Raw genomic sequence first — 60,948 nt, forward strand, 5'->3', positions numbered from 1 at the left:
ACTGTTTAAACCTTTAATTTTTTGCCTCAATAGTTTTGTTGTTTTCGGTTTTCCGATTTTTGGTCACGTAGGGATTATTGAGGGAGATTGTTATAGCTTCAGTTTTTGGCATTGGTCTGGTGGCAACTGCCTTCAGGTAAGCTCATACATGAAAAAGTTTTTGCTAATATGTTTCCTGAAAAGCTTTTTACTTTGTCAATTCTAAGATTTTTAGTTTTGTTACTCTTCTCACCATTTTAGTCTGCTTTGAATGGTGCTTTAATATCAGGTATGCTTCGGTGCTGCCTGGTTTTGCTGCATCGGTTCTTGGTGGTGAGTAAAGAATAAAATAAAGTAGTTGGTTTATCCATCCATAATAATAGGAAGATATAAAGCATATTAACATGGTCCTTAGAGTTGTGTTCGCTTTTATTTTTTTTATTTTTTTGTGTATGCATGATTATTCTTGATTTATTCTTTAGTCATAACTTAGGTACAAGTAGCAGTCATCTTTTTCTGTTTGCAATGTGTAGTTACCAGTTGCTGACTATACCTTTAAGGAAAGCGGAAAACTCATTACGAAAAGAAAAGTAAATGAAAATTTGGAGAGGTGACGCGTGGGGAAAACTGTTTTTTTAAAATAAATATTTTCAAAATTTTGAAAGTTTAGAAGAATAGAATAAAATGTAGAAGTATGAAGTTTCCCTCTCTTAAATCTGCACTGTTGTCTATCATCGGATATCTATATGTACCAAGTCTCTTATGTTAAAATAAAAACAATTTCTTCTTTTTATTTCCTTCTCTTTCCAATTCTTTACATTTTCCTGTTGCAACAATTATTTCTCTTGGTCCAAGAAGGTCTCTCACTTGGAGTTTTGACATTTAGTCACATCCAGCACAGCCTTAATCCAACTTGTGCTGTAGTTGTTCATCTTTGGTTGAAAAATCCATTCTTTGTTTATGCCAGATTTTACAAGGTTTCTTGCCATCGTGACTGTTACCTGTGCATGATATTGCATTCTGTTGATGCCTTGTTAACTGTTAATACTATGCATTATGTGTAGAAGATGACGGAGAAGTTTTTTTTAATCACTGGCTTCTTATTTCATGCAGGTGTTAATGGTCCTATTCACATCACAATGACAGCTACGTTAAGGCTAGTCGATATCTCTCTGCTATTTTCTTGATTTTCTAATGCTGAATTCAAAGTTGTTCTGCACCCCCACTTCTATAGACTCTATGTTTACTAGGAGCTAAAGGCATCATATCCCTGGATTCCCATATTTAGCTAAAGCAGCAAGAAGCTTGCTATACTTGAAATTTTATGTATAACCAATGTGATAAACCCTGATTCCTTATCCTGGAGCAACCAGCTACATGTAAAATTAATAAAGATAGAGTAAATTAACTGGTCATTAGCCTTCTGTCTACATTGAAGTTCTGCTTCTGGTTTAGACTTTGGAGACCAACAGGGTTTAGTTAGATAAAGAACTATGCGTCCAAGCTCTACTCCTCCACACACCTAAAACTTAGCTTCATCATCTACAGGCCTGTTTAATGTTGGCCTAACATGCTAATGAGTGATTATGTGGGTGAATGCTTAATCTTGAGACATCAATGCAGATGTAGACTGTGATATCTTGCCTTCTCTCTTGATAAGTAAATCTGCCTGAATTAAGTATGACTATTGGCACATTCTAGACAAGGGGCAGCTATATGGTGACTTTTGTGTTGTCCTTGGTGCATAAATCTTAGATTCAAGTTTAAAGACTTTGAGTTAGTTTCCCAATAATTACCCGTTTCCACCTTTACACCTTGTTGATAGTCTTGAAAATACATTTCTTACCTCTGACCTATCACGATGATGATCATCAGTAAGCTTCCACAGGATCGTCAGGAAAAGCTATTTAAGCATGCAAATACTGTCATGATCCTGGTATGTAAATTCTCACTGCTTTAATATATCCTTCTTCTTACTCATCTATCACAACTAAAAAATTATAAGCATTTAGCCACAAAAATGAATTTCATGCAGGTAGGAGGTCTGGTGGCTGCCCTTGTGTTCATATTTTCCAAGTCTATAATTCATGTATATGCACCAGGGTAAGACGGTTTAAATCCAAAGAATTTTTGTGTTATTTAACTCGCAAGATATAAGATGTAAACGATCTGGTCTTCTAAACTTTGATTTTGCATTCATGTCCTGATCGCTATCTTGAGATTATTTAAATGGATTTTTTATCTCAAAGTAGTGCGGCAGATAGCTCATGATGAACTGCCTGTCACAGGTTTTTGTTTTTTACTAAGGCTTTACTCTCTAGGTTGGCTTTCTATTCTCGAAAATGTTTAGTGCCTTTTTCCAACATTCGACTTGTCGTTTCCCTGCTCATGCTAAGTCACAGCATCTTTATTTAGCCTTTGCTTAGAAACTGAAGGTTGTTCTGCCCAGATTTCTTAAATTAACCTAGACCAGAAAATTCTTTTACTGTCATTGTTAGGCATTTATATGCTTGTGAGTATCTCTTGCTGATTGCACTTCATTGATCCATTCTCAGTCTGTGGACCTCAACAGAAGGCCAGATAACAGGCCGAATAGCTATCCAACAGGTAATGAATTTACTTTTCAGCAAAATTCATCTCGAGTTTCTTCCTACCATTACGTATCTGGCCAAGCTTGTTTAGCCAATTATTTTTGCCTTATCTCACTTTTACCAACTTACAACAACAACCCAGTATAATCCCACTAGTGGGGTCTGGGATGGTAGTGTGTATGCAGACCTTACCCCTACCTTGGGGTAGAGAAGCTGTTTCCGATAGACCCTCGGCTCCTTCCCTGGCTCCCTCCAAGAACTCCCCACCTTGCTCTTGGGGTGACTCGAACTCACAACCTCTTAGTTGGAAGTGGAGGGTGCTCACCACTAGAGCAACCCACTCTTGTCAACTCCGTTCACTTAACTGAAAGCATAAAATAAAGTAGAGTTGCATGTAAAAAAATATAAACTCATTTCTGTACGTCTTTTCCTTTACTTTGTATCAACATTCCAATTGGAGCATATTTGCCTTGAGTTTCCGTTTCCACAATAGGTATTTACTCCTTTTAGATTTTGACACCTTTTCTTATTTAACTAGATTTCACATATTTTGCAGTTGAAAATAATGAGTTCTTGCATTGTTTTTGCTGGCCCTGTTGGTCTTGGATTTGGTTATCTGAGGTAACATATTAATGAATGTCTTTTTTTTGTCCAGTTGTTAATAGTTCTTTGAGCACCTAATGGTTTCTTTTTACTCTAGTGCAAAAGGAGAAAATGTCTTTCCTGCGATTAGCCCCGCCTTCTCTAGCTTGCTCTTGATTGCCAGTGTAAATTCTGACTTGCCGTGGCCCAAGTATTATTTCATTAGGAATGACTCTTCCGTATCTTGTAGTAGATTCTTGTAGATTCCGACATGAATACAGTTGTAATTTGTTGCAGTGCCTCTTTTACTCGTTCAGCAGAAAATCAGATGCCCTTTCTTCTGGTAATGTAGCCTGCTTAGTAACTTCAGTGATATTACGTGGAAAAGATATTGAAGTTTAAAATTCTTTAAATAGGTGGTGTTCTTCTGTCCTGTGGAGCTTCCCTTGGTGTAGTCGTTCAATGGATTATCCAGGTCTCTGTTGCTGACCTCTGACTCTTTCATACTTTAGTTATATTTTTAGGTTAAAAGACTCAATCCTATATTATATGGTGTATGTTTTTCTTTTTTGTTTTCCACGTTATACACGTGCTTGTTTCTTAAATTAAATTGGACATGAGTTATACGTTATGCTTTATTTCAGGTGGCATTGCTAAGGGGAGCATGGCATGAAGTTATTTCAGCTTCATGGATTGACGGATTCAGGAGCAGGGATCTTTGTGAAGTAGACCTCTTTGACCTTCTACTTCTTTCCACGTATTTCCTTTCCACTCAATTGATTGCTTTTGATCACTTTTCCGTTGTGTTTTTTCATAGCTTTTCTCAGTACTAGTACCAGCAATATTCAATTCAGGCTTGGCACAAATAGCATCATTTACTGACATCTGTTTTGCATCTCATTTTCCTGGTGCTGCCGCAGGCCTTTCATGTAAGTGAAAGTGAAATTTTTCTGTGGCCTTTTCCATGTTGATCAAGCACAACTTTCTGGCCTTTGTAATTCTTTGTCATGAAAACAACGCCGTATAATTCCTCTTTTTTGAGGACAGATAGTGTATAAAATGCAGAATCTAAATCAAAAGGTTTGATATGGCGGGTCAGATTATTGCCTCCGCAATGTTAAAAGAAAGGAAACAAAAAATACAAAATGCAAGCAAAAAGTTGTAATGATTGAAGGTCTGTTGCTTTATGCTTGATAGCATGCACGGTTACAAGTGTTTATGTCATCATTGGGAAGTCTAGCTCTACATCTTTGACTGTGGCAAAAGCTGTTAATCCTTATGTAGCTTCGATTCTTCATACCCCAAGCACCTCTTGAACAAAGTAAATAGATGCAATTTATGATCCAAATTAGGTGGAAGCTCTAACAGTCCCTCATAGAGTCATAGTTATGTGTCATCCAAAAGTGTATCTCTAACTTAATTCTTTTTGCTTTTGTACCTTTTTATTAAAAACATTGGGTTTTGGTCCAGTATCAACAACAACTACACACAAGTTGGGCCGGCTATATGAATCCTCACTTCTCTATTTAAGCTCAATCTCGTGTCATCATTATACCAAATAAAAATAAAAGTAAAAAAAGAAGTTAAATAACCATCTTTTAGTTGAACCCTTGAAGACTGTAAGACAAAATTTACAAGTTGTTTTTCAAGTATAGTTTGAACGGTGTATTTGACAGCACGGATGATCGATGCAAGTTGTATGTCAATGGCTTTTCACACAGAGAAAGGATGGTGCTATGTAATTAAATACCAAGTGCTATCATTGGCTTCTTTTTTAACTGAAAGAACAGCTTCCACAATGAACGAAAAACTTCTGAAACAGCGAATCTATGTGGAAGAGTGACAGGACTTAGTGAGATCCATGAATCTTCTATTGACCATGAAGTAGTCCTTCCATTCTATTGTGAGCGACAGTCAGACAAGGGTTTTATAGGAAACAACTTTAATGTGGAACATACTGCCTGAGTAGCATAATGCAAAATGTAAAGTGTTATTCAGGCAATTTCTCTGAAAGCCTCCCTGCAGGACACTGGGTTGTCATCCTTTTTACTGTGTCAGAGCTCTGCTATACTTTTTTGTTTTTCCCATTTTCCTGTAGGTTCTTCATTGTGTTTTTAAATTGGATGCCCTAATTCTTTTTCATCATTGATTACCTTACCTTATCAAAAAAATTCTCATTTGATCATTGATATGTTTAAAATTTCAGATGCTTTTCTTTTGGTCATGGCACCTTTGGGGTTGCTTTCAAGCATCGTTATACTCCCTATTTTACCCATGTTATCCAGACTGATAAAGGTGCTCCTCATATTTTTCATATCCCTTTCGATTTGTGATGAACATTTTGTAACCTTTTCTTGTTAGTCTTTCAGTTGTATTTGCCCTCTAATTCCAAAGTCTTTCGCAGACTGAGTCATGGCCAACCCTAGTAGAGAAGATAAACAGAGCCGTCTTGCTATGCATGGTTAGGACATTTATTTTAGAAGCCGGTTATTGTTATCTTGAATGTTTGTGATGGATCAATATTTTTGCAACTTTGGTAGGACTGTGAAGGAAAACGTAGACTTTTTTTTAATCTTGAGCTGTATTCTGCCATTCATTTAACTAACTTATTCTTTTTGGAGTACCCCAAAATGGTTGCCCCTTTCTGTGCTTCAATTTTTCAGTTTCATGTGGTGAATAATACTTATTCTACCTCGATGCAAATAAGCTGTAAAGGAACACTTTCCGTCCCATATTTTCACACTTCCAAATTTTGTTGTATTGTCTTAAAAGTATTTCTAACTAATCTCATAGAATAACTATTTCATTGTCTTTTTCCTCAATTTCTGAACCTGTTGGAGTAGAAGAATTTTTACAATAAGTGGATTAGCTGTATATTGTTTTGCAGTTACTTTGGGATATTATTCCTCTTTACTTTGATTTAGCAGATTCTTCAAAGTTGGCCTAGGACCTTTACAGTCCAAATAAGATTTTGGAGTCACTTCATACGGACTGTTTTTGTGAATTGATTTTCATTGGACTCTTTCAAAAGCCCCTAATACAGAACTAGGTTGGCTCAGGTTCAGCCGAATGAGTTCACTATATGCACTCCACTCTATTCGAGCCCATATCAAAATGGTGTAATGCAGATACAAACGAAATATAAGATTTTTCACCACCAAGTGGGTTTATCAAATGTATTGATAACTGATTGTGCTACAAATTTCCTGTTTTATACAGGTCATTCTCTTGCCATTCCTTTCAGTCATGAGTAGCTTGGCCAATCCAACCATCCGCGTCTTGTTTGAGCGATATGCATTTGATTCTTCGGCAAGTGCTTTAGTTTCTTCTCTTTATCTTTTCTGTAAGTATTGGATCAACTCATACTAGGGTATCTGAATTACTATTTTACGTTGGAGGAGGGGATTTAAAATAAGAGCACCTATGTACTCGTGAGGGCTGAATCTATGGCTAGGCATCAGATGGGAGCTGGAAAACTACAATAACTTCTTTGTTTAAATTACTTGTTAATAAAGAATAAGAAAGAACCTTTTTGGGAATAGTTTCTTGACATAATTATCTCTGTGTAGATTCTCTTGGCTCACCATTCTTGATCCTCAGAGAGTTGCTAGTCGCAGTGTTTTATGCCTTTGGAGATGGACTGAGACCTTTCCTGGTTAGTATTGGAGCTATTGCTCTAAATGCTCTCTTGGATTGGTTCTTTGTTTACAGATTAAATAGTGGAGTGCAAGGATTGGTTAGTATAATTTTACCTATTTTCTTGCAATAACTAGTAGGATAATATTCATGCTTTAACAAATTCTCATTGCTAATTGTATTGATGAAAATGAAGGCGCTTGCAACGTCACTCACTGCCGCCTTGTCTCTCGTCACCCTGTTCCATCTCCTTCAAAGGAAGGTTGGAGGTAAAATGTGGAAGTATATTAGTCCAGAAAAGCAGTTCATATCTCAACTCTGTTTTATGTAATTTTGGTTGTAAAACTGCAGGGCTTTTTCATCTTCCTGAATTAATAGGTCCTGGTTTGCTACTATGCTTCTGTTGTGTCATCTCCAGCTCTGTAACTTCCATCAGTTATGAAATGATCTCAAAATTTTTGCTTTCCGAGTATATCACAAGGTTTGCCCATTTCGCTTGGACCTACGATATGCAATTAGTATCATCATAATTTTGATTGTTTGTTCATATTCAAATCCAGGTTACCTAGGATCCAAGAACTCTACTGCATAGTATCAGCTGCTGCTCTTGGAATTATTGGTTTCTTTGCTCCTCTTCTGTTATATTATTTTTGTAGATATAAATGGGAGCGGAATAACTTGAATATTGATGAAATACAAGGTTAACGCTCAGTTCCTTGGTATTTGGTTCGGAACTCCTTGTACATGCCGTCGCCAAATGTTCTGCTCAATGAAAGATTGAAGAATTCAAACAATTCAAAGTGAAGCTTAGGATGATCGTTGTAACATAACAGTTTGATTGGCTTAGCCAGTACCAACGTGGACTCGAGACGAACCTCCCGATATTATAAAATCTTCACGAATAATTTCGAACATTGGAGATTGCATCGACATCAAGAGACATTTATAAAGTACATGAGCAACTAAACTGGCGAGACGGTGAGCATGTCACATTAGTTGATGAATCAGCCACGCTTTCTTGCTTGCTTCTAACTCATAATCTGTGCAGACGCTAAATTCCTTGGAACTTTTGTTGTTTTATAATTGGGTACATTTATCTCAAGCTTGCTATTGTACTTTGCTTGAGCCGAGGGTCTATCAGAAATACAAGGGTCTATCGAAAACTGTCTTTCTGCCTTCACAAGGTAGGTGTAAGACTGCATACACATCGCCTTCCCAAATCACACTTGTTAGATTACACTGTGCTTCTTGTTGATGTTGTATATCAGACTTGCCTGATCATGGAGACGCATTTGAGATGACAATGAATTGAATTCTATAAATAAAACAAATAAAGTAAACACTTATGAAGTGAAACAGACGATTTACGAAAGATTAAAAAGCATCAAACATATATTAATTTAGTACTATAATCTTTTCCAAGTAATATAACTAATTTCAAAATCCATAATACAACAACGGTAATAGCAACCCTAACTCCTCAACATTCGAGATTCAAAGAATTGACCAGTTCACGTAGAGATCACTTTGGATGTCATTGTTAAATGCACACTTCTCTGAAACACGACTTCATCCATCAGGGGATTCTTCTTATCACTTCATTGCTTTATGCAACCATCCAATGCTTTTAAACCCACCTCCAGATTTGAACAAGGACTACACTAAGATCTTAAACAATCCATATTAAGGCCAAGCTTAGCGCCGTTTGTATATACAAGGCTTGAGCTCAGGCCAATTGATCTCCTTATCTACTGAATTCTGCTTTTCCTGTTGAGAGGAACAGATAATAAGCACATCTTTTTGAGTCATGGATGAATCATAACAAAATTATGCATCAAATCTAACCTTCTTCTTTAGGTAGAACAGCGCAAACATTTTGTTAGAGAAATCCTGTAGAAACATAGACAAACTTTAGAAGTTGATCTCAGATTTCATCAACTCATAACAAAAAAGAATTAATGGAGACCTTTGACTCAATGGTAAATCCAAGCTCACAAATAGCTTTCAAAAATTTGTTTGGGTCTGCTCCTCCAGTATTTGGATCAAGCCTGCTTTTAACTTCTGCTATCAAAAGCCAACCCCTGGGAACAACCACCCAACTCAGTTCGTAACCTAAACCACAAGATGAAGATATGTAACTTACAAAATTAAGAAAGTACTGCATGCCAACCTGGGTTTGAGAACTCTGCGAGCTTCCTGAATGTAGCTTGGATAGTCGGTTCCCATCAATGAAAGGCAAAAGACAGCCACATCAACTGACAAAGACAGTAGAGGGGTCTGCCAAAAGAGAAGCACTAATTTAGGACCATGCTCCTAACATTAATGTGATAAAAAAGGCTGAAACTTTAGAGGCAATTCACACAGAGAGAGTCTCTGTTAGCAAGACACTAAGCGAGGCCCATACGTTTGACATATCACAAGCAATTACTGAAGGATCATTTGCGACAAGATCCAAGGACCAGACTTTGTTCTTCACACTTCTTGCCAACCGTCCATCTCCTGAAATAAGTTCGACAATCAATGAGTCACACAACTGCAAAAGTGACAATCACATGAAATTTGTTGCTTCCTGATAATTCGAGACCCATACCGCAGCCAAAGTCAGCAACAACTAAAGAAGGGCTATGATCCTTTAGCCATTTTGTGATTGTATTAACAGGTTGTTCTGGCCAATGTAACATTTGCTCTTGATACCCTGCATGATACTGGCCAGATAAGTAAACACTGGTTAAGAACAAGAAAATCATTACAGTGTGATGGATACTTAACAAATATACTCCAGGATATTTCATAAATGCAGAGAAAACTGAAGTTGAATCAGATTCAAAAGCTGCAGTTCCAAAAATTCTAGAAGGGGATATCAATCAGCCATCTCGCAGGGGTAATTGTGAAGACGGTAAAATTCTTATTAGGAGTGATTGGTCTGTCGTTACGAACATGTGGTCGGGAGGAAAAAGGGAGTAATTGCTGTTATGGCTAGTACGAGTCAAACTTGATAACAGACTTCATCCTCTGAACAGCCGACCTATGGGCTTATGTACTTGTATGCAGATTGGACCAACCCGACCTATCGATAGTCTAGACTCTAGACATGTTGTGAATCTAACATTTAGGTCCTTGGACCTCCAAAGTTACTAAAAGTAATACTCCCTTTCCTCGCTTCTATACAACTTTCAGGAATTCCATTTCATTCAATACCAAACTTTAATCTTTGATGTGATGCTTCTCTAAACTATAACCTTTTTTTTTTGTAAATGAATTTAATATACTAGTCAATAACTTCGTGTTCAGTCAAATACCAATAATATTGGACACAGAAAGTAACGAATTATACAAATACAAGACCAAGAGTAGTGAAATATCTCAATAGTTCAATAGGTCAAACTTTTCTTCTCCTCCATTTTTATGTGTATATATAAGCAATAGGTCAAGGAAAAAGAAGACATCAGTAACCGCACCTAGGCAACTCTAGACGCTTCAACACTAAGTTTATTGGGAGGCAGAAGGAGAACTGACTAGTTTATCCCCCAAGTGAAGCATTAATGATTTACTTAAGGATGCTTGGTGCATTTAGAAGAAAATTCAAAAAGGTAATACTTTCTCCATGCAGCGAGACAGATTATGAGAATGTCAGCATTTTTAAGTTTTGAGTTCTTAATTGAGGACTTCTATGCGCTGCATTCGTTACCATCTTTCTTACAGCATTTGAATTATGTTAAACTTAACCCCTCAACCACTCCATCAGCTTTTTGTTGACCTTATACACTCTCTTGAAGACAAGGTCAATCCAAAGCGATCTCAATTCAAACCAACTCCAAAAACCTTGAGCTATCACGTATAAGTAGAGGTGCAAAATAAAGAAGACACATATAACTGATGAAAATGATTCTTACCACATTAAAAAGCTCTGGATTTTCTTTGAAATAATTGAGCGCCTCATCTCCACTGGATTTAAAAACAACAAGAACGAAACAAAGCAATTAAATCAAAGCAATCCGTAATTCAGAAATTATCTTCAACAAAAGACTCAATCTTGTGAAAAGAAATTGCAGTAACCTAGGTGAATTAGCTGACAAAACACTAGATTTCTTTATATTTTTTGTCATATGTTTGTGAATACATCTTGCTTATATATTCAACTACAAAAGAAAAATCTTCCTTATTTTTCTCAATTCAGATTTTTAAAAACAGGAAAAAAGGAAAAAGGAAGACGTACGGGCAAGTGTAGAGCTTTTCATTAAGCATACGGAAGTGTCCTCCTGATAATCTCGCCTTCATCTGCGTTAACTCCACATGAAAATATTACTTAACTATTTTGTAAAAATATGAATATAGGTAGATGTATATACGGAGAAAGGATGAATTACAACCTTATCGAGAAAAGACGAAGCTTTCTTAGTTTTAGAGATAGCATTTTTTGAAGCCGAAGATCGATTCACGCCGGAGAACTTAGAATGACCGTCGCCGGTGGGAGTAGAGGATGAAGGAGAAGATTTTTTGTGAACCTTTCCTCTCTTCCGTTTACGGCTTCGATTTTGTTCTTTCATCTTCTCTTTCAGCTCGCTCTTCTCTGTTCGAGCTTCTTAGTGTTGTTGAATTTAGGGATGGGTTCTACCGAGTAACAAAACTGACCAAAGATGGACCGGCCCAAGAAGTTAATGGGCTTAGGAAAGTGGCCCAAATGAGTAGGTCTGGCCCAATTTAGTAACCAGCTCAAAATCTTCAAACAAAAAGAGAAAATGGCCGTCATCGAGAAAAGGAACCAAGGCAGTATTAAAAGAGAAATTTTCAGAAATGACTACTGTTCAGTGACTATTAACTTCATATAGCTACCATATATATAATTACTTTCCGTAGTTAGCTTTCAGTTATTATGGTAATGTATTCGAGCTACTGTATTCATGAATACAATAGCAAAAATCAGCTAAAAAATAGGGCAGTCCAGCTGTCAGCCGCTGTATTTGTATGTATTCATGAATACAACGTAATAATAGGTCTCTCAAGTTGTTTAATAACGGAAAGCTGTTAATTTAACGAGATACACTCCTAATATAACTCACCTAAATCAATTATAACACACAACATTATCAATCCAATTAATGAGAAGATTAGTCAGATGCTAAACACCAATAAACAGAGCATTCTTCAAAATTTCAGTCCCTTTTTTTTTTTTTTCTGATACAATTCTAGTTTTTTTTCCTCTGACATTGTTCGAAGTTCTGCTCGGAATTGATACAAGTATCTATAGAAATATTTTGAAATTCGATTTTCTATATATGAATACATCATATATTTATACCGGATACAACCTGTAATAGTAACCTACTGCCTGCATATTTCATAATAAACCTAGTGCTTGTATTCTGTTGTATCTAACAGTTGTGTTCAATGTATTCAAGTTTATTTTTGTATTCATAATATTTTATTTATTCCTAATACATGGTATTTATTGCTTTATTGAGTATATTTCATTGGTTGTATTCATTGATTTTCTATTTGTATTAAGAGTATTTTACTGTATTGTTATTTTAAATGCAGACGAATACAGTTAGGTTTAAAATATAGATAAATACAGTTAGATTGAACGCATAACTAATTGATGAATAACATCAAAATGATAGAACTAACGATGTATTTAAAAATATTGTTGTAAGAACTCAAATACATATAAATACATCTAAATACAACAGTCAAAATCACTGTACAAAATAAAAATCAGTGCATGCCTTATCGAATACATATAAATACATCTAAATACAAGAAGAGAAAATCACTGTAGAAACTAAATAACAATGTATGCAGACTCGAATACATATAAATACATCTATAATTAGGGTCATTGCGTATTTTTGTTTTCCTTTCGGCTTCAATGGTTGTTGATGAACCTGCAAATACAGGTTCCTCTTGAGTGATTTGCAAATCGAAAGATGGCCCTTCGAAATTGAGTGCTTTAGTGGGTATTCTGCAAAAAATCTAACAATGGTGAATATTTTAAAAAAAACTGTTGAAGAGAAAAAGAAGAAGTTTAATTGGCCAAAAACTCAAAAAACTTTAGTGGTGAGTGGTGAAAATTTGTGTTGATGATTTACGACTTGCACAATTTCATAGTTCTTGATAGAAGCAAGAAATCATGAATCAGAAGGGAAAAAATTTGGTGTCACGCCTCCACGTCCTGTGGAATTGGGAAAGAACAATTTTGAAAAGGATGTTAAGAAAACTTGCAGGAAATCATGGAAAAGCTCACTGTTTTCATGGCTGAAGAGTAGTGATAACCATGGAAATCATGGAAAAGCTCACCGTCTGTTGGAGGAAACTAGTTTTCTGGTTCATATAGGAAAGAATGAGAGAGAGATCGTGGAGAGAGAAATAAGATACTATGCGTGATTCTGGGAGAGAATAAACTGAAAGAATGCGAGTGAAAAATATTAGACAACGTATTTAATGACTTAACAGTAGGAAGTGACCATAAATATATATTTTGCTATAAAAACTAAAAGTTAGCTATAGAAAATAATATTTTAAAAGGGTTTTTATTTATAATAAATAGGGTGTAAAGCTTTGCTATAGGAGGTAAAATTTCCTTATTAAAAAGAGAAAATGACCCTTTATAGCCCCTCAAAATTTTAATAGCCCATGTTTTTACCATTGACCTGAAATGTCCCTCCGGCCCCAACATATTACATCTAATAGCCCGAAATGTCTATTTTGTATATTTTTTGTATAGTGACAGTATATTTTGTATAGTGACAGTCTATTTAGCATATATTTTGTATATTGACAGTCTATTGTATATAAATTATACAGTGACAGTCTATTTTATATAATTTTTGTATAGTGACAGTCGATTGTATATAAATTGTATAGTGACAGTCTATTTAGTATATATTTTGTATAGTGTCAGTCTATTTTTTTATATTTTGAAATTCAATTTTACCCTTAATAAAATAATTTATAACCACATAGTCTATGACTTGTTTTAAATCAGAATTTGCAAAAGTCCTTTGTCACACAAACACCTTCACATAAATTAGTATGGATGGAGTAATAATTAATTTTCATGTAAAAGTAGCGCATGCGTTTAAGAGAATAGGAACTTACATGGGATTGTGGAACGAGAGAGATGGAAGTAAGGAGAGTTAATAGAGGCAAGAGAAGTCCAAAATGGCTGTAAATTTCTTACTGCATACATTATTGAAAATGAATGTAAAGAGTAATTTATCAGTATTTCAAGTTTCTGCTCATTGCGGAGGAGAAAGATTAAGGCTTCATAGGCGTCTGTCGACGGTCGGAATTGTCTACTCCGAGAAGACTTCATAGGCGTCTGTCAACAGTAAGCTTCAAATTTTTTATTTGCTAGCTGTTATTATTATTTTTAGACTATGACTTATATGTGGTCATTTTATGATTACCGAATGTTATAAGTTTGACCCGAGTGACTATAAATGAATTTTGCTCAATTAAAAAGAAAGAAAAGCACTCAGAACAGTAATTAATGACTCAATTAGAATTGTGCCAATTTATATCTTATATTAGTTGAGAGATTGGGTTACTCCTTAAGATTTTGAGCAATACTTACTTCAATAACTACTTTTGGTTAAATAGTTCCCATGTTATGTATTCACGTTTCGTTACGATTTTATGACTCATTAGAATTTCTCCGATTAGCCAAGTTTGTTATGTTGTGTTACCCACGCAGCCACGCTTTATTTGTTCATGGGTTGTGCATGAGGTGTTATGGTATCCGACTTGATTTTAGAAATTAAATTATTATATCGTTATATAGTCTTTAATAGCTGCGCTTACGCCTTCAACCCCGAAAAGGTCGGATTCGTGCAAAAAAGTAACATCCGAGATTTGTGAACAGAAATTATTGGAAAATAAAAAAGCAAGTACAAAAATGAGTAATAACCCCCAGTAGAGACTGGTATCTCGCTTGCCCCTCTATCATCTTCTATCTGGTAGACTTGGTAAAAGGGCCCCGACTTATTTCCAGAATAAGAGTTCGAGTGACAGGTGAGAGCAATAACAACAAAAGCAGCGGAAGATCCTGCAGTAGTATATTCGGTAGTTTGCGGTATTATAGAAAGGTTTATAGAAAGGGGATTCTTCAAATATCCCATGTTGTAGGGGCTTCAAAGAAAGCTTGTAGTTTAGGGGTGCGCAGGTTTTCCACCCTATACAAGACAGCAATCTTTTCAGTTCGTGAGCTATTTTTGGTTGAATAGACACAAGAGGTCCACTTTCTCATCCATATTATTGTGTTTTTCAATATCAAGCCCGTCGTGTTATGTATCCACGGTTCAATTGCCTAGGTCTAGCGTTTAGATAATGTTATAATATTTTCGCATTGGTTGAGTGATTAGCTTTTGCCTCCTTATTCATGTTTGATAATTCACCCCTCACCCCTCATGAACTATTTTTTGATCCTTGAGTTGAGAGTCTTTGGAAACAGACTCTTTATCTTCACAGGATAAGGGTAATGTGTGAATACATTGTATAGGGGAAAATACGACATGATATGTGGCCGCTAAAAGGAAGGACACGTGAAACTCAAGATGGGAATGGCCACCGAACATAGCTGTTCCACTTGTCACCGGAAAGAGTAACGATCATAAATGGAGTATTAAAAGCTTCACGTCCGGTAATATTTAATACAGAATATTTTGCAGCATTAAGGATGATGACCCGTTACAAGGAATTTGACATTTATGTCTAACGTTACATCTTCATCAATGGCTCTCATAATTGACATTAAAGAAGGGCATGATGCTAGGACCTCCTTCCCTAGACATAACTATAAATAGGGAGTTTAGTTATCATTGTAAAGGAGACGAATTTTCTAGCTAACTTACGCTACATTCTATACAAAATTTTAATATAGTTATATTCTTTCACTTTTAATCTTATCATTTGTTGTGCCCGAAAATTTTGTTCCCGGACTCATTAGCTCTGTTGTTTCATCTACATTCTAAGGCTAAGTATTTCATATTTCATCAGTTATTTCATTACTTTTTGGATCAAACTAGTTCACTTGTCTAGAAACCACGAATAAATTCAACTGTACCCTTTTTCGGGTAAACAGTTTGGCGCCCACCGTGCAATTAAATTGATCCTTGCCTTTTTTACTAACAAGTTTGATTATTTTTGTCTTAGCAAAAATCACAAAAGAAATGGCAGATAACACTATTAACGGCACACGCAACCCTGAAATTCAAATGGAGCATCCTCATTTCGAGGATACAATCAGTGACACTCGCAATGAGGAGAACGATGCCACACCGACGCATGGTGGGTGATACCCGCGACGGGTTCGAGAGAGGACTCCTGATGATGCTGATGAGGAGCATGTAGCGGGTGCAGTGAGGGTCCTGCAAGAGCAATATACAATCATTCTAGGACATCTCACGCGGCAAGATCAGGTTATGACAGAACTAAAGCTGGCGCTATCAGGTGCTTCAAATAATGTGAACAGACGAGATCCAATTCCTCCCGAGGTTCCCGTAAACCAAACGACGTGGAGAGTCGACAACAACACACCCAAGGGCGAAGTTGGCTACGACAGGGGGGAGCAGATCCGGCCTCAACAACGATAACGACCCGTCCAAGGAGGAACTTTTACGGTTCATGAAAGAAGTAAACACCCGCATGGATCAAATCTCGGGCGCGCTACCAGTATTGAAAGTCCCGAACTCAAAGAATTATGTTCAATTACCATACAAGCCGAGTACAACCCCGGAATTAATCGCGAAGCGATTCAAAATGCATGAGGTGCCGAAGTATGATGGAACTTCAGATCCACAAGAACACATTACCACTTACACAACAGCAGTGAAAGGAAATGATTTGGTTCCTCATGAAATTGAGTCCGTGTTGCTGAGGAAATTTGGTGAAACTCTCACGAGGGGAGCTTTAACGTGGTATTCACTATTGCCCGAGCATCCCATAGATTCCTTTAAGGTGCTCGCAGATTCTTTCATCAAGGCTCATGCCGGTGCCAGAAAGGTACAGTCCCTAAAGGTCGACATATTCAGGATCGCACAGGGAGAATTCGGGTTATTACGAGAGTTCGTTACCCGGTTCTAGAAGGAAAGGATATTGCTACCGGCAGTCCCGGATGAATGCGCAGCTGAAGCGTTCGCCAAAGGTTTAAATTCGAGAAGTTCGGGCACTTCCCGAAAGTTGAAGGAGAGTATGCTCGAGTTCCAAGCGATGACTTGGGCGGATGTCCATAACCGGTACGAGTTGAAAATAAGGATCGAAGACGATCAGGTTGGTTTCCCATCGTCGACCAAAGTACGGGAGAAGAACAAAGAAAAAATGAAAGATGATATTGACACAAATAGACGGACTTCAAGAGGCTGTTTTTTGCCCTACGAGCGGACAAAAGGTCGTGGCAGGAATTTCCGGACAACAGACAGGTTCACCGTTGATAGAATGACCGATCGTGGCCAGAAAAACAAATTGTTGCAGGATAGAGAAGTCTCAGGGTCGCGAGATTCTTCTTACCCAAAGTTATCGGAATATAACTTCAATCTCAGTGTCGTAGAGTTGGTGTCGGTCGTGAGGAGTATCAAAGAGGCACGATTCCCAAGACCTATGAAATCTGATCCCAGCCAGAGGGATCCCAATTTATGGTGTGAATACCATGGCACTAACGACCACCGGACTAGGGACTGCCGACACCTTCGAGAAGAAGTGGCAACATTGTTAAAGAATGGTCACCTCAGAGAATTCTTGAGCGATCGAGCTAAAAACAACTATGGTGGAAACAAAGTGCGAAAACCTCGAAAGCGGGAGAAGAACCTCCACGCCAAACGATCAACATGATCTTTGGAGGGAATGAAATTAACGGGGTCACCTTTTCAGCAGCAAAGAAGACAAAAGTGTCGATAACTCATAGTAAGAGGCTCCAGGACAACGATATCATGTTCACGGACGAAGATGCAAACGGATTACTACTGCCGCACAATGACGCACTGGTAATTTCCTTAAATGTGTTAAATTTTAAAATTAAACGTGTTTTAATGGATCCAGGAAGTTCAACTAATATTATACAATGGAGAGTACTGGAGCAAGTTAAACTCACTGGGAGCATTATACTGGCAACGAAACTCCTCGCCGGATTCAACCTCGTAAGCGTGACAACCCGGGGAAAAATTTTGCTGCTCATGAACGTTGAGGGAATAATGAAGACAACACTCTTCGAAGTGGTAGAATGATACATGTGGTATAACATCATCTTGGGAAGACCATGGCTGTACGAGATGAAAGTCGTGCCTTCAACATATCACCAATTGTTAAAATGTTCGACACCCGAGTGGATCAAACAGATAAGGGGTGATCAACCGGCAACAAGGGAGTTCAATGCAATTTTAGTTTCCAGTATCAAAGGAAAAGAACATGCGACATTGCAATTACTGGAACCGACACCTACCCCGGAGTCAGAGGAAGATAATCCGGTGACAGAAGAGTTGGAACAATATCAGGTACCAAGGTATTTTCAAGTACCGGAAGAGACAGACGCGAAGAAGTCCACGATAGAAGAACTGGAGCAGGTTGCATTGTTCGAAGAATTCCTAGAAAGGAAATTTCATTTAGGAACAGGACTACACACGAAGCACAAGTATGCTTTTATTGAATTCCTCAGAATTAAGGTCGATTGTTTTGCATGGTCGCACGAAGATATGACAGGCATCCCAACGGAGATAGCCGTACACAATTTAAGCTTGGATCCCAACATACCTCCGGTAAGGCAAAAGAAGCGCCCTATTGCTGAAGCAAGGAATAAATTCGTCAAAGAAGAGGTAACTTGTTTGCTTAATATTGGTTCAATCCGAGAGGTAAGATATCCGGAATGACTAGCCAATGTAGTAGCAGTACCTAAGAAAAATAATAAATTTCACATGTAGATTATAAAGATCTTAATAAGGCATGCCCGAAAGACTCATTCCCATTGCCAAATATCGATAAGATGATTGATGCTACGACCGAGCACGAGTTAATGAGTTTCCTCGATACTTATTCTGGGTTCAATCAAATCAAAATGAACCCAGAAGATCAGGAAAAGACTTCATTTATAACGAGTTTTGGTATATATTGTTACAATGTGATGCCTTTCGGGCTAAAAAAACGCCGGAGCCACTTACCAACGGCTCGTGAATAAGATGTTTGAAAAACAAATAGGAAAGATTATGGAAGTATACATAGAAGATATGCTCGTTAAGTCTTTGAATACAGGTGACCACTTAAAGCATTTACAAGAAATATTCGACATCCTGAGGGAGCATAATATGAAACTTAACCCCGAGAAGCGTGCGTTCGGGGGTCAGTTCGGGTTAGTTCCTAGGATTCCTAGTGTCACAAAGGGGAATTGAGGTACATCCCAACAAAATCAAGGCCATAGAGGACATCCTAGATCAATTGTCTAACGTAAAAGAAGTCCAAAGGCTCACAGGGAGATTGACAGCTTTGAGCAGGTTCATTTCTCATTCATCAGAAAAATGTCATTGCTTCTTCGCACTACTCAAAAAGAAAAACAATTTCGAGTGGACACCAGAGTGTCAGCAAGCCTTGAGGGAGTTGAAGAAATATTTGTCAAGCCCTCCATTGCTCTCAAAACCAAAGGAAGGTGAAACGTTGCTACTCTACCTCGCTGTTTCAGAAGTTGCGGTGAGTGCGATTTTGGTCCGAGAAAATGAAGGTACGCAATCTCCCATTAATTACGTTAGCAATACGAGAGCAGAAACTCGCTACCCACATCTGGAAAAGCTGGCCTTAGCTCTCGTAGTTGCAGCTCGGAAACTAAGGCCCTACTTCCAATGCCACCTGATAGTTGTGGTAACTACTTTCCCTTTGAGGAATATCCTCCATAAACCAGAGCTCTCGGGTAGATTGGCCAAATGGTCCATCAAAATGAGCGAATTCGATATAGAATATAAACCGAGGACTGCAATTAAGTCACAAGTCTTGGCTGACTTCGTGACCAACTTCAGTCTGGACTATTGTCTCTGGCAGCCAAAGATGCAACAATGGTGTCAGAATCAACATCGGGAGTTTGGACCTTATTTACGGATGGAGCTTCAAACGTAAAAGGTTCTGGGCTCGGAATAGTCTTAATTACGCATTCGGGGAAAACCTTAAGGCAAGACATCAGGACGATTCCTTTAACTAACAATGAAGCAGAGTATGAAGCTTTGATTGCAGGGCTCGAATTGGCCTGTGGACTTGACTCCGAAGTCATTGAAATCAAATGTGATTCGTAGTTGGTGGTAAATTAGGTCTATGGAATTTTGACACCAAAGAGGAACGCATGCAACAATACGTGGTAAAAGTTCAAGCTTTATTGGAACGATTCCGAGAATGGTCAATAACTCATACCCCGAGGGAAGATAACGCGAAAGAAGATGCATTGTCAATTTTGGGCTCATCAACAGAAAACCAAGGATCGGAATTAGGGACGGTAGTACAACTGATGAACTCAGCCTTGGACACAGATTACTATGAGGTAAATTCGACTAGTTTGGTCTGGGATTGGAGAAACGAAATAATCGATTATCTCGAGCATGAAAAGTTGCCCGAAAACCCCAAAACATCAAGAGCGTTACGTGCCAAAGCTGTATGATATAGCTTCAAAAAAGCCAATTGTACAGAAAATCCTTTCAAGGCCCGTTGGCCCAGTGCCTAGGAGCATCAGAAGCTTACTATGTCATGAGAGAAGTCAATGAAGGGATATGCGGCAACCATTCGGGTGCAGATTCTTTGGTGCTGAAATTAGTCCGGGCAAGATATTACTGGCCCCATATGGAAAAAGATGCTAAAGACTTCGTACGAAAATGTGATAAGTGCCAACGCTACGCACCACTAGTACATCAACCGGCAGAATCCTTACATTCAGTTCTGTCCCTGTGGCCATTCATGAAATGGGGGATGGACATCATCGGACCGCTACCACCGGCTTCCGAAAAGGTAAGATTTCTTTTAATTTTAACTGACTATTTTTCTAAATGGGTGGAAGCAAGTCCTTATCAGAAGATCGTAGAACACGAAGTGGTCGACTTCTTATGGAAAAATATAATTTGCAGGTTTGGAATACCAAAAGAGATTGCATGCGACAATGGGCCGTAGTTTATCAGCGCAAAAGTTACAACGTTCCTTGAAGACTTGAAGATAAAAGAGGATTACCTCTTCACCTTATCATCCGAGCGCAAATGGTCAAGCGGAGTCAACAAACAAAGTGATTATTCAAAACCTCAAGAAAAGGTTGGAAGCAACAAAAGGCAACTGGCCCGAAGAATTACCTGGGGTTCCATGGGCCTACCGAACAACGGCCAAGTCAAGCGCGGGTGAGACCCCTTTTTCCTTTGTGTACGGTACAGAAGCTTTGATACCAGTAGAAGTGGGGAAACTAACCTTTAGGTATTTCGAGGCGAGCAAAGGATCGAACAACGAAGCAATGCTAATTAACTTGGAGCTGCTCGAGGAGCACATGGACCTTGCGCATGTCAGAATGGCGGCCCAAAAGCAGAGAATGGAGAGATATTATAATCGAAGAGCCAACCTCTGATATTTCAAAGTAGGAAACTTGGTATTGAGGAAGGTAACTCAAAATACACGGGAACTCAACGCAGGCAAGTTAGGTACAACATGGGAAGGCCCTTATTGGGTTTCAGCTATCACTAGGAAATGATCATACGAGTTGGAGAACCAAAACGGAGACAAGTTGCCTAGCAACTGGAATGTGTCTCACCTCAAAAGATATTACTGCTGACGAATAACAATCAAACGGAAAGTATGTGCTGCACTCTTTTTCCCTTCATTTAGTTTTTGTTCCAATTGGGTTTTTTCGGTAAGGTTTTTAACGAGGCAATGACGGAAAGCATACTACGAAGATAACAGTGATAAGACCTTTCATAACAGGGCAAACAAGCAAGTTTCTACTCGGGGATGATTAGATAATCTTTGCATCGATAGCAAATTCCCACCGGGAAGTTAAGTTTGCTATCGAATGGAGGTTACCCGAACATTCCCGAGCACAAACCCCTAGAGGACTGTTAGGTATTCTTTCGCTCGATAGCATGAGTTCCTAATGGGAAACAAGATATATTGCCGAGTGAAGGATTACCTAGAAATTCATTGGTGGGATATTCGAAGACACAAGATTTTTAGTGTTCCAATTCGCATTCTTTGCATTTGAATACTGGGGGGGGGGGGAATGATATGAGGATACAACAACACTGAATGCCACATCAACCATGGAACGCAAATCTAGAATAGAATACATCATCTGGACCGGGGACTGTGTAGCCGGCCCCGTAGAAATAAGTTGTACAAGATAGCCACAAGTCATGGCAACTTCTTTATAGCCATAAGTCATGGCAATTTCTTTTTTGCATAGCAAAATGCTTATGTACTTTTGAAAATAAAAGGAATTAAATGAAATTAAATCCTTTTGTTTTTTTCTTGTTTCTTGTCCGAATGATGATTAATTTTACCATTTGAAAGTTAAATAAGTACTTCAAATGTTTGTGCTGTAATGAACAGGAGACATCCTCTTCAAGAGCACCGTAAACTTAAGAGGGCCCTCTCTTATAAAAACCCTCAAGTTAAATGGTTGGTTCCGGAAGAATCAATGTCCGGAATCCATAATGTCATCGGGAAAAAATACACCTGAAGCTGCATATGAAAAAACGCAAAAAGAAAACTTGCGCAAATACTTATTTAAACACTCATGTAAAAGGGATAATTCTCGGAACCGAAATGATTCGAAGAAAAAGCATCTGAGATTACACATAATAAAGCACGAACAGAACAACAAGCGCATAATACTTAAGCAAGTAGGAAAGTTAAAGGCTTGCATGAATATTCAAAATGAAAATAAGACTCAAACGATACTTGAGAAAAAAATATGTTTTTATTTACAAGGGCGCGTTAGAGTGATAAAGGTACAAAATAGAAAAAGAAAGACAAAGCTAAGCTGTAGCACCTCCGGAATCAAGAGGAAGAGAAATATCTGTATTCCCGTGAGTTGGTTCCACTGATGACTCAACGTTTTCCCCACCTTGTTCTTCGGCATCATCGCCTTCCGATCCCTCTTCAGTTTTCGAAAATTCAGAACTGGAATTAGAAGAACCTAGAGCATGAGACTATGCCGGGAGTCCTTTTTTGCAGCCAACTCAAGCTCTCTGGCCTTAGCAATTTCGGCATCAATGTCAATGATGCCGGTCTTGGACTCTTCCAAGTTTTTTCTCCTCATACTATACATGGAATAAGTTTTTAACAATGAGGGAAGCCGCTCAGTGCTTGAGTTCTTCTTTGAGTTGAGCAACTTCGGCGGAATGGTTTTTCCGGGCGGACCTAATTGATTTGAGACTGATATTGAGCTCACGAACAATTGAACTATAGAGCCTATTATGCTGGATAGTTTTCCTATACTTCTCTTCCAACTGGGCATGTTTCACTACCACAGCAACAAGCTCTTCACTTTTGGAGTTTAAGGTTGCCTCTAAGGTAATCACTCTTTCAGCGAAGGCAGCCTCACGATCATTTGCAGCAAGAACGACATTCTGGACTTCTGCCCAGTTAGCCTTAGCTTCATCAAATCTAACCCTCAGCGGCTCAATTTCTTGGCTAAGGATTACCACTTCTTGCTCGCTTTGCTGCAAACGGGCCTCCAAAATAACTGCCTCGGTAGACTTGGTTTCTAGTTCCGAGAAGCGGAGAACAGTCTGGTCCCGTTTTGCCAAAAGCTGATCCCGTTCAGAAGTAAGTTCTTCTTTCTCACGAATCAGCCTTTGGAGGCCCTCAGAAGCAAGAAAATTGGCCTGCAAAACAAGGAGAGGTAAAACTCAAAATACATTCATTAAAAATATATGGAAAATAACAGAGAAAGAAAGAAACATACTGATGTGGCGTTATGTATAGCATTGTTCAACAAACACTCCCCCCGAGAGTGTTTGAATCTTCTCCCAGTCTTTTTCTGAAGCCAAAGTCTTCAGATAGTTAGTAAGATCCACCGGCCTCGAAAGCAAGTTGCAACCGGAGGAAATTGAAAGGGTAACACTCCTCATCCTTTGTGGATCTTCAGAAGGGGCAGCATAATTTTGCCCCAAATTCCCATGAATTGGGAACTGTGGAGGAGGGATGCCTTCTTTATGGTCAGGTGCAGTCAATGTAGATGATGTAGCAACCGCTGTTGGAGTAATGGATGAAGATGGGAAAGATGTAGCAGTTGCTGGTGATGGTGAATGTGGAGATGAAGCTGATGGAGTGAAAGAGTGAGAAGCAACTGCATCAAATGCAGTGCTGGTTATTTGATGCTCGCCAACCAAAGACAGCATGGACCTGGTACTTAGCCTCGTAGTACCAGTTACAATAATTGGGGCCCAAGGGCGGGAATTGGCATTATCTACCAAATCAAATTCTCCCCAAAGTGTTGAGACGTCATCTTCAGATGTTGCAATTGTCTCAACAGGTCGAACATTTTATTGAGATGATGAGGATCGTATCCTTCTATGTAAATAAGCTTCCTCATCATTAGCTTCTTCATCATCATCGATCATCACAATGTCTATGACCGGCCCGGAAGGAGGACCGGTCACTATCGCCACCGGAGATGACTCGGGGGCATCAACCTTTGCCCTCTTATTCTTTTCCCTGGCCGCAAAGGAATGTATTCTTTTTGGTTGCTTGTTCTCTGGCCGGGGACTCCGTGAAGAGATACTTGCCCCCGAATCAGGCCCGGAGACGCCTGTTCGAGTAAGTGCCTCCTGAAGCAGCCTCGCTGCATCAGCAGGGTTAGCCAAAACATCCTCCTCGGGGACATCAACTGAACCCGCATATAGACCTAATTTCGTGAGCAAGTTAGAAGGGTTCAACCAAGTTCTTCATATACAAAAGTGGAAACGAGGTAAATTAAAGTTACCATGATTTTTGGCCTTCCACCCGTATTTAATGGACAGTTCTTTCCACAAATGGGTTTCGGACGTTATAATGTCCAAGATCTTCTGAAACCACCGGTCCTAGCCTTCTATCACCGGTGGGATCCACCGAGTCGCTGTAACAAATGAAGGTTGAAGGATCAATACAAGCATGAAAGAATATTTAGTAAGAAAAGATGTATTAAAGAGAACTTACGAGAGCGGTTCCAAGCAACCGGAAAGGATGATGCCGTTGTTGGAATAATGTCAATGGTGGCAATTCCAATAAACTATTCCATCCACCCACTATCGTTGTCGTCGTCCATGCTAGACAACAAAGCATGGTGGCCATGCTTGCATAGGTTTATCATTCCCCTGCGAAAGATTTTGGCGAAATAGAGATTCATCATATGAGCTAGGGTTAACTCCTCTCCAGTTTCTAGGCACAGACGTCGAAGGTATGCAACCGTCCTCCACACTGAAGGACTTACCTGTGCCAAACACACTTGGTAGCGAAGGAAAAACTCTGCAATCACAGAATCAAGCTCTCCGCTTAAAGAAAACGCACCTAAAGTAAATGGATACATGAAAAATTATGTAAACCCTTCCCTGGGAAGGGTCACTCGCTCCGATAGGTCAGGAGCAATGATGTCTAACTCATGACAGCGACAGTCATCCTTAACAATAGAAATACCCAAAGGGAGAATAAAAGAAGCGTACCTACTATCAGCCCATGTGTAAGAGTTAGCAGTAGGAAATTTCTCTTCAAAATCTTTCGAAGTACTAAGTCTTCTCGGGATAATGGAACCCACTGTTGGGAGAACAAAATCCTCAGTTTTGTATTTGTCCTTTGAAGAACTAACACATTTTGAAGAGGAAGCCATTGAAATAGAAGGAAGGAAAATTTTTGGTTCGAAGAAGATCAAAGAAAAGTTGGGATATAAAGATGCAAGATTTTGAGAAATTATGAAGTACATAAGAGGGGAATGATATGTATAACTAAAATTTTGGCGGCTAAATTCATGGCCACGATTACCTCGATAATCGGCAAAAAGCTGTGCTGAATCGTAGAATGACGCATGTTTAGGACAATAAATGCGGAGAGACATACGTCTAATTAACTGCCAGAGCACTTCAAAAGGAGTTATAGTAATTCCCGCAAAAAAAGATGCTTTCTACCAACTTCTCGGTAACTTAAGATTGTGTCACCGTAAAGGAGGAGGACTATCTGTATAGGAAAAAATAAGACATGGCACGTGGCCGCTTAAAGGAAGGACACGTGGAACCCAAGATGGGGATGACCACCGAGCATAGCTGTTACGCTTGTCACCGGAAGGAATAACGATCATAAATGGAGTATTAAAAGCTTCGTGCCCGGTAATAATTAATACAGAATATTTTGCAGCATTAAGGATGATGGCCCGTTACAAGGAATTTGACATTTATATCTAACACTACATCTTCATCAATGGCCCTCATAATTGACATTAAAGAAGGCATGATCCTAGGACCTCCTTCCATAGACATAACTATAAATAGGGAGTTCAGTTATCATTGTAAGGGAGGCGAATTTTCCAACTAACTTACGCTACATTCTATACAATATTTTAATACAATTCTATTCTTTCACTTTTGATCTTATTATTTGTTATGCCCGAAAATCTTATTCTCGGACTCATTAGCTCTACTGTTTCATCTACATTCTAAGGCTAAATATTTCATATTTCATTAGTTATTTCATTATATTTTGGATCAAATTAGTTCACTTATCTAGAAACTATGAACAAATTCAACTGCACTGTTTTTTGGGTAAACATACATATAATACTCTTTAGACTCTACTTGTGAGATTATACTCAGAGGCGGATCTAGAATTTTAGTTCTATAGGTTCAACATTTAACGTTATGGGTTCATATTTACTATTTATTACTATAATTTTAGTATTTTTTACACATAAATTTATACTTCGTGTCAAAAGTATTAGGTTCAGTTGAACTCGATAGTTGTACAGTGCATCCACCCCTGATTATACTGGACATATTATTATTGTTTAAGCCATCTTTTAAGGTCTGAGTTGAGCTCAAAATAAAATTTATTTTCCTTGTTGTGCAAGTGTCAAGTTTCATTTTATAGTCAGTCTTACTATTCATCATATCCAGTTTGATTAGTACATCCATCACCTCGAAATTGTTGGAATGACACTCACAATTAAGAAATTAAATGAGATCATTAATGAAAGCTAACATCTTAGGTTCTCGAAATGTGTATCACATACATTGAAATTTACTGCCTCTACATAAAATGAAATGATACGTATAAGAAAATTTCTCTTCCCTTTATCTCAAATGCTCATACAGAGGTACTTACCTCGGAGCCCAGAACCAAAGTGTGGTTTTCTTTGGACTCAAACAACCATAATATGTGAAAATAAGACTTGGCACCATAATATGTATAGCGCGGTTATTCACCGCGCTATACCTTAACTGCATGTTTGTCTGTTAAGGTATAACGCGGTCAATAACTGCGCTATACATAAAAGTTAGGTCCACTAATATTTCTTATATTGAATTTACTGACACACCAATAATTCATAAGGTATTGCGCGGTTGATAACCGCGCTATACATAAAAGTTGAGCCCACCAATAATTCTTCTGGACTTAACCGATACACAAATAATTCATAGGGGTATATCGCGCATATTTAAGGCGTTATACATCAAATAATTGTATCCCCAGACTGTTTTTTTCCTTATTTAAAGAGTTTCAAAATTTTGTAAAAATCCATTCAGGATCCTTCAAGTCTTCCGAAGTATTTGTTCGTTAAGTTATTTTGCATTTTGTCATAATGTCTGAAAAGCGAAGAATTAGGGTTTCATTATATTGGGGGGGGGGGGGGTGGGGTGAGGTTGTGGTGGAGAATAACTCAGTATGCTATAGTTATTCTCCGCACTGTCATGTTAAGTTGCCACTTACAATGGAGTACAATACATTGATATCGTTGTTATGTAAAAAAATAAGTGTGAGCAAACGTTCGGTGAATATTAAAGTAACCAGAAGATATCCGTATTCTATTACTCCGCAAGGGGTTGCTTGTTATGCTGAATTTAACATCGAAGACGATGAAACTCTGAGAGTTTTTTTGAGGACTCCAGATGAACACCGGGAATTTCTTGTGATAAAAATATTGGAAATGTACGTCAAAGCTGAAGACGTTCGCAATAATGAGGTTTTGCAAAGTAGGGATATCCCTCAATCATTGGGTGGTTATTTTGGAGCAGTTTTAGCCGAACAGGTTACAGGTGAAAGAGTTTGGCCTGATCTAAACTTATCTCCACGGGCGAATGAGGAGTGAGAAAATAATTTCTCCCTAAGTTTACATAATCCACAAGCCGAGTGGTAAACTTCAATTTTCCTTTGTGTTACGATGTTTATTTTTATGTATTGAATTTGTATTAACACTCATATATTCCCAAGGGGTACCGGCCAAATATGAATTTTACAAGTTATAAACCAATGACCAGTTGGAATATGCCTAGTTTTGGTGTGTTGGATTATGGTGGTCCATCAGGGAGTCATCATCAACAAGATAATGTGCATCATGGGATATCAACACATTATGATTTGTAAGTGAATTGATAAAGTTTATATGTAAAGTTTGGATCAATTTGGGAAACTCATTATTTTATTGGTTGTGCAGTGAAAACGAGCAACTTGAAGGTCTTGTCCTTACTCAATTGCCCGAAGATAACATATTTAATCCGGATCTGGCAGATACGCAGAGTCATAAAGAGAATAGTGATTATGACAACAATGCTGATGAGTCTGGAGATGACACACCCTTCCCTGATGGGGGTGTTGATGATGAGAACGAGAATGCTGAACCTGATTTGATGAGGGAGCATGCTCTACCTCCCGTTAGACCAAGAGTGTACGAGTCGCACGTGCCGTTTCATTCAAGGGAGATTCCCTACCTTGATCATTTGCTAAGTATGCCGGATGTGGCTTCCCTCACAAGGGATCTTGACGAATTTCGGACAACAATGTGGGATGAATCTAGAGCAACGGTGCTGTCAAAGGGCATGCTTTTGCTGATAAAGCGTGCCTATGTAGGGCAGTGTGAATGTACAACATAAAAGAGTATCATGAGATCGTGGTTCATGAGTCATCTCTGGATGTATACAAGGTGATTTATCGTAGATGGTTTACGGGTTGTAACTGGATGCTGCATGCGAGGAAGCTGAAAACAAATATATGGGTTGTGGGTAAATACATTAGCACCCACAATTGTGAAATGGACGTATTCAGTGGGAATCATTTAACTTGAATGTTGACTTGATTTATCTTGTCTTGATTCCACACATTGAAGCGTCCATAAGGTACAAGATCAAAGAGTGTATAACATCTGTCCACCAGGTATATGGATATACCATTACCAAAAGAAAGGCATTTCTCGGGCGCAAACATGCATTTGAAATTATTTATGGTAACTGGGATAAGTCCTTTGCCTCTCTACCCAGGTACATGGCCGCATTGCAACACTTTAACCCTTGGACTATTATTGAATGGAAGCTTGAGCGGAGTCCGGGAATACTAGAACACATATTCAGATATGTGTTCTAGGCATTTAAACTAGCCATTGATGGTTTTGTGCATTGTCGGCCGGTAATATCCATAGACGACACTCATATCTATGGAAAGTATGATATTAAGTTTTTGATTGCCGTTGCAGTAGATGCTAATGGAAGTATATTTCCTCTAGCATTTGCTATTTGTTCCAATGAAAGCCAAGAGACGTGGACATTATTTTTGAACCACTTGAAGAAGCACGTTGTCAGACAACGTTCAGGTATTTGTCTAATATCTGATCGGCATAACGATATTTTAAGTTCTGTATAGAATTTGCGTGCATAGCAGGAACCGTATGCCTACCAACGTTACTGTGTTAGGCACTTGAAGGCCAACTTTCAAAGGGCTTATCCGAACAAGGACTTGCATGATTTAATGTGGATGGCCGCAACAGATCACCAAGAGTGTAAATTCAGGAGGCAAATGGAATTGATCAGGCAGGAAGACCAAAGAGCCTATAGTTGGTTGATACGACATGATCTTGACAAGTGGACTTTGCATGTGGATGGTGGCAGGATATGAGGAATTCTGACTACAAATGTGTCAGAGTCTTTCAACGGGTTATTGAAGTCTGCACGTGGATTGCCTGTCACTTCTATGGTGTAAATGTCATTCAAGCAGATGGCGGATAGGATTGCTGAAAGATCGAGAGGTGCATCGTCGTTGATGGAAAGAGGTGTTGAATTTAAGCCAATACTAATGAAAAGATTTGAGAAATACAGGAAACGAGTATAGTGGCATTCATTTTTGCAGTATTGCAATGAGCAAAATATTTTTGAAGTTCACACTGCTATTCATCACAACCGAGGGAATAATACACACACCGTCAATGAAGCCAGAAGGTTATGATCTTGTGAAAAATGGTCCATCTATCACATGCCGTGCTTACATGCCATGAAGTACTTTCAGCATACATGTTTTGCGGCAACGAGGTACGTTGATAAAGATATAGTATTGCTGCATACTTAAACACCTATAGTGGATAGTTGCAGCCATTGGGTACGAGCATTATTGGCCGCCGAAACCATTTAAAATGGTGTGTAACAAGGAGTACGTGCGTCAATGACAAGTGCAAAAAAGAATGTGTATACGAAACTAGGGCTACTTATCGGGCGGATCAGGTTGTTATTTACTCTTAACGGTTCGTCTTATCGGTTATCGACTTTTAAATATATTAATTCGCTAGCCACTTATCGGGCGGATTGGTATCAGTTTAGCTATTATCGAGTCACCCGATAATTAAAAACCTGTTTGGACTGACTACTTTTATTATGGGACCGAACTAATATTAAATAAAAGGGCTACTGGAAACACCAAGTATAATGTTATAGTTCAACTAGCTAGTTTGTTGGTCTTGTTCACATAATGACAGAATCACAGTTCATAAAAGTTGTGTAGAACCTTATGAATGTTCTAGTTAACAAAGTATAATGTTACACAGACAAATCGAATGAACAAGCAGACTAATCAACTGCAATCCAAATGATATAACTGTTAACGAAGGGTGTAGAACCTTGTGAATATTCTAAGAAGATAATTGCAGTAAAATCACATTAGTTTTGTGTCTTAAGTGAGAATACAACAAAATGTTAATTAAGTAAGAATACAACGAAGTGTTAATTAGCATGAAATTAGAGAGTAACATGTGACTGAACCCCAAGAAGGAAATAAAGCATTTGAGTGGATTTAACTAAGCACTGCCCAAAGTAGTCATAAATCAAATCATAGAGACAACATAAGTATAAAGCAAATCGCGGTTACAACATCCTTTCACATGCATAATGCATTAAGGCTCAGAGAAAGAAACTTGAAATTACTTGCAAGAAACTTAACTAATTCTCCTGTCAAACAACTTCACAGAGCTCTAAACTGAAAGGCCACCCTTGTACCTGCAAGGTACTATCTTGCTTTTTCAATTTCTTTTGCAGTATATTGGGTCAAAGAAAAGGAATCAGATACTATTCTGCCTAAATACTAGTAGTATATTGTATGAAATTTGAGAAGAATTACCATAGGGAAGGAAGATGACTGTTCACTTTGTGAGGACATAAACAACATAGACGATACCAGGTAGCCATCCAAAGAGAGGCAGCAAAACACAAATCCAGTGCTACAGATTGGGGCATGGGAAATGATCAAAATTGCTATAATGAAACAGAATCGATGCACATCCATAATTTGAATTCTTACCAGATATATTAACACTACACGTCAATTACGGAAGGGTCTTTTCCATCGCTAGCTAAATCTGAAGAAAAAAATTAAAATAATGAGTCGTGCGATAAATATAAGCATATCCACAACACTTATATACAACAAATATAGTAACAATATTATTACCTTGTTCAAGCTGCTCGATTTTATCAAGATCTTCCTCAACACTAATAGGTTATTTTAATTTTTTATTTCGAAGCCAATCTTGAAGACACACTAGAGCTTGCACTAATTTAGGAGTTAATGAACTCCTAAATGAATCAAGAAGACGTCCTCCCATACCAAACGCACATTCGGATGCCATACTTAAAATCGGAACAACTAAAAGAGATAAAACCCTCAACTAAAAGACTCAAACCAAGCTTTGTTCAGATAGGAAAAACACAAATATTCTGGAATACAAAAAAAAGCACTAATAAGTAATGGAAAAGCCAAAAATTAAATATGCAATTCTAATGTAATAAAACTAATACGCCTTAGTGGAAACTTACATCTGCTGCTCTGGCTATAACGAGAGGCGAGACGACGAGTTGGCGAGAGGGAGAGGCGAGGCGACGAGTTGGCGAGAGGGAGAGGCGAGGTGACGAGAGGGAGAGGCGAGACGGCGAGAGGGCTCGAGAGGGAGAGGCGAGACGGCGAGAGGGTTGGCCGCTGAGTTTCTAAGAGAAATTAAGAATTTTAGATGTTAGGGTTTCTAAAGTCTAAATGTCTAATAGAGTAATACAATGGAAGTACGGAAAGTGGAAGTGTGGAAGAATTTTTATTATTTAATATACATAGTAACATATGGATAAAAATAAGTTTTTTTATATATATATATATATATATATATATATATATATATATATATATATATATATATTCTTAACGGGTTAACGGATTATCCGTTAAGAAAATTGAATAATCCGCCCCCAAATCGATAAGCCGTTAATAAAAAAAAATTTAATATATTCCCCATCCGTTAAATCGTTAACCCGATATCAATAAGCCACTTTTGCGGTTCGGTTTTCGGTTTCGATTCGATTTTGAACACCCCTATACAGAATCAAATGGATGTTGGTGATACCGTTTATGCGCGTAAATGTGGTATATACTCGCAAATAGGACACGACCGTCGTAAATGTTCTTCAGCTGGTTTGGGTAGTGGTGGTAATTCAACTCATGGTGGAAGTTCATCCAATGTGCCCAATTATGAAGGATACACGTAGTGTTTTATTGTAGTAATTTGTTATAATAAATGTATGTAAATGTTCAGCTTGCAAAATGTATGAAATAAAATTATGTTTCCATTGAGGTTAAATCTAATTGATATTTAGCATTAATACTTCAGTACAAAAATTTAACATACACCCCAAGAAAAAATAATAATTGTCATTCGCCATTATCATTGATGTCTGGCACTATTTCATTGTCACTGTCTTCATCTTCTTCGTCAACATCATATACGTACCCTTCGGGACCGAGGGCATCGTAATCTAGGCCCTAGTTGACACACATTTCTCGTATTTCATCGCTATCATTAATAAGACCACTTGCTTGATTTCTACAACAATACGGGACTCCTACGTCCAAAGTCTGTGGTAGAAACTTAGGTAGTCCCTCCCACTTGGCAACTGTTGGGAAAAAAGGATAATCATTGTCTCTATGCATTTTCTCATTTTCTAATAAATCCCAGTACTGATCCTCCGTTCCTCTCAGAAAGTTAAGATCATTCATTGCATGATGAACTGCTAGTGCCTTTTCCATCTCTAGAATCTCCTTCATCAAATGCCGAATCACTTTTGGTTCATCTTTGTGTGTGTTTGTTTGGAAGGTTGCATACAGTGCTTGTGGCACAACAAGCCCATGCCAGTGACATAGTATTTCATAATCATATCGTTTTGAGTAAAGGGGAACCCATTGTAGTTTTTTGCCACAAATTCACATACCTTCAAGCTTTGTAGAATGCGCTTAGCCCTCAATAATGTGCCCTGCAACTTTGAGATCAATGTGTATATTAATAGGCTTATTTTCCAAGGTACGCAGAACACCATACCACTTGTCATCAACCAAATCAGTATAGCAACCTAGCATATTTTTTTTAAGGTAGGGATCGATAGTGTTAAGACGTGTTCCGTGGGGATCTATTGAACTACCTTTACCATTTTGCCTCTTTTTGAACCACTTATTAAATGTTAGTGGCATTTTTTAAATGGATGTTGTAATATTTCTACAAATGGTCTTTGAATACATATGTCTTGGTTCAGTTTAAGAAGCTGTCTTATACCCAAAAGAACCATTATCACGCGAAGTATAGCGCGTCACCAATATGCATTATGTGTATTGTCTTGTTGACCTGCAAAAGCTGCCGTTCTGGAAAAGCTGTCTTGTACCCTAAAGAATTATTATCACGCAAAACATAACGTGCCACCAATATGCGTTATGTGTATTGTCTTGTCGGCCTGAAAAAGCTGCCTTGTACCCTAAAGAATCATTATCACGCGAAACATAGCGCGCCACCAATATGCGTTATGTGTTTTATCTTGCCTATAAAATCCTAGCGCATTTTAGTTATTATTTGCGCTTAACCAAATAATATAGAAAAAATTTCCATTATTTTTTCATTTTTCTTGCACTAAGAAATGTCTGGACGCAATGACGTACCAAGGTGTTATTGTGGCAAACGTACGATTTTCAAGTCATGTTGGTCAAATAGTAATGTGGGGCGCAGACGCTGGATCTGTCAACAACTTGTAAGTTATTGTTTTGAAAAAAATATTTGTTAATATTTTTTATATAATATGTTAATTAATAGTGTTGTGCTATAATCCCCATTGGTAGGACGAAAATCAATGTAGATTTGTAGAATGGTATGATGAACCCATTAACCAGGAATACTACAAATCGTGTTTGCAGTATGTTTGGAATATGATCGGTGAATACGAACTCCAGATCTTTAAACTACTACAACAACTTGCGGCAGTGAAGGAGAAACTAAAAGATGCAGAAAAATAAAAAAATAGGTTGGAAGAAAAATTTAAGTGGTTGAAGCACAGAATAATGGGCGATAATGACTAAACAAACACATGGATGTGTTGAGTGTATTATTTTATCTTTATATTTTACGTGTCATGTATTATCATTAATTGTACCGAATTTAAATTATGTTAAGTTGTCATTTTTGTTTTTGTGTTGTAGTATTACACTAATAAATAACCCGAGAAATAAAAACACATGCCCAAATAATGTAAAACATAAATAATGTTGCTATTATATACTTAATGTCATATATACAGATAATCATAAATATCAATGTGTCCCACATCCTGTATGCTTTAAAGCATTGGCTGGCCTGAGGCGCATCCCATCTCGTCCGGCTACACTATCAGGATCATCCTCATCACGTCGCCTCTTTATCGGAGGATGCGCTGAAGCATGATCGTCGGTAAGGCTGGCATGCTCGGGTAGAAGGGGTCGTCGGTCCAGCAGTAACCTACAGAATAATAAGATATTTTAGTATATGAAATACATATTACTAATGTACGTGTTAGCTAAAAACTTTTTAATGGTCTTACCATGGTCTCGGCAGGCACCTGAGTATAATCATTCATCTCAGGCATGTCAGTATCGCACAAACTGGCCTCCATGACGGGCGAGGTAGATGTCTTTAAAAAAAAAAAAAAACGCTTTAGATATTGATGACTAATCAATGAGATAAAAATAAATATAAATAATAGTAATACAAACAAACCTGCGTCTGTGAAAGATCTTCAGCATCCCTCGATGATGATGAGCCATAACTCAGTTGGCGCCCACTATGCACATCTCGTGTCGGACGATCATCAGCAACCGTCTATAGCTCTGGGGGACCAGGGAAATACTGATCCCACTCCTGACGCATAATGGCCATGCCCGCGATCAACAATGGAGCTGACGGGGTCACCTGCGAAGTCCCTAGCATCAGCTGAAGGCTGAATGACAGCATATCATGAGGAGCATCGCCTGGCTCAGGGTGGTCACCCGGTTGATCATCTCCAAAATCCTTAACAGGCGCCTCAACGCCCCATTGCTGGGGACCACATCCTCGCCGACCCCCACGACCTCGTGGGACACCACTTTCTCTCTGGGCACGCCTGCCATGTTGACCACTTTCAGGCTCCACTGCTGGCCCACGATGGTACTGCTCTGACGGCACATAATCAGCCTCGTATCCTAAGCGCTCATCATCTCGGGTTCACCTCAATGTCCGGGAAGCCAGATCTGTAACCTGCCAGCCATACTCGTGCAAAGCTGTCGCTCCCTCGCCGGTATGCTGCTACATCTGCAGTCCCAACTGGTGGAACAAATGTAAGCCAATAGCCTGCACAACATGTAAAATATTAATTATGGTACGATAGGTTAACGTCATAAGTAAGTATAACAAATAACATACCAGTGCCTCATGCCTCCCAGCGTACGGAATGCACCGACCACCAGCTTGATGAACGGGATTCCCGATGAAAAGTCGGGTAACGCTGCGATACCAGCCCATATACTCATGCTCACCATCTGTACGCTCATGTAGAGGGGGGTGGCGGACTCAGTTCATACCAACGGTCCCAAATCTCAATCTGTGCCTCTAGCCAGGCCACGTATGTCTGGTCAACCCTGGAACGATCATCCCACTGGTAATGTGTCCTAAGCTAAGAGGGCGGAATAGGTACAAGCTGTGGTCGACCAAACTGGCGAAGGACTCGCTCGATAGCATGATGCTCGACAATATCGAGACACATCAATGGGACGTAAGAGCTCCACATAACTCAGCCGCTCGAGCAATAATTGGGCAAAACAGTTATTAGCTCGTCGCTGTATGGCCTCCATATGAACTATTAAGTAAAAACAGGAATCGTGAGTAAACGTAACACATATAAAGCCAGGCCAAGTAAACTTAAGTATACATGTACCTCGCCTTCAAGCAAATCCAATAAATCCCTGTAATAGGGGAGATGATGTCGAGGCTCGACCTCACGTTCGTAGCCTCGCCTATCAACCCACCTCCTAGCTAAAGGGAGAAATAGTGGAGGTGGTACATCCGGAGCGATGGGTGGTAGAGGTGGCTGGAACTGTAGGAACCGCCAGGCCCAAACCTAATATACATTGAGGACATAAAATTTATGTTATTATCTTACTATGTATGTTATAATCATGAAAAGAATTGACTATGTTTACACCTGCAGCAGCGGCAAAAATCCGGCAACGTCTCTCTGGGTGCCCATGCTCGCCCGACACATTTGCCTATAAAGGTAACCTAGAATAGCTGCACCCCAACTATAACCAGGTAAATCATCTAGCCGCTCAAAATGATGAAGAAATCTCAATCTGACTAGGTTTCCCGAAGTGTTCGGGAATAATAAACCACCAAACATTGCATCACCAATCTCGTTAACCGATCAATAAGAAGATCCGGTGTATCATCCGCAATGTCTGCATCCATCGCCTCCAGATTCTGCTGGACGGACATCAACTGCAAACAACTGGCCCCACTCAATGCAGTCTCCTCCACTGGCTGGAAACCGGTGAGCTGCTGCAACATCTGTAGGTAATCCAATCTCGTATATTCTCTAACAGCATGCAGTAAAGCTACAAGTAATCCATCAACCGGCAGCCCAAAAAAAACCTCCACGTCCTGAAGCGTGATGGTAGCCTCGCCGATGGGTAAATAAAACGTGTGTGTCTCCGGTCCCCACTGCTCTATCATAGCCATGATCAACCCCCATTCGAACTGCAACCGGGCGATATCTATGATCCTGTAGAAACCCGTATCCTGAAGGCGTTTAACTATATGGGGATAGAGTGGGTGTGTGATGACCCAATATGTCATCTTTAATTTTAAATATCTATTTATGTGTTCTGAGACCTTGAAAAGCACTATTCAGCATTTCTCGACTTGCGTGCACAGTCCATAAATTTTTTCAGAAAGTTTTTATATGAAAAATTGATTAAAATGTGAAATAAAGCTTTAAAACTCAACTGAGTTGACTTCGGTCAACGTTTTGAGCCAACGAACCCGGATCAGTACTTTGACAATTCTGGTAGGTCCGTATTGTAATTTTGGACTTGGACGTATGCCCATAATTGAATTCGAAGGTCCCTAGCTCAAATTATCGGCATTTAACGGAAACTAAAAATTTAAAGGTTTCAGAATTCCTAAATTTGGTCATAATTGGGTTTTTGTTGATACCGGGTCCCGATTTAGATTCCGAGAGTTTGATCAGCTTCGTAACAATATTTATGACTTATGTACAAAATTTAAAGTTATTCTGAGGTACGTAGGCACATTTTCCGTTAGGTTTTGAAAAATATAAAAGATTTGATTTTATAAAGCTTGAATTTCTAAAGTTTGACCGGAGATTTGACTTTTGAGCAAACGACCCCGGAATAGAATTTTGATGATTCCAATAGGTTCTTATGGTGATTTCGGAGTTAGGCGCATATTCGAATTTAGATTTGGAAGTCCGTAGGACAATTCGGCGCATTTTGGCGAAAGTTGGAAATAGAAGATTTTTGGAAAGTATGACCGAGAGTTGACTTTATTGATATCGGGGTCGGAATTCGATTATGGAAATTGTAACAACTCCATTATGTCATTTATAACTTGCATGTAAAATTTAAGTTCATTCCGAATTGATTTGGCATGTTTCGCCGCGAGTTATAGAATTGAAAATTTCATAAACTCATAAGTCCGAATCGACGCGCGATTTATAGTTTTGCCGTTGTTATGTGTGATTTGAGACCTCGAGTAGGTCCATAATATATTTTGAGACTTTTTAGTATGTTCGGACGGGGTCCCAAGGGGTTCAGGTGAGTTTCGCAGTGGTTTCGGATAATATTTAGGTCATTTTTAACTACTGGTTTTCGACAGCAGTGTGCGAAATTTCTGATGCGTAGAGCTGATTTTGGAAGCTTATATCTCGCAATCTATAGTGAATCTAGAAATTATCAAAACATAAAAGTTGTAGATATTTGATTCTAGTTTCCATAAAGATAAACCATTTATCATTTGGATATTTGTACAGAAAGTTATGATCGATTGACTGAAGGCTGGTAATGCAGTTTTTATTTGCCTGTGCATCGCCAGAAATTTCTGATGCACATGGCTGAATTTGGAAGCTTATATCTCACAATCTATAAGGAATATGAAAATTATCAAAAGATGAAAGTTGTATTCCTTTGATTCTAGTTTCCAGCAAGATAAACCATTTAGCATTTGGACATTTGTACAGAAGTTATGATCGATTGACTGAAGGCTCGTAATACAGTTTTTGTTTTCCTGACAGTGTGCATCGCCAGAAATTTCTGATGCACAGGACTGACTTTGGAAGCTTATATCTCGCAATATATAAGGAATCTAGAAATTATCAAAACAAGAAAGTTGTAGCTCTTTGATTCTCGTTTCCAGAAAGATAAACCATTCATGATTTGGATATTTGTATAGAAAGTTATGATCGATTGGCTGAAGGCTGGTACTGCAATTTTTGGCTTGAACATTTTGAGACAAGTCGCATCTCACAGATGCGACTTTCCTGGACAGAATATATATGTCCGGAGTCCGATATTTTTGTTCATTTTTTAGAGTTTTAGACCTCGGTTTTGGGGATTTCAGAGGCATTTTTTACGAGTTTGAGTTGGGTAAGTATTCTTTATCCGAAATTAGTTATAGTTCATGATTCCATACTCATTTACATCATGAATCCATGAATTTATGGAAGAAAATCAGATTTTTATAAAATCTTTCAAAAACAAAAATTTAAGAATTGAAAGCCAATCCGATGTCGGAATTCGATAATTTTTATATGGTTGAACTCGTATTGGAACGAGTGTTCGGATTTCGTGAGTTTTTTCGGGATTCGAGATGTGGGTCCCACTATCGGTTTTTGAAATGAATTTCATATTTTAATTCGAAAAATTAGTAATTTCATATGGAATTAATTCCTTCAATTCGTGTTGAGAATATTGAATTGTTTGTGACTAGATTTGAAGCTTTCAGACATCAATTCGCGAGGCAAAGGTTTATTGAAATCTTGAATTTGGTTGCGAAGCGAGGTAAGTGTCGTGGTAACCTTGACTTGAGGGAATAGAACCCTTGAATTATTGTTTCATGAATTTCGTCAAATTGATTGTTTGCACATTTATCTGAAAATCATAAATTATTTTAAATCATGAATTAATTATTATATTAATTATTTCTCTCATATTTATTGCTCAATATTATGCCTTGAATCCATGCTATATTTGCTACATGCTTATTTGATTTATGTGACTTAATTGTTACTTGACATTTAGCATACTAAATATTAAATTGCATATTTCCTTCTTAATTTTCACAATTAATTGCTACTTGTCATCACTTGTTTCTAAATAAATTATAATTATTATATGCTTGTTGTCTTACAATTCAATATTAATTATTGCATTTATTGGAATAATTTATTTTATAAGAATTGGTAAATTATATTATTGAGGAGCGGGTTGCACGCCGCAACAGAATTGATTGAAAGTGAATATATTGGAGGAGCGGGTTGCACGCCGCAACAGAATTGATTGAAAAGATATATTAAGGATTGGGTTACACGCCGCAAATGGAATTAAATGAAAATGAGTATATTGTGGGATTGGGTTGCACGCAACAACAAAATTGAATATGAATATATTGTGGGATCGTGTTGCACGCCGCAACGGAAAGTGATTTAAGTAATAATTGGTTATGACTGTCGAGTTGGCTTGATTGTTGATATGATTTACCAGTTTAATTTTTATTCCTGTTCTCCTATATTGTTGTTATTATTATTATTATTATTGCGTACATGTTAATGTAAGTGACATGCATTAGCCTCGTCACTACTTCGTCGAGGTTAGGCTCGACACTTACTGGGTACATGGGGTCGGTTGTACTCATACTACACGCTGCACTTCTTGTGCAGATACCGGAGTTGGTCCCAGCGGTGTACAGTAGATTTGCTCGGATTCAGCTATCCACAGAAGACTTGAGGTATAGCTGCACAACGTTTGCAGCTCTGAAGTCCCCATCTACTTTATTTTAGCTGTGTATTTATTTTCATTCTGACCCTTATTTGTATTATTCTAGTAGCTCGTGCACCTGTGACACCAGTTCTGGGATGATATTTAGATATCGCTATTATTATTATAGTTTACTCACTTTATTTCAGATTTTATTCCAGTTATTAGTTTCTTTATTATTAATTAAATTAAATTGTTAAAAAAAATAGTTAAAATTATTGTAACATTGGCTTGCCTAGCAAGTGAAATGTTAGGCGCCATCAAGCGTCTAACTATACATGGATGGAGTGGGTGGGCCCTAATGAACTCCCACATATCGTCTATCTGTCTAGCGCGGAATGTCTGGGACAAACACTGCCCCTCCCATATGTATGAAGACCTATGCTCGACCTGTAGCAACAGTAGCTCTAGCAATGCAGGTGCGGGATGCACAGGCGGAACCTCCATGACGACTAATGTAAATTGAATAATATTAATTAAAGTATTTTTATTTTTTTAATTGCTTAACATCTTTAAATATATTGCAATATGTTTAATATTAAAATTTATTCTATATTTTTACTATATTGTTAATTAGGTTGATACATTTTATATATTATAATTTTATATTTTATATGTTGGTTTATCATTTTATATGTTAGTTTATTATTTTATATGTTACTTTATTATTTTATATGTTAGTTTACTATTTTATATGTTTTTTTTATTATTGAATATGTTAGTTTCTTATTTTATATGTTTGTTTCTTATTTTATATGTATGTTTGTTACTCACCTATTTTTGACCATAATAAAATTAAATAATTAATTTTTATAACTATACAAGATTTAATTATTAAATATTCATATAACAATACTTAGTTTGTCAAATATTGTTATTTTTTAATATTATTTTCTAATGTTTGTTGACTATAATTCGAGAGAGTTTGTGTTTGAACTATCAGTTTTTTTCAGATATTTTGTGTTTAACAGATAATTAAATGATTAATTTTAATAACTACAAAGATACTATGCTAAAGGGCACTACATTTTACTACGCTAAAAAAGCACTACATTATAAATACGAGCACTACATTAAAATTACGGGCACAACATAACACTACAGGGAACTAAACAACATTAAAGTCACATATTCATATATGTACACCAATAACATCTAAATAAGATTAATTATTCCTAAAATAATAATTTATCTATTTTATTAATCTTTTAGCACATAAATAATCCAATCCGGATAAAAATAACAAATTAATTTAATCACAAAATAATCGCAAAAATACATATACCACAATAAAAAATGACTAATTAACATTTTTATAACAACTAATAACAAATTTTCTCTATTTTACTATTTTTTTTAGCACCCTAATAATATAATCCGGATAAAAAATAACAAATTAATTAAATCGCAAAACAATTACGAAATAATATAGAACACAGTAAAAAATAACTAATAGGTATTTTTTATACATGAGTTTTAACAAAAAATAAGTCGGAATTCCTCGATTTTAATTTTTTGGAAAGTTGAAGATTTGGTGATTTGGAGCCGAAATGAGCAACCCATTACGAGTAGGGCTGCTTATCGGGCGGATTGGACGGTTAATTACTCTTAACGGTTTGGCTTAACGGTTATCGGCTTTTAAATGTATTAATCCACTAGCCACCCGATAAGATATCAGGCGGATTGGTAACGGTTTAGCTCTTATCGGGCGGTTATTGGGCTGTTTATCGGCCTAATTCATTATATATTGCGTTCATTAATTGTTTGTTGACCGCCTAGCATACAAATTCAGAATAGAAAATTACACATTGAGTCCAGATATACATGTCTGTTAACGCCTACATAAGAATGATGTAATGTGTCATGTGTTGTAGAGTGAAAAAAGTTGTGGCACAACACTATTGTTCTTCTATTAAACATAGACAACATGTATTAATTTTAAAAAAACAAAAGCAGAGGTGAACCATAGACAGCAGCTTAAACAATCTTGTTGTAGGATGGGAGAATAAGCTAAGCTAAGCCAAGCCTAGGATCTTCTGATGCATAGTACGTAAGGGTTCTGATTATTTAGGAATTAGGCGTTAGAACTTAGAGGTGGAGTACTGGAAGAAGTGGAAGGGTTTTTGATATTTAATATATATATATATCCTTAACGTATATATTCTTAACGGGTTAACGGATTATCCGTTAAGAAAATTGAATAATCCGTCCCCAAACCGATAAGCCGTTAATAAAAAAAATTCAATTCGTTCCCCATCCGTTAAACCGTTAACCCGATACTAATAAGCCATTAAGCCATTTTTGTGGTTCGGTTTTCAGTTTCGGTTCGGTTTTGAATACCCCTTGCTATTACTACTTAGAGTTTGACTGCATTCTTGGATTCAATCTTATTTCATCTTGCTATTATTCCTACTTGTGGAGGGGGGCTGGTTTTCTGTTTTTTTTTAATGGGGAAGGAGGCTGACTATAACGCGCGCATATGTACCGCGCTATACTATAACGCGGTACATATGGACGCTATACCTTCCTGCCCATTTAAGTTCAAATAAAGCGCGGTTATTGACCGCGCTATACCTTAACGGACAAATGTGCCGTTAAGGTATAGGCGGTGAATAACCGCGTTATATATATTAAGGTGCACAATCTTTTTTTTCACATATTATGGTTGCTTGAGTCCAAAAGAACCACACTTTGGTTCCGGACTCCTTACCTTGCATGGCAAAATCAATAAAATGATATTTTCTCCGGTCCACTTTAATTGATTTTTTTGTCTGTTTTTGCACATATTAAAGAATTCATCTTTTAACATTAATTAATAATGAAATTGACCATATTAACCTTAATATGTTCATTGGAACTATAACAAATACTTCTAGGTTCTTTACTCTAAGAATAATTTTGAAAAAAGAAGTTAATTCCTTCTTGATATCTGAAAAAATCAAATATTATGGATCGTAAAAATACCAAAAAATCAATTAAAGTGGATCGAATGGTGTATTTCACAACAACCCCCTCATGCAATTTCACACTATAAATAAACCCCTTTTGCCTCTAAAACTTCAAACCACAGCAAGAACCAATATATCATACTATCCTCTTTGCCTTTAATTTAACCATCAACTTAAAAATGCCAAGCACAATGGAAGATGTCACTGCAAAGACTGAGGCAGTTGAAATTGACCCTAAAACTGGTCTTGCTTTGAATAAATCAGCTGTAAATGATGAAAAACAGATTACTGAAGGTGAACCAAAGAGTGCTAACACTGAAACAGAAAAGGAGGATTCTGGTTGTGACAAAACTGAAGAGGAAAAGAAGGAGAAATGTGACCAAGCTTAACCAATAAAAGAGGAGGAAATTCCAGTTGAGACTGAACCAAAAACTGGAGTTACTTTTCCTGTCAAACTACAAGATGGGAAGTTATTGAAAGCTGTAGGTTTAAGGAAGAAGAGCATGCTTGGCATTGGCCTCAAAATCTATGGCTTTGGTAATTAATTATCTTCTAATTAAATCTATATCTTTCATAATGTTAGCAACATAACTTCACTTTTCGTTCCGTCTCTGTGTTAGTTTTATTCTCTATAGTCCAGAATACTTTTTGATCATATTAAAATAAAGTAACTGAACTTATCAACTATAAGAGTAAAGCCACATTTTTTTTTTTTTTTGGTCACATTATTATAATAGTTGAACTTTACCTAGTATAATAATAAAATCACTAACCTTCATCCACTATGTATATAATGGCAAAATATCATGACTTTACTGCTATAGTAGGTAAAGTTTTTACAACTTTATATTATAGTGGATAAACTAAGTTTAGTTACTTTAAGTATATAAAAGTATTTTGGTGAAATTTTTGATATTTATTATGACGAGATAAAAAGTAGTTTTGTGACTTTACTTACTGTAACTAAGATTCAGTGACCATACACGAATATTGACCCTTTATTTTAGCAGCATTGCTGGCTTTCTTGTTCAAGATTATTAATCCTTACCAGCTTTAAACAAATTCCGATAGGGATTAGAAACAAATACTGCTGTATTCATCCAAATTAACCATTTCTTCTTCTTTGAATCTCCAGGAATATATGCAGACAATGAGAAAATGAAGGAACTAATTATGCAGTCAAAGATTGGGAATAAAGCACCATCAAAACCAACAAAGGAAATGTATCAAATGGTAATTGACAGTGATTTTGGGATGATGGTGCGTTTGGTAATAGTGTTTTCTGGGCTATCAATGAGTATGGTAAGAAAGAATTTTGATGAAGGCCTTGGTCCAGCCATAAAGAAACTCACTGGTGCCAAGAATGAAGAACTAACCAAAAAGTACTAGTACTACTTAATTATAACAATTTTAAATACTTAGCTAGATAATTAATTGTAATCAACCATATATTAATTTCAAAACTCTAATATTGTGTTGTTATATTAGGATCATGCGTGAAGCATCTGATGACATAAAGCTCACTTCTGGATCAGTCATTGAAATTTCTAGGCTTCTTGGATATGTTCTTCCGACAAAAGGTAAAACTGGTATGACAAAAGTATTTTTTTACGAAAATATTTTCCGTTATTTGGTTAGTGGTGCAAAACATATACATCAAAGATCAATATGAGTAGCAAATTGGAGAGCATTTTAATTTAAAAAAAGTACTACAATGTTATGTATAAGCTCCCGTTTGGCCATAGATTTTGGCTTCATATAAAAAAAATTAAAAATATTTTTTGTTTATTAAATATGATAGTCTTGGGGAAAAAATCTTCAAAATTTTCAAATTCCCCAAAACTGGGTTAGGACAGTTTTTGGGTGAAATTTTTCCTTCCCTTCCACTCACAAAAGTTCAACTTTTCTTCAAATAAAATGAACGTCCAAACACAATTTTAACTTATAAAAATTATTTTTCAATACAACTTCAAAAATATTTTTTTCAACTTTCAATCAAATCTATGTATGAACGCAAGCTAAGTGTTAGCTAGAGCAAATAATAAGAAGTTAAAAGTGAAAATAGTTATAAGGAAAAGGACTTTCACAAATAAGTGAAGGAAATCATTTTCCCCCTCTTAATACTGTTTGGTAACTAAATAAATGCAGTGATGGGTGAAATAGTGAGCAAGGTGGAAAGTGAACTATGTTTAACCAAAGAATTAGATTCTCAGTCAAAGCCTATTTTTAGAAGTATTCGGGTTACTGATAATCAAGAAATTCAATATTCTCTCAGAAATAAGAAAGGAAATTAGAATAAGAAATAACAAAGTAATCAATAGAAAGCATAAGTAAGTAATTATATTCCAATAATAATCAGAACGTGTCTGTACAAATGACATTTCTTTCCCTTATATAGAGGTCTTCAAGTACAACGTCTTTTCCCTTTTAAGACAGAGTTATTATGAGCATTAATGACATTAATGAAACGTTCTAATTGGTAATTGTAACTGTTCGTGAAGATTCTGTAACGTTTGTAATCATCCACGCTCATTAATTGAAGATTCATGAATATGCCCTTTTTACTGTCTTGGTTCATTCCACCGGTGCCTCTTCATATAACTTAAAGAGACTCGAGCAACCATTTCTTTTCACCTCGTGGGTGATTTGTTCGTATCTGCTGCGACTCGTGTCTCTTTTAGTGCTCCTCTTCAGCTGTCGCTTTTCTAGTGATCCACGTGCCTTGTCATGTCAACCACATAATTAAATCCACGTGTAACATTTATTTTTACCAATACAAATAGTCCCCCCACTTATCAATTATTCAGCAATTGAATATTTGGGAAGTGGATCACATTTATGGCGGGAATGTTTTGCCGTCGTTTCTCACGTACCATTATATCTTCCTCTGAACCAATGCGTCGTATGTCACTTCCATTTACTGTATGTGACACGCGGCAGTCATCGATTGGTTCTGCAACTCTTCCTCGGATTTTAGGTCTTTTTGCGACTGCATCAGTCACGAAGTGACTGTTTTCATAATGACGTTTCCATCACTACCCTCTTTACATGATGGTTGCTTCTGCATATAAATACATCCTTTGCCTTTACTTTTACGAAAAACTTTCTTCAGTGTTCTTTATTCACAACTTACTATTGTTCTTCATTACGTACTACTTCCCCATACAACTATGTCTTCTTCAAATCCTTATCCTCGAAAAGTCATCATAGTAGATGAACTTCCCCTTCTTCCGCTCCTATCAGGAGTAGGAGAGGTGGTAGGTTACATAGTTTAGGGTCAGTGTTTGTACGTGGTTCTCCTTCTCAACCCAGTACTACTCCTCCATCATCTTCTAGAACTAGGGCTTCTTCTTCACATAGATCTTCCGCTATAGGTAGGGATTCTAGTGAACCACTTCGTGAACCTACTGTCGACGAGATTATTCCCGCTGAACTTTTCTTTGTCACTGATAGAGAATTAATTAAAAATCAGGTCACTTCCATGACTTCTCACGATTGTGCTGATATTTACCCTTCCCAGATTACTGAGGGTTTAGTTTCCATTGTGCGGAGAGATTGCTATTGGAAATCTGACTTTCCGATTCTGGTCCCCCATGAAAATCAAAGGATCACTTCCTTTAAAGCTGGTTTTTCTTTTGTGTATACATATCCTTTCACATTAGGTTTTAGGCCACCTATTGATCCAGTTATCATTGAGTTTTGTCGTTTCTTCGATGTGTGTTTAGGACAGATTGGTCCTATTGTATGGAGGGCTATGGCATGCCCTAGATACTTGTCAAATTTGGCTTCTTTACCCTTCACCTTTTACCATATGATTCATCTTTACTCTCCCAAATTATTTCGTCATGGGATTTTTACTCTCGTGGCGAGGAGTAAGAGAGTTTTGGTTAGCCCTGAAGACGACAAAGATCGTGGCTGGTATGCCTGATTTGTTGTTGCTCCTACAAGTGGGTTAGTAGGTGAAGAGAACATGCCCTTCCCTAAGAAGTAGAACTTTGCACGTAAGTTTTTCTTTCAATCTTTTACTTCTTTTTTTTTGGTGAAGAACTTGTAATCTCGTAACTGTTTTACTTTTCTTTTTCAGCAACCATGGGAACTGTTGAGGAGATTTTTGACCTCCGTGGTTGGGTAGAGAAATTGTTAACCATTGCTCCTATGGAAGAAAGGTCCTGGAAATACCTTTCAAACAGATTTTGATGGAAAGTTAAAACTCACGGTAACTTTCTCTTTCACTTTCTTCCTTACTTTCATGTTTATTTTGGAACTTATTAACCCCTTTCTTTGTTAGGATTTCCTATTCGAGGTGTGAGTGCTGCTTCAATCACTGCTTTGAGGCTCTCTCTATCAAAGGCTCAAGAGATAATCTTGAGTTCTTTATCAAAAAGAAAAGCTGATAGGCCACAGAACTCTGAGGATGAAGAAGAACGGGACGAAGGCTTGTTGGTTCGTAAGCCACGGGCTGGGAGACGGGTCATTTCTGATGACGAAGCTATTCCCCATCCTAGTTCTATTCTCATGTCCGAGCCTGAAAATGCTACCTTAGTGAGTTCTGATGAAGAGACGTCTGCTGCACGGCTGCACCCCATGACTCTACTGAACAACTCTTTTCTCGTGGGTTTGATAAAGAAAAATTTGGCTTTATATCTGAGGAAACGCCTCTTGCCACTTTTTATGCCTCTACTCCGATTGAACCTCAGTTACCCGTTCTTGCTGTTGCTGCCATTGTTTCGCCCGTGGCTATTTTAACTTCCTCGATTGCCCCTACTGTTACAACTTCCCATGTTGAAGTTGGTTCCTCCAGTAACAGTAGGGCAATGAAACAAGTTACCATCGAGATTCCTGAAGATGGTAATCTTTTGAAGAAATCTGGCCAAGCTGATGTATGGCTAAAACCACTGATTGGCCCAGTTGAGAAGTCAAAACTGGAAAGTCACGGCTTTCTAACATGGATGAATGATATTGTGCATTCATTTTTAAAGGTATAAACCTTGTCTTTTTTATTTTACGTGATTTTTACTGGTATCACATTCCTCTTTTCATTTGTAGATCAATCTCATCGGAACGGAGATGATGAAAAGGATCGTCCACACAGAGCAGTTGATGAATGATTATCACACTGAGGCGGACAACTGGAAAGAATAGTTCGAGGGGCTTCAACTTGAGATGGAGGTTTTAGAGGAAGAAAAGTGCACCTTAGAGAAGCAAGTAAAGGTTATGGAAGCGGAACTACCGGTTGAGAAAGCCTCATCCAATCAGGCGGGTAAAGACAAGAATCTTCTCGAGTCTTCATTTGCTGAGCAGGTTTCCAAGGCTTCTGAAGAAATTAGGAGCTTAAAGGATTTGTTAAACCAAAAAGAAGCTTACTCTGGGGAGCTTGTTCAAATACTCACGCAAACTCAAGAAGATCTTCGTGTATCCTCAGACAAGGTTCAGTTTTTAGAGAGATCTCTTGTCCCCCTACAGGCTTCTTATGATGTTGCCTTGAATGAGAAGGATGAATTAAGAACTGAGGTTGAGCATTGGGAAAAAGATTATGAGGCCCTTGAAGATAAAGCCGTTGTTGATGTTAGCTGGGCTTTTTTGAACACTCGCCTCGAAACGTTAATCGAAGTAAGTCGGGAAGGCTTTGACTTAGATGCTGAGATTGCAAAGACTAAAGAGACAATTGAAAAGACCCAGCAGAGTCAAAACTTTTCTTCACCTGTGGTTGGCATTCCCGAGGGTGATGAAATCGCTCCTGGTGAGGCTGTTGTTCAACCTTCTCCTGCTCAAGTTGCTCTCCCTTCTGGTGATGATGCCACTCTTCATCCTACTGGTTTAGATTCTACCCCACAGTGAAAGTTAAAAAGATTGAAATGTTTCTTTGTTTTTTTTATTGGTGGAACATTTGGAGATTTACCCCTGCTCCCATTTGGGGGTAATATTTTGAAAAATCTTACCCCTAGTCCGTTTTGGGATTTTTTGTATAAGATAATTAGGTTGGAACTAAGTTCATACTTAGTTTTAACCAAGTTATTATAATATCATCTTCTAAGTTTTTGTTCAACTTCTATGATATTTTATTCCGAGTTTCTGTACTACTCTTTTGTTATGCATTAAAAATGCTTCAGTACTTTGTGACTTTTTGAAACAAGCACGATTTATAAAAGAGGGCCCTTTTATAATCAACACTTAATGAAGAAGATGTATCAACTTCATAATGGTGTAAACATACGAAAGAAGAAATAGGAACACACATGTTTCTTTGAATAACTTTGAGGAAGTTTTGTATCTTTCGAACTTTCAAATTATATAATACTTTACATGTATTCAAGTATCATCTATAACTCTTTCGTAACTATTTTCTTTACAACAAATTTTACAAAATTCAAGGGTATATCTTGCAACCCATGATTAAATATTGCCATTCGTAAGATTTTGAAATTTACATCCACGAGTATATTCTTCATAGGTTTTTGAATCAGGCTTGCATTTTTGGCTCTTGACTTTGCTCTAATATTTATTGAGTAGACTTTAGCTTGACTTGAAATTAATTGTTTCAGCCTTCTTTGCCTTCCTTATACATATATCATATGTATATTATATAGTCCCCAAGTGTTTGAGCTTTGAAGTATGAAATCTCGAGCACTTGATTATTCCTTCTATGTGGTCCATTTCCTGAAAAGAAAAAACATACGGGACTCGGAGGTATATATAATTTAGATAATGACTGCTTAACCCTTTATATTTCCATCAGAAAGGTTGCAACCCTAGACCGAGAATAATGTTGCTTCCGCGTATCTTTCGGGTCTAATATCATCATTTGGTGTGGGCTAGCTTTTTGCCTATCATCTAAAATTGTTAGTATAATTTTAACTGTACAAAACAAAAATCGTAATTAAACGATACCTGACCGTGGGTATTTCTTTTGCTCAGAAATAGTATTTCTTTAAATGAACAGCATTCCAACTCGAGAGTAAAACCTTGCCATCCATGGTTTCTAACTCATAAGTACCTTTTCCAGCGATACCTCGAACTTTATAGGGTCCTTCCCAATTTGGATTTAACTTTCCTGCTCCGGTTGTTTTCATTGATTGGAAAACCTTTTTAAGAATGAAGTCCCCAATTTTGAAGTACCTGAGGTGAGCCTTTCTATTGTAGTATCGTTCTATGATTTGCTTTTGTGCTGCCATCCGTATTAAAGCTGCTTCTCTTCTTTGTTCGAGTAAGTCCAAGTTTGTTCCTAATTCCTCATCGTTTGATTATTCCGTTGCCAATGTGAATCTCGTGCTTGGTTCTACTATTTCAACTGGGATTAAAGCTTCTGAACCGTACACAAGCGAAAATGGAGTTTCTCTCGTGGCTGTTTTTGTTGTGGTTCTATAAGCCCATAACACTCCTGGTAATTCTTCAGGCCAATTCCCTTTTGATTTTTCTAGTCTCTTCTTCAAATTATTGACGATAATCTTATTTGTTGACTCAGCTTGTCCATTTGCCATAGGGTGGTAAGGTGAAGAGGTTATTCGTTTGATTTGCCAACTTTGAAAGAACTTCGTGATTTTCGAGCCTATAAATTGTGGGCCATTATCACATATGATTTCTTTTGGAACTCCAAACCGGCATATAATGTTTCGCCAAATGAAGTCTTTCACCTCCTTTTCTCGTACCTGTTTGAAAGCTCCTGCCTCTACCCATTTTGAAAAGTAATCTGCTAACACTAATAAGAACTGTACCTTTCCTTTAGCTTGTGATAAATACCCTACTATATCCATTCCCCATTTCATAAATGGCCATGGGAAAATAACTGTATGTAATAAATCTGCAGGTCGATGCATATTGTTGGCATATCGTTGACACTTATCACATTTGGTTACAAAAGTTTTCGCATCTTCTTCCATTTTAGGCCAGTAGTATCCTGCCCTGATTAGTGTTTTAACTAAAGATCTTCCACCTGCGTGATTTTCACAATGTCCTTCATGTACTTCCCTCATCACGTACTCCGTTTGATTGGGTCCAAGGCACCTTGCTAAAGGACCGCCAAATATTTTTTGATATAAATTATCTCGAATTAGGCAGTAACAATCAACTTTTTGTCGAAGCACTTGAGATACTTTCTTGCCTTCAGGTACGATCCCGTACTGTAAAAAATTAACAATCTCATTTCTCCAATCCCAGGTTAAATTATCAAAGCTTACCTCATGTTTATCATGGTCAAGTGCTGAATGAAATAAATGTATTATAATAGCATTTTCTTCATTCGTTACTTCTGCATCTGAAGCAAGGTTAGCTAACGCGTCTGCTTCTGCGTTTTCTTTCCTGGTTATCAGTTCTCGTGCATTTTCCAAGTATTGTTGCATTCGTGCCTCTCTAGCAGTGTAAGTCCCCTGCATCTGATTGACTATCAGTTGAGAGTCACTTTTAATCATGATTTGCTTTATGGAGAGTTCTCGTGCTAGTTCCAAACCTGCAATTACAGCTTCATACTCTGCTTCATTGTTAGTAATAGGGTAATATTTAATTGCTTGTCTTATACTTTCACCTGAGAGTGGGATTAAGACAATACCTAAACTGGCTCCTTTGACATTTGAAGAGCCATCAGTAAATAAAGTCCACGTACCTGGATTAGCTCCAGTAAAAATTTGTAATTCCTTTTCTACTTCAAGAATTATTTTTGTATTAAAATCTACAATGAAATCTGCTAAAACTTGAGACTTTATTGTTGTTCTTAGTTGATAAATAATGTCATATTCACTTAGTTCTATTGCCCGCTTGGCTAGTCTGCCTGTCAATTCTTGTTCATGTAAAATATTCCTTAATGGATATGCAGTTACTATGGAGATAGGATGGCATTGAAAATATGTTCTCAATTTCCTAGCTGTCATGACTAATGCTAAGGCTAGTTTCTCTAGATGAGGATATCTAGTTTCAACATCTAATAAAGATTTACTAATATAATAAATAGGAGATTGTTTACCTTTGTCCTCCCTTACTAAAAATGCACTTACAGCTACTTCTGCAACTGCAAGATATACAAATAGTCTTTCTCCATCCCTTGGTTTAGACAGTAGGGGAGGATTTGTTAAGTATGCCTTCAAATCTTTGAGGGCTTGTCGGCATTTCTCAGTCTATTCAAACTGATTTTGCTTCTTCAATACTAAAAAGAATTTAACGTTTTTCTCTGAAGATCTTGAAATGAATCTTCCCAAAGCTGCAATCCTACTTGTCAATCTTTGTACCCCTTTTTTGCTTGTGAGTATATTAGGTATTTCTTCAATAGCTTTAATTTGTGCAGGATTTACTTCAATTCCTCTATTAGATACGAGAAAGCCTAGAAACTTACCTGAAGCTACGCCAAAAGCGCACTTTTCTGGGTTCAGTTTCATATTATATCTGCGGAGGATCTCGAAGGTAGTTGAAAGATGTTGAAAATAATCTTCCGCTTATGTAGATTTAACCAACATATCATCAATGTACACTTCCATCGTCTTCCCCAGGTGTTCTTGGAACATCTTGGTCACCAACCTCTTATACGTGGCTCCAGCATTTTTCAAGCCAAAAGGCATGACTTTGTAACAATAAGTCCCCCTGTTTGTAATAAATGAAGTTTTTTCTTTGTCTAAGGGGTCCATTTTTATTTTATTATAACCAGAATACGCATCTAGAAAGCTTAATAATTCGTGGCCTGCGGTAGCATCAATCAATTGATCTATATGCGGTAAAGGGAATGAATCCTTTGGGTATGCTTTATTTAAGTCAGTGTAATCCACACAAACTCTCCATTTACCGTTCTTTTTCGGAATTACCACAGTATTAGCTAACCAATTAGGATATTTTACCTCGCGTATTGAATCGATCTTTAAGTGTTTCTGTACCTCTTCATCGATCACTTGATTTTTGAATGATCCTTGCTTCCTCTTCTTTTGTTTGACAGATATGAATGATGGATCTTCATTTAATTTATGAGTGATCACCTCCGGAGGTATACCTGTCATATCTGAATGGGACCATGCAAAACAATCCGCATTAGCTTTTAAATATTTAATTAACTTATCTCTCATATATGGGTTTAACCTTGCTCTGATATGAATTCTTCGATCTGGCCACTGTTCGAATAGTGGAACAACTTCAAGCTCCTCAATCGTTGTTTTAATATTTTTGTTCTCCTCTGGCTCTTGAATTACATCTGGTCTGGAGTCCACGACTGTTTGTTTTGATACAATTTCTGTTGAAATTTGATTTACCACATCTTTCTCACTTGTACCCGCATTTTTTGACTTGCACTCGTATCTTTTTGACTTGCATTCGTATCTTTTTTACTTGACTGTATCACTGAATTGATGCTTCTTGAAGTTTGTTGATCTCCTCGGATCTGTTGAATTTCCCGTTTTGAAGGTAATTTGATAACCTGATGTAATGTGGATGGCACAACATCCATATCATGAATCCACGGCCTTCCAAGAATCACATTATAGGCCATATCCGTGTCTATCACTTAAAATTTTATTTCTTTGATGACCCCTTTTGCGTATGTGCTTAGTTCAATCTCGCCCTTTATAATAATGGTGAGTTATCAAACCCATATAAGGAGCGTGGTTTTGGAACTACACGATCGCCCATCAGCATTTCGTTTACCACTCGTAAAAGAATGATATTCATAGAGCTACCTGGGTCAATCAAAACTTGTTTTACATTAGTATCATGTATAAGTAAAGATATTACCAGTGCATCGTTGTGAGGAATCATTAATCCATCGACATCTGCATCATCAAAGGTTATGTTGCCGTCTTCCAAAGTTTGGCGAGTTTACTTCCCGTGAGTTATTGTGAACTTTGTTGTTTTTCTCGCGGCTATATAGGTTACGCCGTTGACTTCTTCTCCGCCGTTTATCACATTTACTGTTCTCTTTGGAGACGGAGGTTTTGGGGGCTCTTGCCTATTTTTCATGTAAGCTTGTTTGCCTTTCTCGCTGAACAATTCCGTCAGATAGCCCTGCTTCAATAAATGTTCCACCTCACCTTGTAATAATCTACAGTCTGATGTTCTATGGCCGTGATCATTATGGAACTCACACCAAAACTCTGGGTTTCTCCTATTTGGATTTGATCTAATCTCTTTAGGCCATCGTACCTTATCCCCCATGCTTCTTAAAACCGCGACCAACTCGGAGGTACTCACGTTAAAATTGTACTCCCCAATCCTTGCGTTTGTATTAGCATCTCTGTTACGTTCACCTCGATCTTTTCTGAATCTCGACGATGACAAACCTGAATCTCTATTTGCGAGCCTCTGATCAGCCTGCGCGTTTTTGAATTTGGAACGAGCTTCTCACCCCGAAGGTCCCATATAAGGCTCGTACCTATTCTTATCGGACCTCTTCTCAGATTCTGACCGCCTCGAACCTGTTTTTTCTTCAACCCTTGACTGAGCTACGATATTTTCTTCGATCCGTAACTTGGTACTGTACCAATTATAAACATCATTCCATGTCATGGCAGGGAATTCTTGTAGGCTCTCTTTAAGCCTCCTCGTAGCTTCTGAACTTTTCTCGTTTAAATTACTTGCAAATGCCATGGCTGACCAATTATCAGGTACTCTTGGTAGCAATATTCTTTCACGTTGGAATCTGTCTATGAATTCTCGAAGCAATTCTGTATCTCCTTGCTTTACTTTGAATATATCCTCCATTCTCTTTTCAACTTTTTATGCACCTGAGTGTGCTTTTATAAATAGATCTGCAAGCTCAGCAAAAGAGTCAATAGAATTTTTATGTAAAAGAGAATACTATGTTAACACTCCTTTAGTAAGTGTTTCCCCAAACTTTTTGACCAGCACAGATTCAATCTCCTGCTTGGTTAAATCATTGCCTTTTACTCCCATGGTGAATGCAGTAACGTGGTCACGTGGATCGGTCGTTCCATCATATTTCAGGATGTCAGGTATTTTGAACTTTTGGGGAATTAGTAATGGAGCTGCGCTTGGTTTCCATGGTTGTTGTGAATATTTGTCGAAATCAACTCCTTTGATCACAGGTGGTACGCCGGGTATTTGCTCAATACAGTCATTTTCTTCTTTTTCCTGTTTTTGCAAGGTTAATATTAAAGTTTGTAAATCAGAATTATTAGGCGTACCTGGTCTCCCATCACGTGACTCGTTGGGAGTTCCTCTACTTCCAAAATTAGCCAAACCTGATCGTCGAATTTCCACAGTCACAATATTATTTGGTGGAGGTATGGGTGGCACAACTGGTAGTCCCCTCACGAAAGCATGAAGAGCATCATTCACGTACTCAGTAATTAACTGCTTCACAGCATCCTGCTCGACAGTTTGTTCATTTCCATGTTATTCATTGTTATGAGTAGTGGATCTTTCTGGTGATGCTTCTTTTGAATTGCGTGGGGTTCCTTGAGGTGACGAAACTGGAGTTCCTTCCACCTGCTGGTTGTTATCATTGACATTCGACATGATTCAGTTGTGTAACGACCCGGTCGGTCGTTTCAAGAGTTGTAGCCCCGTTTTCCCCATTTCTGCTTATTTATGTGTTTTTCAGTTGTATTGAGTTGTATCGAGTTGGTAGGTTTGGGTTCGGAGTAGTTTTGGAATGAAATGAACACTTAGTCTCTTAGTTAGAAAGCTAAGTTAGAAAAGTCAACCGGAAGTTGACTTATGAGTAAACGAATTCGGATGTGGATTTTTATGATTCAGTTAGCTTCGTTGGATGATTTTAGACTTAAGAGTGTGTCCGGAATGTAATTTGGAGGCCCGTGATAGAATTAGGCTTGAATTGGCGAAAGTTAGAAATTTGGCGATTTTGGCCGGCAGTGGAAAATTAGGTATCGGGGTCGGAATGAAATTTCGGAAGTGGGAGTAGGTTCGTAGTGTGATTTGTGATGTGTGTGCAAAATTTGAGGTCATTCGGACGTGGTTTGATATGTTTCGACGTCGTTGGTGAATTTTGGAAGTTTAGAAGTTCTTAGGCTTGAATTCGAGGTTGATTTGGTGTTTTGGTGTAGTTTTGGGTGTTCCGGAGGTTCGACTAAGTTCGAGTAGTGATATATGACTTGTTGGAATTATTGGTTGAGGTCCCGAGGGGCTCGGGATGAATTCGGAGGGCTAACGGAAAGTTTGGAGTTTGGAAAATGCACGTGATGCTGCTGTTCTGGTGTGGCTGCACCTGCGAAGTGGGGACCGCATGTGCGATGGTCGCAGAAGCTGAGGACCAACCGCAGATGCGGAAATGGGCGCAGGAGCGGCAGGCTGGACCACATCTGCGGAATCGCAGGTGCGAGGGTTCGAGCGCAGATGCGGAATTGGTCAGCTGGGCAGTTGGCGCAGGTGCGGAAGGAGTGTCGCACCTGCGAGCCCGTAGGTGCGAAGGAGGTTGCGCAGGCGCGAAGCTTGGCGTTTAAGTGACGTCCGAAGGTGCGCACCTGGGACCGCAAGTGCGGCTGCGCAGGTGCGAAGAAGAGGGTCGCAGGTGCGGAACCCCTGGGGCAGAACCTATAAGAGTAACCCTTAGCGAATATTTGCCCTTTTTCCACCATTGTTGAACGGTTTTGAGCTTTGGGGCAGTGTTTTTCAAGGAAGAATCATGAGACATCAGTGAGGTAAGTCTCTTGGGTTTATTTACACGCGTTTATGATATTTTTTCACTGATTAGCCATGAAATTAGTAGGGGTTTAGGGTGAAATTGAGGGAGTTAGGGTTTGAGTTTTGGAGAGTTTTAAGTGAGGATTTGAGGGACCAAACGGAGTTCGATTTTGATGAATTTTATATGGTTAGACTCGGGAGAGCACGAGAATTATTATTCTGCCATTTTTGACTGGTTTCGAGATGTGGACACGGGGCCCAAGTTTTGGCCGATTTCGGATTTTTGGCCTATTTATGTAGTTTTTATTGTGGAATTCAATTCTTTAGCCTATGTTGATAGTAGTATTCTGATTTTGGTTAGATTCGGAGCTTTTGGAGATCGAGTCTAGAGACGAGGGCATCCCGAAGTAGGATTTTATGCTGTTAAGGTAAGTAACAGTTTTAACTCTGGCTTTGAGGGTATAAACCCGGAGATTTGACATCACGTGATTGTTTGGAAGTGATACCCACGCTAGGTGACGGGCGTGTGGGTGTGCACCGCTAGGGATTGAGACTTGGTCTGTCCAGTGAGACTGTGAGGCCTAATGGCTATTATATGTGGTTATGTGTTTATTTGTTGTTGAACTTGTTTGCCTTCATGTTAGAGATCATGCTTAGGCTTTATTCATGCTCATATTATTTGCACTCAGTCATAGATATTATTGTACATGTTTACCTCAGTCCTTATTATTTTGCTGATATACTGTGATACTTGACGTGGACTGTATTTTCCTTAATTGTTGACGATAGTGAGGTTAGAGAGGTACATGACTGAGTGAGGCCGATGGCCTGTTGTGAGGTATTTGACTGAGGGCACGTGAGTTATCCGTGCAGCACGTGAGTTATTCGTGCTTATAACGCTTGGGCTGTAGGAGCCCCTCATGAGTCTGTACACACCTCCAGTGAGCGCAGGTACCTATTGAGTGTTGAGTGCTGAGTGCGAGTGCCGAGAGCCGAGTGATGGAGTGACATTGCTACGAGGATTCATTACTTTTGTTGTTGCTACATTTTTACCCGTTAATTTCTTTGTAGCATTTATGGAGTTGATGAAATTTACCTGATTATTCCTGTTTATTTTAAATTGTGATAAAGAAATAATTGAATTGTTCTACTTAGCTCGTCACTACTACTCAGTTCCTTAGTTATTTCTGTTACTACTGAGTCAGTTGTACTCATATTATACTCTGCACTTTATGTGCAGATCCAGGTGAGTTAGAGCGCGGCGATCATTGAGTTCAGGCCGGCTATCGTTGGAGACTGTAAGGTAGTTGCTAGCGTCCGCAGGACCTTGTTACTCCTTTTATCATTTCTTCTTTTGGACTCTATTGAGAGTTAGACAGTTTTACTTCTTAGTTCATAGATTTAGACGCTCATGACTTAGTGACACCCCGATGTTTGGGACTCGTTTCAGTATTTTCAATAATTATATTTAGAGTTGATTTAGTTTATGAAAAATTCAAATGTTGGAAATATTTTATTAAATTCTTATAATCGATTTAGTAGTAATATTTTGGGAAATAGGCTTGCCTTGTAACACGATAGGCTCCATCACGACCATAGTTAGATTTTGGGTCGTGACAAGTTGAGAGAGAATGATTTGAAAAGTAAGAGAAGATTATCAGATTCCCGGTAACGGAACTAATTTGTTTAACCAAAGAATTAGATTCTCAGTCAAAGCCTATTTTTAGAAGTACTAGGTTTACTGATAATCAATAAATTCAATATTCTCTCAGAAATAAGAAAGTAAATTAGAATAAGAAATGACAAAGTAATCAATAGAAAGTACAAGTAATTATATTCCAACAATAATCAGAACGTATCTGTACAAATGACATTTCTTTCCCTTATATAGAGGTCTTCAAGTACAATGTCTTTTTCTTTTTAAGACCGAGTCATTATGAGCATTAATGACATTAATGAAACGTTATAATTGGTAATCGTAATTGTTCGTGAAGATTCTGTAACATTTGTAATCATCCACGATCTTTAATTGAAGATCCATGAATCTGCCCTTTTTACTGTCTTGGTTCATTCCATCGGTGCCTCTTCATATAACTTAAAGAGACTCGAGCAACCATTTCTTTTCACCTCGTGGGTGATTTGTTCGTATCTGCTGCGACTCGTGTCTCTTTTAGTGCTCCTCTCCAGCTGTCTCTTTTCTAGTGATCCACGTGCCTTGACATGTCAACCATATAATTAACTCCACGTGTAATATTTATTTTTACCAATACAAACTACTGTGCAGGGCCTACATTTACATGTATTTAGGTGAGGATCCCTTTGACAAGGAAGCCAAGGACAAGTTTGGGACATCCATGCTCTCAATGTTCTAATTAAGTTGAGAAATTTCAGCAATTTCTACAATGTTAGGGAATACGTTTGTTTTTTGTGCTGTGCATCTATGGTGTTCTGTTCCTGAAGAAAAGAACGCGAGAAGATGGGTCCTCTCATCTGTGCTCACTTTTGTTCGATATCTAGTTTAGTCTAGGTCAGATATAAAGATCTTGAAATGTTAACTTTGAGCACTTAATAATTTCAATGAAAGATTAATAGGGTTGCTTTTGAGTTAAGTGTATAATTTCACAAGTTCTAATACCCAAGGTTGACTCCTCAGGGTCCCTCTCTCAAATCATTTATGGACAAATACATTTATAAAAAAATCGGAAAAAAAGAAAAAATATCTATGGATTAGTCCTTAGTTTATTGACATATACTTACTGCAGATCATTTTAGATTATAGTTTAAATTATTCCATTTTAAAGTTTGCGTTAATTTGAACGGGAAAATAGTACGAGTTGGTCAGTTATCGCATTGGAAATTGAAAAATAGCCAGCATTTGTAAAATTATTGAAAAATAGTCAATTTTTTTGTAAATCAAATTCTAATTTTGAGACTAGCTAGCGTGCTTAAACATAAGTAGTGAATAGGCCGATTCCGTAAACTTTTGAACCAAATTCATATTTTTAGTCCGATTAAAGAGTAATACATACATTGTTCTGATGATAACGAACAAATTAAAGGAGAGGTGCAGTAAAAAGAAGAAAGAAAAATTTAAATTTGAAAACCACATTGAGAGAGATCAGCGATGAATATAACCCAAACAGCTGCACTTTAATTTTAAAAGTATAATTATTCCAGAAAATATATTAAAAGTACAATTATTCATGTGTCGTTCTGACATTTCACTCACAATACATAATATTAGCAAGGAAAAAGATAAAAATATTTTTTCTTAAAATCCGAGATTATGATCTCTTATCCCGATATCCAAACGATGAATTAGATTACACGAGCCAATGCCCATCATCGCAATCACTATCAATATCGAGACATGGTGCGAATCCAATCACTATCAATATTGCAACTATTTTCACAAGTTATTATATTTGTGAGAGAAAATAATTTTTTTCTAATTGTATACGGTCAAAATCGAATTTGTCCTTCGTATGACTAATCGAGATTGGAACGTGGTGGTCCGAGGATTATCATTGTGATATCGAGCCATGGTGCGAAGTATATGTTGTCAGGATTGAGATCGAACGACCGATCAAGATCGAGATCGGGACCAAGATCGAGCTCTAAGACTCAGAGATCGATCAAGATCGAGATCGGCCGGGATCAAGATCGAGCCAAGGGACAAAAGAGCCGTTATGACCGCAATTAGGAGGGGAATCTCGACGAAAATCATGGCGCAAATCAAAAATAGATTAATTAATTAATCTATCATGAGATCCTCACGATATATATTTTATTATATCCAAAATAAGATTTCCTCACTATATTATGGGCTGTTATCATTTGTAAGCTGGCAGATT

The 60,948-nt window shown here is 37.8% G+C and overlaps 2 protein-coding genes and 1 pseudogene across 2 annotated transcripts in view; 2 read left to right on the forward strand and 1 right to left on the reverse strand.

The window, feature by feature from the left end:
* Window positions 1–7,890, forward strand: part of LOC107768432 (uncharacterized) — an 8,412-nt gene extending 522 nt beyond the window's left edge. The window contains exons 3-21 of the mRNA XM_016587564.2: window positions 72–136; window positions 269–312; window positions 1,093–1,135; window positions 1,855–1,915; window positions 2,015–2,082; window positions 2,535–2,586; window positions 3,127–3,191; window positions 3,271–3,337; window positions 3,450–3,495; window positions 3,569–3,627; window positions 3,797–3,877; window positions 3,970–4,081; window positions 5,359–5,447; window positions 5,557–5,613; window positions 6,372–6,495; window positions 6,722–6,888; window positions 6,985–7,057; window positions 7,140–7,269; window positions 7,349–7,890. Of these exons, the coding sequence (XP_016443050.2) occupies window positions 72–136; window positions 269–312; window positions 1,093–1,135; window positions 1,855–1,915; window positions 2,015–2,082; window positions 2,535–2,586; window positions 3,127–3,191; window positions 3,271–3,337; window positions 3,450–3,495; window positions 3,569–3,627; window positions 3,797–3,877; window positions 3,970–4,081; window positions 5,359–5,447; window positions 5,557–5,613; window positions 6,372–6,495; window positions 6,722–6,888; window positions 6,985–7,057; window positions 7,140–7,269; window positions 7,349–7,493 (1,548 nt within the window). The 3' untranslated portion in view covers window positions 7,494–7,890. The remainder of the gene's footprint in view (window positions 1–71; window positions 137–268; window positions 313–1,092; window positions 1,136–1,854; window positions 1,916–2,014; window positions 2,083–2,534; window positions 2,587–3,126; window positions 3,192–3,270; window positions 3,338–3,449; window positions 3,496–3,568; window positions 3,628–3,796; window positions 3,878–3,969; window positions 4,082–5,358; window positions 5,448–5,556; window positions 5,614–6,371; window positions 6,496–6,721; window positions 6,889–6,984; window positions 7,058–7,139; window positions 7,270–7,348) is intronic.
* Window positions 7,891–8,151: 261 nt separating this feature from the next.
* LOC107768433 (ribosomal RNA-processing protein 8) lies at window positions 8,152–11,394 on the reverse strand. The gene is made up of 9 exons (XM_016587565.2): window positions 11,159–11,394; window positions 11,005–11,066; window positions 10,682–10,733; window positions 9,379–9,493; window positions 9,193–9,287; window positions 8,959–9,065; window positions 8,755–8,869; window positions 8,634–8,678; window positions 8,152–8,555 (listed from the first exon to the last, which is right to left on the reverse strand). The coding sequence occupies exons 1-9, from the start codon at window positions 11,333–11,335 to the stop codon at window positions 8,484–8,486; spliced, it is 840 nt and encodes a 279-aa protein (XP_016443051.1). The 5' UTR covers window positions 11,336–11,394; the 3' UTR covers window positions 8,152–8,483.
* A 32,307-nt stretch (window positions 11,395–43,701) lies between these two features.
* On the forward strand, window positions 43,702–59,759 carry LOC142171421 (chalcone isomerase-like protein 1; annotated as a pseudogene).
* The last annotated feature ends 1,189 nt before the right edge of the window (window positions 59,760–60,948 follow it).

The sequence above is a fragment of the Nicotiana tabacum genome, chromosome 17 (assembly GCF_000715075.1).
Source record: "Nicotiana tabacum cultivar K326 chromosome 17, ASM71507v2, whole genome shotgun sequence".
Lineage (NCBI taxonomy): Eukaryota > Viridiplantae > Streptophyta > Magnoliopsida > Solanales > Solanaceae > Nicotiana > Nicotiana tabacum.

Excerpts from the sequence above, each read along its gene's own strand:
- LOC107768433 (XM_016587565.2), bottom strand. The coding sequence starts at position 11,335 with ATGAAAGAACAAAATCGAAGCCGTAAACGGAAGAGAGGAAAGGTTCAC. Across the intron at positions 9,288-9,378 it reads TGTTGCTGACTTTGGCTGCG|GAGATGGACGGTTGGCAAGA; the intron begins GTATGGGTCTCG and ends AACTTATTTCAG. Across the intron at positions 8,556-8,633 it reads TGTTCTACCTAAAGAAGAAG|GAAAAGCAGAATTCAGTAGA; the intron begins GTTAGATTTGAT and ends TCCTCTCAACAG.